This window comes from Carassius gibelio, chromosome A17 (assembly GCF_023724105.1).
Source record: "Carassius gibelio isolate Cgi1373 ecotype wild population from Czech Republic chromosome A17, carGib1.2-hapl.c, whole genome shotgun sequence".
Classification (NCBI taxonomy): domain Eukaryota; kingdom Metazoa; phylum Chordata; class Actinopteri; order Cypriniformes; family Cyprinidae; genus Carassius; species Carassius gibelio.
Window position 1 is genome coordinate 5607576 of NC_068387.1, and position 72089 is coordinate 5679664.

At 40.5% G+C, this 72089-nt stretch overlaps 2 protein-coding genes across 2 annotated transcripts; one reads left to right on the plus strand and one right to left on the minus strand.

Annotated features, from left to right (window-relative positions):
- Positions 1-21523: 21523 nt before the first annotated feature.
- Positions 21524-26028, minus strand: LOC127933236 (uncharacterized). The gene is made up of 11 exons (XM_052530055.1): positions 25959-26028; positions 24879-25307; positions 24646-24781; positions 24124-24431; positions 23774-23975; positions 23556-23672; positions 23317-23453; positions 22971-23168; positions 22635-22873; positions 22316-22528; positions 21524-22139 (listed from the first exon to the last, which is right to left on the minus strand). The coding sequence occupies exons 1-11, from the start codon at positions 25976-25978 to the stop codon at positions 21733-21735; spliced, it is 2406 nt and encodes an 801-aa protein (XP_052386015.1). The 5' UTR covers positions 25979-26028; the 3' UTR covers positions 21524-21732.
- A 10127-nt stretch (positions 26029-36155) lies between these two features.
- On the plus strand, positions 36156-40630 carry LOC127933237 (uncharacterized). Its single transcript, XM_052530057.1, has 11 exons — positions 36156-36225; positions 36877-37305; positions 37403-37538; positions 37753-38060; positions 38209-38410; positions 38512-38628; positions 38731-38867; positions 39016-39213; positions 39311-39549; positions 39656-39868; positions 40045-40630. Exons 1-11 carry the CDS (start codon positions 36206-36208, stop codon positions 40449-40451), a joined length of 2406 nt encoding a protein of 801 aa, XP_052386017.1. The 5' UTR covers positions 36156-36205; the 3' UTR covers positions 40452-40630.
- Positions 40631-72089: the final 31459 nt, after the last annotated feature.

Here is a 72089-nt window from a genome sequence, read left to right on the forward strand (position 1 = left end):
CGGGTTTTCCGCGTCTCTGAGAAAAGCTCCATGACGTCATCAAAGAGGCTGGAGGGAGCAACTGGAGCGTTTAGGAGCGTCCTACAGTCCGCGTCTTCCAGGACAGCTAGGGTAAGCCATAGGTGCCTGTAAGGACAACCAAGAGCCCCATGAAACAGCTGAGCAGAGCGCTAGTAGCCATCAGCGCGAGATTATTTGCCACGCGCAGATCCCTGATGACGTCAGCGCTACTGTGCCGCCGTCTGACTGAAACACTTAGAGTATTGCCCTGAAGAACAGAAGCTGTCTTCCCTCAGAAGTATAGGCTTTGTTCGTCTAGGGGCCGTGAACTGCATGGCTTGGAAGGCAGGCTGTGGTCCGAACCAAATGCAGAGGGAGACGGGCACAGGTGTGCGGTAACGGTCTCCTCGACGGGGGGAGGGTTTCCGCCCCATCCTCGTACGTGAACATGGCCTGCGTAGCAGAGTGGTTGCGCGCCGATCGGGGTGCAGCCCACGACTTCACCACGAGCTCTTGCATTCCTCAATGCCGTCTGGTAGCAGCTCGACTGGAGGATTCACGAGTCCAGTTACCTTCCACAGGCTCATCAGGTGCGTTTTGTAAGTGAGACCCAGCTCTGTGAAGGCCTTTCCGAAGACCCTGATGAGCTCCTCCTGGAGGTCTGCAGGGCCCTCTTGGTCGGGGCTGTCTTTTTTCCAAACCATTTCCGACGTCGAAAGTGACATGGAGTCGTTTTCCTCGCCAGCTCCGAAGAGGACGAAGTTCGCGGGGCGGAAGCTATCGTCCACCACGCCTTCGGGCGGGGGAGGGCCCACCAGCGACTAGCTGGCAGCAGTGGGCCTCATTCCCGCTGTTTTCCGAGCCACTCTGGCTCTGAGGGCGCGCATTGGCAGCTCGGCACAGTGGGTGCACGTGTGGTCCGTCTGAGAAACCCAGGCAGGTCCCACAGAACTGGTGAAGGTCCGAATCTAGCATTAGCAGCCATCGGATGCGGAGAGGAAAACAGGGCGAGTAGTCCTCTATTGCAACTTTCACGATGACTTAGATAAGACTTCTAGCGTGAAGAAAGAGATTCTGATGTAATTTTCGCGCCCATGCATTTTATACTGCCCGCTGACCCGCCAGTATTTACCATTACCTTCTATGTTACATTATGACCCCGTAGAAACAGTGTTTGTAAAAATAGGCTAACGATTGTGTCATAACCACTCGACTCTCTGTCGCACAGTAGAGAAATTACCGTACAGACAGGAGGAAAAGCTCGCAGGCAATTAACTTAATATGACGTACTGCCGTTACATTTTAAAATACTATACAAAATAATTAATCAGAATACTTACTCCCGCTCACTCACGCCAAAGATCTCCCCACTGAAGCTCGCCGTCTCTGCAAGATTAATGATGGCAGTTTGCACACACAACTACTAGAAGATTTAAATCTGTCAGACAGGTTGTTGACGTCAGTTTTTTGACGTAGTTTGAGTCTGCGCGTCAGAAACGGAAGTGCTAAAAAACGCTAAAAATGGGCTTCACTTGTCTCAATTGAGTTCCAATGGAGTCGCTGTGTCCATTTCTTTTACTGTCTATGGGGAAAAAACTGCAAAAATTGTGTGTATTTGAATGACAAAAATATTGAGCGCTCATTCCCAGAGACACGTAGAACAGTTGTAGTATCTTTTAACTTTAATATTCATATACTGTAACCCAGGTTACTAAGAGCCCTGTTAATGTAAAATATTAAAGAAAAAAAAATACCATAACTCTCATAAATATGTAAATCAGCACTTTATTTTCATAACATTTTGAAATAGGAAATGCATAAAAAAAAAAAAAAGAGAAAACCATTTTAGAAACATTTTTTATTATTATTCAAATAAAACGAAGTTAAAATTGGTCCAATGAGGAGAGCGAAGAGTGAGCCCCGCCCTATGATAGGAGCTGTGCGCGGGAGTGCGAGAGAGAACGCGCGATGCGAGAGTGAGAAACAGCAGCTGCGACACGGTCCTGAAAAAAAAAGAAGAAAACAAAAATTAGAATATATAATTGTGCATTCGTGTTAAGAAAAATAACAGATTTTGAGGGAAGAGATGTGAATTGAACACCATCAGCCGTTTATCACTATTGATGCTGGTGCAAACTGTTACCAGGAGAGAGAAACTCGCAGAGGTTGGAGTGTCGCCTATCTGAAACCTTCATATTTAGAAAATAAGATTTCTCTTGCACATTTTCTGGAACCAGACGATCGTTGATGAAGACTTTGAACTTGAACTGTTCCTGCATTGCACTAAAAAGAGCCTGTGAGCAGGAGCTGGCGAGCCATGCCCAAATAAGGATCGAACTACGTGAATTGAGAGATTGGTAGGATTGTGCACACGCTTTCCTTCGTTTTTTTTCTGACTGAACTGTGTTGCTCAGAACTCAATTGCGGAAGACGGATCTCGTGTAAGCAGCACTGAACTAGAGCTAAAGTTTGGTGAAAACCCTAATCCACATTGGGACTGTTATTGTAAGCAAGGTTGATCCATTGTTTTTTTTTCCTTCTCTCTATTTTTACTCATTCCACTGTGAAATGATTTGTTTTTTTTTTTTTTTAATTTTGTTGTTTTGTTTTTCTGAAGAACAAGAGTGAAAAGGGTAATTTGGAAGAATTGTATTTACAGTCAAATTCAAAGTTATTATCTATATTAAATAAGCCAATTAGAACACAAATAAATAGGTGAAATATACATTTTTATACTATTTTATGTATCTATATTCCATATTAGCAAAATAAGGGTCATTTAACTTTATTAGGTTGAGTTTAAATAGTCAAAAAATAAATAGACAAACAATAAAATAGAAGAATAAATAAATAGAAAAATAGACATTTAAATATATAAGGGTTATAAGAAGGATACATTTACTATTTCATTCTTTTAATTTATTTTATTCTCTATTACCCCTTTTTTTGGGTTACTATATTCTGTTATTTTTATTTATTTATTTTGTTTGTTGATTTTGATGATGTATTGAAACTCTGACTTTTATTATTATTATATATATTTTTCCCTTTTATTATTGCATTCCCTTTAATACACTTTACCTGTTTCTAATGCAGCCAGTGTTGTTGTCATTTCCTTCTACCCTTGTTGCTGACACAGTCTCTTGAGCGAATCTGATCTTCTGGTCGCTGGTCCAAATTTAGAAACGGTGTACTCCTTCTCCGCTCATTTCCGTTATTTACTAATTGAGAGGGAGGGTTGCACTTGCGCCGCGGCAGGCGCTACAGGAAGTTGGCGAGCCAGCCAGGAGACTGTTGCTTAGCAACAAGGACAATAGTAGGAAAGGCAGAAAACGAGAACATTTATTACGAAAAAAAGTGCTGACTTTATAATGGAAATCATAGAGAGAGAAAACGTGAACGTGGAAAGTGCAGTCATAGTCAAAGGCCTCACGTTAACTGAGACAGATAGCGAGCTAGAGACGTTCTTGCAAAAGTATGGGTCAATTAGACGTAATTTGATAATCGATGACCAAACTTCTGAGTTCCATCACCATGGTATTGTGGAATATGCTCACAGCACTTCCATGTTGAACTTAACACCATTGTTACCCTTAACCCTGGGAAGTCTCTCAAACCCGAGTGTTACATTCCAAGTACGAGCTCTGGCTAGCGTCTGTAAGCAGGCAGCTAGTGGTACGGTCACTGAAGAGTATCTTGAAACGCTGAAGGCCCTTGCTAGGGGAAGTGGGAAACCTTTCTTAGATGTGCTTCAGGGGGAGTTGGAAAAGCTTCAGGAAGCCCACTCCGCTAACCGTACTCCAGTAAGAGCACAGAATGCAAGCTTTGATTCTCAGAGTGTGGAAGCAATCGTTCCAGAACCTGTGTGTTGTTCTCCGATGCCCTTGTCTACCTCTGCTGAAACATTAGAAATGCGAACCCCAGAATCAAAAGACCCAACCAAGAGACGGGAGGCCCCTATGGCCTTCCCAAATCCAGAAAATGTTGATTGTGTTACCGTGACTACTAACCATACTTTTCCTGCGAGCATTGCTGACCCACCGGCTATTCAAAGAATGGTAGTAGAGCACATAGTGAAGACTGCTGATGCCGCAATGGCACAACAGGCCTCAGTTCGACTTAGGGTTTTCTCAGGGAGGAGCCCGCGCCCTCCGAACGAGCCCGATTTTGATACTTGGCGAGCAAGTGTAGATCTCCTGTTAAGTGACCCGTCGGTTTCAGACTTACATAGAGCGCGGAGGATCTTAGATAGCTTGTTGCCTCCAGCCGCAGACGTGGTGAAGCACGTGCGACCTCCAGCTTTGCCAGCAGTATATCTTGAGCTGCTGGAGTCAGTCTATGGTTCTGTGGAGGATGGTGATGAACTGTTAGCCAAGTTCATGGGCACCTTACAGAATCAGGGAGAAAAGTCATCAGATTTTTTGCATCGGTTACAAGTTATTTTGAGTACAACGATTAGGAGGGGAGGCATTGCGGAGAGAGATCACGATCGTTGCCTCTTGAAACAGTTCATGAGAGGGTGCTGGGACAATGGTCTCATAGCCAGCCTTCAGTTAGGAAGGAGGGAAGTTCACCCACCCACCTTTGCTGAGTTGGTTGTATTAATCCGAACAGAGGAGGGTAAGCATGCCTCCAAAGAAGAGCGGATGAGAAATTATCTTGGGCTGTCAAAAGCTCCTAATACCTACCCGAGACCACGAGCTGCCACTCAGCAAGTATCAGCTTATTCCCATGAAACACCAAATTCTGGTGCTTCTGAAACGGACCTCATAAAGAAACAACTTGCAGAGGTCCAGGCTCAACTTGCTAATTTAGGTCAAACAACCGGCCATAAGCAGCCGAGTGGGTCTTCTGAGAAGATGGAGCTGAGCACTTTGAGGAGGGTAGTGGAAGATTTGCGCACTCAGGTAACCACTCTTAAAGCATCCATGGCCCAAGAAGTAAGGCGCGAAAATTCAGATGACTCTGAAATCGTTAAGCTGCGACAACAAGTTGCTGAACTGCAGGCTCAGAATATTACTCAAAAGAGTTATAGAGACTACTCCCGTGAGAATGCTAGTCCTCGAGCTTTCCCGACTCATAATTCGTTTGAGACAGACATTGGTAGAAGTGCCAGAAGGTTCCAACTAGGGATGTCAACGATTAATCGATGATCGATTAATTGTCGATAAGAGATGCAATCGATTAAGGCTATCGTTGGTCGGTTAACCGATTCAATGTTGGGCTGCGTGCGGCTCATGCGCACTCAACACGTGCGAGCGGCTGTGAGTGACGGTGACGATATATAAAAGCATCATCATTCATTCACAATGTACAAATTAAGCTTTTAATGTGATTTAAACTTTAAAGTACATTAAAATAGAAACAACATAAAAGTTCTTCAACATTAAATGCAATAGAAATGTAGTTACTAATCATTTCATCAGATAACTGTTTTATATCGTGCGCTTTGCAGGGCTGCGGGACACAGTGACAGGACAGGTAGTCTATTCATTCCTACAACTTGTTAATTCATTCCTACGAATTATTAATGTGGCAATTGTCCATGTTTCATTAATTTTGTTCCCTAAATAACCCATGATTTAAGTGAAATAAGGGAACAAATTAATAAATCGAACGAATTCATAATTCATGAAATCTTTAATTTCCCTTCCCATGTTTACCACAGTAAGAGATGCGAAAACAGTTATTAAAAGCGAAAGATAATAAAATAAACCTGTGAAATTAGAGGGTTAGACTATGAAGATTTAGGAAAAGAAACAATGCCTAAATATACTGAATTTGTGGAAATTCGTGACCAACCGGCAAACCAGAACAAAGCCGCGTAAATGAAGACTATGGGGTCCAAAAGCATGGTCGTGATCTAACATTTTCCAGTTAACCTATTATTCCTCTAATAAACAAAGCTTTTATACCACACTTGTCATAATCAGATCTTATCATTTCTAAATAAATAATTGCTGGATTCAAAACAGCGATTAATAGGCGCTGTGACCGACACATTCCTGGAGCATTCAGTTTAAATAGACCGTAGTATACCGGTCCACTCTGCTGTTATGCCAAGGACGTTTTTGCTCATATGAAGAGGATCATCTTTTCCGTCTATATGCGAATGCGTGTTAAGTACAAGCCTAGTTTACATTATAAATAATAGTTTAACATTCAAATACATTGCGAATATGGAAACATTTCGATTTGTGCCGAATGAGACATGAGCAATAACCTCCAAATAAATCTAGACAAAGCCGCGCTCTCTCATCCTCGTGTGCACGCATGCACTGTCACGATCTAATGCGCTGTATGCCGGATTTTAAAAAATCTGACATTTTCTAGGACAGAATCCAGCAGGATCAAATTAATGTGAGCAACTGTGTTTTGGTGCAGCATCGCCGATGTAGTTCACTTAATGTGCAGCGCAGTCACACGCGCTCCACATTTCGGATAATTTTATACAATAATGTCAGTTGAAAACATTGCAATTGTGCTTTAAAATACAACAACGAGCACCACAAAACCATTTAAAGAGGCGCGTTCAGCGTTCTCCTTGCGGGATTGGAAACTGTCAACAAAGTAAAATGACCTCAAAAGTATGGCGCGCTCTCTTCATTTTATCAAATGATCATAATCGCATCTATTCATTTTATAATCCTGCTACTAGCATTTTATTCAGACTAAAACCTCTTTAATTCAAGTGAGAAAGCGTTTTGTGTGTGTGTGTGGCTTTTGCACATCCTGTCATACCGCTGACTGCGTGCCTGCAATAGACGCATTTTGCAGTATTATGGTTAACGATTAATCGATTAATTGATCGTTAATTTAAACGACGATCGATCATGGAAATAATCGAAATTTGACATCCCTAGTTCCAACCAATGACCAATCGGCCTCGCCCTGGATATTGTTTCAGATGCGGCGAAGATGGGCATTTAGCCGTTGCTTGTGATAAAGCTGCGAACCCTGCAAGGGTTGAGGAAAAGAGGCGTAAGTTGAGGGAGCAGCAGGCTCATTGGGACTCGCTGCATGATCATTCCCCTTCGCCTTTAAACTAAGAGAAGTCTCTGTAGCAGGGCATACAGAGGCGAGTTGTAAAAGTATCCGCCCTAAATGTTACAGGCAAGAGCCTGTTATGAACAGTCATCATAAGCCACCGCCAAAAAGCCTGCCGAAGGGGTTAGTAGGGGTTAAGTGCACTGCGCAGATCATTATTGATGGAAAGGAAGTAGATTGTCTCCTAGACACAGGGTCTCAGGTCACTACAGTTCCCCAGTCATTCTATGAGGCACATTTGTCTGATTACCCGCTGAAGTCATTAGAAAATTTGTTGGAAGTGGAGGGAGCCAATGGGCAAGTTGTCCCATACTTGGGGTACACTGAACTGACTTTAAAGTTTCCTAGAGAGTTCATTGGTGTTGAAGTCGAGGTCCCCACGTTAGCTTTAATAGTTCCAGATCTAAAGAGTCTGTCGCAAGTTCTTGTTGGGACCAACTCCCTGGATGTGCTTTACAGCCATTGCATTAAGGAAAGTGAGAGTAACCCTTGTTCGAGTCTCCACGGATATCAGGCCGTGCTTAAAGTCCTTGAGGCAAGGTGGAAGCAAACTAGCAGTGGAGCATTAGGACAAGTGAAGCTGGTAGGCAATCTCCATGAAGTTGTGCCTGCCGGGAGCACAATAGTTCTGAATGGATATGTCCAGCTTCGGGAACCCTGTATGGAGAAGTGGGTAATTCTTGAGCCACCATCAGCTCCATTTCCAAGCGGCCTCATGGTCGCGAGCTGTGTGCACACATTGCCTTCTAAACGCTCCTCTCAGCTGTCAGTTCTGCTTAAGAATAGTACTCAGACAGACTTAACTATCCCCCCTAAAGCCGTCTTGGCTGAGATCCATGCTATACAGAGGGTCGTAGAGAAACCAGCTCAGAATTCAAGCAAGATTGAGTCACCAGCACCTACCCATGCCAATCTTACCTTTGATTTTGGAGACTCTCCCTTGTCTTCAAACTGGAGGGAACGGATAACAAACCTGTTAAATTCCATGCCTGCAGTCTTTTCTTTACATGATCTTGATTATGGCCGTACAAGTCAAGTGAAACATCAAATCAGACTAACTGATGAGACACCCTTCAAGCATAGGGCACGTCCGATTCACCCACAGGACATTGATGCTGTTCGAAAGCATCTTCAGGAACTAATGACTGCTGGAGTTATTCGTGAGTCTGAGTCCCCCTTTTCTTCGCCCATAGTGGTAGTCCGAAAGAAAGATGGCTCGGTACGGCTCTGTATCGACTTTCGGAAGTTGAATTCCCAGACGATCAAAGACGCATACGCTCTGCCCAATCTGGAAGAAGTCTTTTCTGTACTTACAGGCTCAAAGTGGTTCTCTGTGCTTGATTTAAAGTCTGGATTTTACCAGATTGAGATGGATGAGGCTGATAAGTGCAAGACTGCTTTCGTATGCCCTCTTGGATTCTGGGAATTCAATAGAATGCCCCAAGGAATCACGAATGCGCCAAGTACGTTCCAAAGATTAATGGAGCGGTGCATGGGTGATCTTCACCGGAAACAGGTACTGGTCTTTATTGACGACCTGATAGTGTTTTCAGAGACCTTGGAAGAACACGAGTCGCGGTTAGTACAAGTCCTAAATCGGCTTAAAGAATTCGGGTTGAAGTTGTCGCCTGAAAAATGTCGTTTCTTTCAGACATCAGTCAAGTATTTAGGGCATGTTGTCTCGAGAGATGGGGTAAAGACTGACCCGGCTAAGATTGAAGCTCTTAAGACTTGGCCGAGGCCCACAAATTTGAAAGAACTGAGAGCGTTCTTAGGATTTGCAGGGTACTACAGAAGGTTTGTGTGTGACTACTCGAAGATAGTCAAACCTCTCACGGGACTCACTGAGGGGTACCCTCCACTTCGTAGGGGCCGCAGTGGGAAACGAGAAGGGGGTGAGTACTTCAATACCAAAGAGCAGTTCGGTGACAGGTGGACCATTGCATGTCAGAATGCTTTTGATGACATCATTTCTAAGTTGACATCCGCTCCTGTCCTTGGTTTTGCTGACCCCAAGCTTCCGTATATGCTTCACACCGATGCCAGTACTACGGGGCTCGGTGCAGCATTGTACCAGGAGCAGGACGGGCAGATGCGGGTAATAGCATTCGCCAGTAGGGGACTGACAAAGAGTGAAGCGAGATACCCCGCACATAAGCTTGAATTTTTGGCATTAAAGTGGGCAGTCACAGCCAAATTCAGCGACTATTTGTATGGTGTAGATTTCACTGTTGTAACCGACAGTAACCCTCTGACGTATGTTTTGACTTCTGCAAAGCTTGATGCTACCAGTTACCGCTGGTTGTCTAGTTTGTCAACGTACACTTTTAAGCTCCAATACAGGGCAGGGAGTCAAAACCAAGACGCGGACGGGCTTTCCCGGCGTCCGCATGGTGAGCCTTTGGATGATCTCGTCTCTCAGAAGGAAAGAGAGAGGATCAAGCAGTTTACACTCCACCACCTGGCGGAGCCTGAAACTGGGTCTGAGGTTCTCATGGCGGATGTGGTGAATGCCATTTGTGAGAGGCATCAGGTGATTGGTTTGCCCAAAAGCCCTGACTTGGCACACTCTCCAGTTACGTTGGTCGAGTCCCTCACTCATAGCGTTGATGCTTTGCCGAATGAATTTCAACACGAGGTTGAGCATGGTCTTCCTGATCTCTCTAACATCTCAGAGGCCACGTTAGCAGAATGGCAAGGGAAAGATCCAGAGCTTGAGGTTGTAATGGAATGGATGAAGAATGGGTCTAGGCCAGGTACCCTGAGGGATCAACCACCTGATATGGTATTGTGGTTGAGGGAGTGGAGTCGTCTTGAACTTAGGAATGGGGTGCTGTATAGGAGGAAGCAAGAACAAGGGGCTCTTCGTTATCAGTTAGTGCTACCAGCCAGGCTTAGGGAGATAGTGTTGCGCAGCCTCCACGATGACATGGGGCACTTGGGTATTGAGAGGACCCTGGACTTAGTGAGGTCCAGGTTCTTCTGGCCCAAAATGTCCCAAGCGGTTGAAAAAAAGATCAAAACCTGTGAACGCTGCGTGCGCAGAAAAACGCCTCCAGACAGAGCTGCTCCACTGGTCAATATTCAAACCAGTAGGCCTTTGGAGTTGGTCTGTATGGACTTTTTGTCATTAGAGCCAGACCATAGCAATACCAAAAACATATTGGTTATCACTGACCATTTCACGAAGTACGCTGTGGCGATACCGACTCAGAACCAAACAGCTCGCACGGTCGCAAAGTGTCTGTGGGAAAATTTCTTGGTACACTATGGGTTTCCTGAGAAGCTACATAGTGACCAAGGTCCCGATTTCGAATCCCACACAATTAAGGAATTGTGTCATGTTGCGGGTATACATAAGATTCGTACCACGCCCTATCATCCTAGAGGTAACCCGGTAGAACGTTTTAACCGGACGCTTCTCCAAATGCTGGGAACTTTGGAGAACGAGAAAAAGTATAAGTGGAAGGAGTTTGTAAAGCCCTTAGTGCATGCATACAATTGTACACGCAATGATACAACTGGGTATGCTCCTTATGAGCTCATGTTTGGGCGGCTGCCTCGCTTGCCAGTGGATTTGGCTTTCGGCTTGCCAATAGAATCTCCTGCGAAGTCCCACTCTCAGTACGTGAAAGACCTGAAAGACCGGTTACGAGAGAGCTACGAGATAGCTAGAAAAAATGCTGCTAAATTAGCAGAGCGTAACAAAAGAAGGTTTGATGAACGCGTAGTTGCTTCTACTTTAGAGGAGGGTGACAGAGTTCTTGTGCGCAACGTTAGGTTGCGAGGGAAGCATAAGCTCGCTGACAAGTGGGAGCAAGGTGTCCAGGTAGTAGTCAAAAGAGCAGGAGAATTACCGGTGTACACTGTCCGGCCGGTGGGGCAGAGTGGTCCTCTCAGGACGTTACATCGTGATTTGTTATTGCCCTGTGGATTTTTGCAGCCTGATCAACATGAGCGGCAGCCTAAGCAAAGAGTTTGCAGGCCTAGGACTAGAGCTTGTGCAAATAATGAGTTACCAGAGTCAGAGTCTGTGTGTGAGAACTCTGGGTCGGAGGATGATCAGTTTCTTAGTCCTCTGTTTAGTGATAGGCTGAATTTTGAAACTCGAGTTTTAGTGAATCCTGAGTCATTACCTTGCCCAAGACCCCAGAACGTCCAAATTGACTTACCTGTTGGTGAACCTGTTGGAGAGAATGTACCTACCTGTAGGTTATCAAGGGAGATCTTAGAGGAACCTGTAGAGGAAAGTTCACCTGAATCAGGAAAAGTAGGAATGTCTTCTGATGAGCTAGAGTTAGGTCCCATCGATACAGGGTTGGATCTCTGTTCCAAGTCGGTGGATGAGTTGCCTGCCCAGGAGACAGTAATGGAAGCAGATTGTGAAGGTGAGAACAGGAGTAGAGAGAGTCCAGTTCCGAGTGAAATTATGGATGCTGAAGGTGACCAGAGTGAACAAGTGAATGACACTGAGTTTGAGCACGGAGTGATTCCCAGGCGTTCACAAAGAGAAAGACAGCCTGCAAAAAGACTTGAGTATCCCCAATTGGGAAATCCACTTACCGTGGTGATTCAATCTCTGTTGCAAGGTCTAAGTGCCGCATTCAGCACTTCTTTAGAGGCGAATGTGGCTTCTGCTGATACTGCGCCTGTAGTTTTAACTCAACCCCAAAAATTTGCGGATGCAGCGGGACGTGCATGAATTCAGGAGGGGAGGCTGTAACCCAGGTTACTAAGAGCCCTGTTAATGTAAAATATTAAAGAAAAAAAAATACCATAACTCTCATAAATATGTAAATCAGCACTTTATTTTCATAACATTTTGAAATAGGAAATGCATAAAAAAAAAAAAAAAGAGAAAACCATTTTAGAAACATTTTTTATTATTATTCAAATAAAACGAAGTTAAAATTGGTCCAATGAGGAGAGCGAAGAGTGAGCCCCGCCCTATGATAGGAGCTGTGCGCGGGAGTGCGAGAGAGAACGCGCGATGCGAGAGTGAGAAACAGCAGCTGCGACACGGTCCTGAAAAAAAAAGAAGAAAACAAAAATTAGAATATATAATTGTGCATTCGTGTTAAGAAAAATAACAGATTTTGAGGGAAGAGATGTGAATTGAACACCATCAGCCGTTTATCACTATTGATGCTGGTGCAAACTGTTACCAGGAGAGAGAAACTCGCAGAGGTTGGAGTGTCGCCTATCTGAAACCTTCATATTTAGAAAATAAGATTTCTCTTGCACATTTTCTGGAACCAGACGATCGTTGATGAAGACTTTGAACTTGAACTGTTCCTGCATTGCACTAAAAAGAGCCTGTGAGCAGGAGCTGGCGAGCCATGCCCAAATAAGGATCGAACTACGTGAATTGAGAGATTGGTAGGATTGTGCACACGCTTTCCTTCGTTTTTTTTCTGACTGAACTGTGTTGCTCAGAACTCAATTGCGGAAGACGGATCTCGTGTAAGCAGCACTGAACTAGAGCTAAAGTTTGGTGAAAACCCTAATCCACATTGGGACTGTTATTGTAAGCAAGGTTGATCCATTGTTTTTTTTTCCTTCTCTCTATTTTTACTCATTCCACTGTGAAATGATTTGTTTGTTTTTTTTTTAATTTTGTTGTTTTGTTTTTCTGAAGAACAAGAGTGAAAAGGGTAATTTGGAAGAATTGTATTTACAGTCAAATTCAAAGTTATTATCTATATTAAATAAGCCAATTAGAACACAAATAAATAGGTGAAATATACATTTTTATACTATTTTATGTATCTATATTCCATATTAGCAAAATAAGGGTCATTTAACTTTATTAGGTTGAGTTTAAATAGTCAAAAAATAAATAGACAAACAATAAAATAGAAGAATAAATAAATAGAAAAATAGACATTTAAATATATAAGGGTTATAAGAAGGATACATTTACTATTTCATTCTTTTAATTTATTTTATTCTCTATTACCCCTTTTTTTGGGTTACTATATTCTGTTATTTTTATTTATTTATTTTGTTTGTTGATTTTGATGATGTATTGAAACTCTGACTTTTATTATTATTATATATATTTTTCCCTTTTATTATTGCATTCCCTTTAATACACTTTACCTGTTTCTAATGCAGCCAGTGTTGTTGTCATTTCCTTCTACCCTTGTTGCTGACACAGTCTCTTGAGCGAATCTGATCTTCTGGTCGCTGGTCCAAATTTAGAAACGGTGTACTCCTTCTCCGCTCATTTCCGTTATTTACTAATTGAGAGGGAGGGTTGCACTTGCGCCGCGGCAGGCGCTACATATACACTAGTCGATATTTGATTCATTTTACAGCCCTAATGTCGATGTATTCATTCAACAATAGCCATATTCCGTGACGTTCTGCTTTATACAGCAAGTTCTAAGTGTGTGTGTGTGTGTGTGTGTGTGTTTATGTGAGTGCATGTGTGTGACAGAGTATGCATGTGAGAGTGCGTGTATGTGAGCATGCGAGTGTGAGGATGCGTTTGAGAGAGTGTTCTTGTGAGGATGCCTGTCTGAGTGTTTATGAATCTGAGGCAGTGTTGTGCCTGAACGCGTTAATTGAACGATAGTTCATGAACTCGTTCATATTTTGGGCGAACGTGAACTGAACGTGCTGTATTACTGCCTGATGAACGTTACTGTCAACTCGTTCATTCTGGTGTCTGTGAACGGCACGCTCTCTCAGGTAAACTTCGTTCAATAGGGTGCCAGATTTCTATAGAGCCTTCCAGACGAAAACCCGGCTAAAACACACCGTAAACGGGTCTTAATATGTAGCGGAAAAACACCCAATCTGGCAACACCAGCCACCAGTGTCACACCGCCGTCCGCCGCATGCGTGACGCGTCACCAAAAAAAAAAAAAGAAAAAAGCATGGAGGCGACAGCAGCATGTAGCAATAAGGCGTATGATCATTTAAAAGAATTGTATGATGTTTATGACAAGGTCGGTGAGAATGGGAGACAAAGCATTAAAGCAATGGGGAAATGCTGTCCCCTCAATGCTAATGTAAACCCTGGTTGGATAAGGATTCAAAATTGGATATGAAGATGAAATCTGACGCATAGCTTCATTGTTAAAACTGATAAAATAATTGCTGTCTGTGATTCTATATGGGCTGTGGCAATCATTTTGAAAAATAATAGTTTGCAGCAACATATGGAAAAAAAGAACTATGAACTAGTTCATTTTTGGAACTTATTGAACTTAGTTCAAAATTTTGTAGTTTGAATTATGAACTGAACTAGTTCATTTTAAAATTTGTGAATTGAACTTTCAACTAGTTCATGTAGAAAGTGAACTTTCCCAACACTGATCTGAGGATGTGTTAGAGAGAGTTTGTGAGTGTGTAAAGTGAGGGTGTGAGGATGCATGTATGACTGTATGCGAGTGTGTGAGAATGCATGTGAGAGAATGTGTATGTGATAGTGTGTGAGTGTAAGGATGTGTGTGTGTGTGTGTGTGAGAGTGTGAGGATGCATATGTGACTGTGTGTGTGACTGTGTGTGTGTGTATGTAAGAACGTGTGAGTCAGTGCGTGTTGTAAAAAGTGTTTGTGTGAGTGTGTGTGTGTGAGGAAACAAGTGTGAGTGTGAGTGTATGAGTGTGTGTTTTTACCTTTGCACAAACTCTAGCGTTCCTCCTTGGTCTCCTGGGTATGAAATGTTCAAACAGTAATATGAAGCAAACATCAACTTCAGAGCATCACAGAAGATGGTGATGTGGCCATTAACAACGACTTGGTCAACAGAAAACATAAAGTTCTCTGCGGTCAAAGGGGAACTTCCTGTTGTTATGCACAAGAAAAAGAAGAGATCAGTAACTCTGTGATAAACTTACTGCAAATATTAAATAGTTTTCCTTTGAAAATATTCAAACATACCACACACAATTATGCAGGGTGTACTCGGAGGTTTGGCACAGTCTACTTCAGATGGCAAGGTTGTTTGATCCACTTTATGGAACATCTGGTCCTCTCTCTCGCTGAAGTACTTGAGAAGTAGCTGAAGAAATCCAGCAGCGTTGATATCAACGCTTGATTTTTCCATTTCCCTGAAGATGGTCTGCATCTTTGCTGTCTTGTCAGTACATCTGAAGTATGAAACAACTCTAGCACACTTACTTGCTATAGTTTTGTCTTCAAAGTCTATCGCAGTTAGCTCTTTAAAGTGAGTCATCATGCCAGATGTTTCAAACAAATATGGCCATTCGTGCAACAGATCAGAGGTTTCAACCCCATTTATGATGTCTTTTCGCTGAGTAAAGAAGGTGGCCCTCATCATATTCTCAACAATTTTGGCATCATGGAACTGTTCTTTTTTAATTTTCCTCATTTCCTGCTTTACAGATATCTGGGTGTCAGGCGTTTCATTAGCTGGTAGCTGCACTGGTTGTCAGTTTTTACACCTGTAGCTATCTAGTCTCTTCTTTCTACACAAAGTATCTTCATCACTGTTGCAACCTGCTTGTCTCTTTAAAGAAAGTGATGTCTTTCCTCTCCTCACATTGTTCAGTCTGTTAATCAGCTGTTTGATGACTGAATCATACCCACTTCCAACAACTTCCCCTTCAATAACATCTTTGAATGCTTCAGGATAAGCCATGGCCATCTTCCGTGCAATCTCAGTGATGTGTTTTTTAACAGGTGTGGGACATACTGTGAATATTTCACTCACTACCAGTCTTATGATTTCCAGTCTTTCATTTTTTCTTGGCCGCTTCCCTGCTTCCAATTTTCTAAAGATCTCAGATGGGAACTTCTTCCAGGGAATTTGAAAATGATAATGCCAGCTGTCAGGCAGTTGAGGTGTACCACTCACACTTAAACTAGATGTTGACACCGAGCTTGAAGCTGCTGAGCTGTAGGTACCTACAGAGTTTCAGAAGTTCACAAATAACATGGGCTGTTATGAAATGATGCAACATGCACTCTAAAGTTATCGATTTTGTCCAAAATGTATTAATGTTAAAATTACTTACAATACACTTTGAACTGTCTGAGCTGGTAGAACCTCAAATATTTAAATACATTTTTATATTGGTCTACTGCTAAATTATTACTTGAACAACAGTGTGTGAACATTATCTAAGTTTGGGTATATCATTGAAAAACACCCAACAAGTAAACTTGTGTGATGAATGTAATGTTTACCCTACAATTGTTTACATAATTTTTTTTACAGTAAATATGTTCTTAAAAAAAATTATCAAAATTTCTTGAAATACTAGAACTAGGTCTAAAATAGAGCTAAATGTCCATTTAATACATTTAGTGCACAATATACGCACCAGAAAAGGAGGTTTGATCAGGACTTTCATAGGCTTTATTCGAGGACAGTTGGTTGCTTGTAAAGCTACCAGTCACATCACTTTGACCTTAATAAAAAACATAGCATTAGACTTATGGTGTATAGTACATTTTGATAAGAGTAATACAAATCCAGTATAATGATGTACATGTAGAATACTTGTCTTAATATGCTTATTTTCTTAATAGATTGGGTAAAACAAAAAATAAATTCTGTCTTTAAATGCTAACCCATCCACAATGAAAGATCTTTTTAATGAAATACAAGTTTTCTGTTTCTAAATTGACATCACTTTTCAAAGTCTAGAAAGGAAGAACAGACATACCGTAATAAAAATAATTTATGTGACTTAAGTGGATTTGTTAAACCACTGGAACCTAAGGATTATTTTTGAGGGTCAATGGAGGGATAAAATGCACCCAGACTTTTTTAACAATATCTCCATTTGTGTTTTGAAAATAAATGAAAGTCTTAAGGGTTTGAAATTAACAAGGGTAAGTAATAAAAGAAAGAATTTAAAAGGATAGTACCGAAAATGGAAGTTATGGTATCCTTTACTCACCCTAATGTTGTTTCAATATATGTTTGTATAAATTAAGATATTTGGGAAAATATTTATAACCAAAAAACTATTGGCTTCAGTAGTATTTTTTTCAGTTTGATTCTTTCATATATCTTCCTTTATGCTCAGTAGAACACAAAGCTGCCAACTCTCACGCATTCAGCGTGAGACTCACGCAATTGACCCGAATTCTCACGCTCTCACGCCACACCCCCATATTCTCACGCAGACTCTTGCAGCAGTGAGGAACAAAAATTGCGCCGCATGATCTCGCAAAGCACCTCGCAGAGACCAGACAGACAGTTTAGTTAGTTTTTTTTTTTGTGACAATTGTGAGGGAAATACACAATAATAACAAATAAAAATCTCCACATTTTTAGGTGTTCGTTAAGGAGGCTGCTTTAAGGCCCTGCCCGGGTATACTTCACATTCCAAACTTTCCAAAGGCGGATGAGCTCGACACGCAGTACCACTTCTGTCTCATCATTCACCTCGTGCATGCACTGTTGTACGTCTCATAAATTGCCTGCACGCGGGCGGGGTGTGCAGCTGTCCGCGAGCCCTCTTGATGAAGAAAATGACATATTGCAGATGGTACATGAATGCGGACGGCCAAAGTATATTTTGGCCTTTATCAGTGCAGCTCGAGATGCGATGACAATGTAAGTTTCATTGCATCAGAGGTGGGTAGTAACGAGTTACATTTACTTCGTTACATTTACTTGAGTAATTTTTCGGGGTAACGAATACTTTTCGGAGTAATTTTAAAGATGGGTACTTTATACTCTTACTTGAGTACATTTTTTGGGAAAAATCTGTACTTTTACTTCGTTACTGTGGGCGACTCCCCTCTCGTTACTTTATCTTAATGCAATAAATGCTTCAGTTTATTCCAAACGCGCCGTCTACTTTTTTCCGGACAATGAGCGATGCCCATTCGCGAATGATTCATTATTTTGAGTCAACTCTGTTCAAAGGCTTGATCAAACCAGTGGGCAAACGAGTGAATTGGTTCATGAATCAGTTTGATTGAGTCGTTCAGTTCCATGCTGCACGCGCTGAGCTCTGAAGCGGTTCACTCAGAGTTGTAACGTTTAAGATCATCAGCAGCGTTGAAAACGTGGCTATGGAACTGCACTGAATTGAAAGCTAATCTGCAAAGGCTATTATTTGCTTGCGGTGGAGATCCTTATTAGATGAACGCGTGTGCTGTCTACTGTTTAACAGGTAATAACTTGGGCTACATTCGATTACAGTTCACGATACCACTGTGACATTAGTTTGTTGTACGTGTGTGGCTTGTAACAGGTTGAATGCAGCTTCCAAAAGACAAAGAATAGCCGATTAAGATTTTATTAATTTTAATACAATCACACCAGTGCGAGTAGGTTCAGCAAGTCATATCATCAGCTGCTAAATTTAGATCTGTGATCGCTTGCTGGCGCTGAGCCAGAGACAGACGCGTTTTTACAGCGCTGCGCATTAACCAATCACACACGGTTCTGTTGAGCTTTTGAATGCAATGGCCAATCAGAGGCGTTCCGATGAGTCATCGCTGAAATGCCGGTGCTTCCTTCACTCGCTCGCTGACTGAATACCTCTTTCTGCCGAATTCTCTCGTCAGAAACAACAAAGTGCAGATGTGTGTACGAATCTATAATTAAGATATTGATTTCACAGTGTTAACAGTTTCAGTGATTTTAATGGTAGTTTCTGAGAGTGAATGAAATCTAGACTGTCAGTGAAAATTATGTTTAATGTAAATGTTATTTGCTCTCTTTCTGAACAATGAAAGATTAGTAGCAATATTTATATCACATTAACTTTCAATGTTAAATTCACATTTAAAATAAAGTCAGTCGTATTAAAAATATGTTATGGCATGATACCTATATTTGTTACTTAAATAAACAGACAGGGTTTTATAATAAATTACATAAATTGGATTAAAGGCTGATGAAATATATACATTTATACACACACACATACATTACTTACATTTTTTGTCTATATATCTATATAAAAAAGGCTCCGTATATATGACCCAAAGTAACTAGTAACTAACTACTTGAGTAGATTTTTTATCCGATACTCTTTTACTCTTACTCAAGTAACTATTCAAGACTAGTACTTTTACTTTTACTTGAGTAAATATTTCTAGAATTACTTTTACTTTTACTTGAGTAAAGTTTTTGGGTACTCTACCCACCTCTGCATTGCATTATAATTTTCTTGTTAGCCTTTCTAGTTTAAGCCACTAGATGCAATGCTGCAGCAATATTCTTTCAAAATATTGCGGAAAAAAAGAACAAGAATGTGGAGAAGACACAAAACCTAAATCAAGCTGTTCACATAGAATGCATTTCGCACACTCGCGTCTCTCACAAGACAGCCGGAAATAAGTTGTTTAAAAAGCCATGTAAAATTAATATTAACTTTTTAAAAACTTATCTCGAGAATTTTTGGTGGTTTTTTCCCATCCCACTGTGTTTTTAAATGTAAAATGGACTCTGTGATTGGCTTTCCGCGCTCTGTATTAAACTTTGCATGTATACATGATGCTGTTTTGTTTATAGTTGTTTAAGCAACTAAAATATAATTGGTTTATAAATATATATTTTTAAATATTATTCAATTAATAGTCATGTATTCTAATGCATTTATTAAACGTACATTAGTAATATTTTGCTCGATGCGCCCAGTTGTGGCATCAGGATAGAAGCAAAAAGCTTCTCTTCACCCTAACTGAAATTATTCATTTTAAATTCGAATATAATTCGAATTGTAATAATATACAAGTAAAAAATTCGAATTTAGTTTTTCAGCCATTTTGACAGCCCTAATGTAGTAGATAATGCAAGGATTTTGTGTTTGTATTTTTTTCCAGACCAAGCCACGCCCCTCCATAAACCCCTCCCCCATAACAAAGCCACGCCCCCAGAATCTCACTCTAAGCTGAACTCAAAAGTTGACAGCCCTGAGAACAAATAACTTTACACAGGTTTGCAAAAAATTTATGGCAAGTAGATAATGACAATTTTCCCTTTAAATTTTGTGTTGAACAAATTCTTTCATATGATAATTATGTTATATACAACCTCAAACACATACTTGCTGATTTGAAGCATGACAAGAGTTTCCTTGCTTCCACTGGCCTCATGGAGAAGGTCACTCTCCTGGATATAGTTCATGTCCTCACAGTTCTGCACTCCTAATTGGTTCAGTGCTTTCAGTAACGGCTCAAGTTTGCTCATTTTTGGTAGAGCTAATTTAATTAAAGAGGCAAGATGTCACGGTTAGTAAACCGTGATCTCGGGGTGTTTGCACTTTGTGGTGAAGTCTGTGTGTTTCGCATCTGCACTGATTAGTTTGTGGGCGTCTCCGTTAATTGTCATCAGCAACAGCTGTCACTCATTACTCATCCCCTTTATATTGGCTTGTCTCACGTCTTGTGTTTGTGAGATCGTTGTTTCATGTCATTTACCCTGTTTGTCAGCTTCAGTGTTGTCTGCGTTGGATGTTCGTGATATCCCGGAACCTCATCCACTCTACGCACTTCCACTCTACGCACTTCCACTCAGCCACAAATACTTACCTTTGGCTCTATTCCCTGCAGTTCCTGTGCCATCCTCTCCTGCTGCCTTCTCAACGCCATCATCCGGATTCCTCACCTCCTCACCACCATCTTGGATTGTCTTCTTCCCCGCATCATTGTCTCTTCTTGTTTGTGTTTGTTTATTTTCACTAAACCTGTTAACTCTCTATTGTTTCCAGTCCTTCCTTCACCCCACCATCACACAAAAGCACTCTTTTCATCCATGACACTAAGACAAACAACTAGTCAAGTGCAAATAGAAAAAGCTGCTTTAATCTAACCCATATAGTCACATCCAGCTAAAGATAAATTTAGTTTCTTGTCAACTCTTAGGGACTCTTATAACCATTGTTTATATGAAGGTGAGTTCAATGCAGCTTCACATGAAGTATTGTGCTGTGATGGTCAAAACTCTTAAGAAGCTCGATTAATGTAGAAGTATTTATATATTTAAAAAAAAAACACTGTGGATGACGCGTTTAACAAGGATGCCTTGTCCTGTTCCTAGAGATGTACCTATCAATATGTTCAGCTCCAACCCAAACACGAAACTGCTTTAGTTTGCACACTGACATGTCTTCATAAATTTGGCTAAACCGCTGTAGTCTACTCGATTACTTTATTGATGTATTTCTGGAAAATTATAGTCCCATGGATGAATAGAAACCTATCAGTGTTGGATCTGAACCCTGCAGATAGGTAGATCTCCTGGAATAAGACTGGACACTCTTGGTGTATATTCACCTTTACATTATCTTTACTCTGTGTCAGCAATGCTATGTTTCAGTGAAATTACTTTTGACCCCAAAAGCTTATATGCAGGCAATGGATAATAGTCCAATTTGAGCTCTGCTTTCCAGTACTGCATGCTGTGCCTTGCATCCTTCACTTTATATAGTCCAAACTCTGGCAAGTAGGACACATCATGAGGAGTAACAAGAAAATACACATGCTTCTCTTCCTTCACCAACATGAGCTCAATTTGACCGAATTCAAATCTGTATTGTAAAAAGCACAACATAAATAAAGGATATAAAATAAACAAATTATCAAAAAGTCTGGAACTGACCGTAATTGCACTGGCACTGATAAAAGAAAGAATGAGATGAAATAATTGAGGAAAATTTATATTTAGGGAAAACAAACAAAAAAAAACTATATGTACACTATAATACAATAGAATGTAATAGAGTCTGTCTGGGTAGATTATCAGACATCCAGCCACTCCAGCTCCACTTCCTCCCCATGAAAAGACCTCTTTTTTATGCTGTGGTTGAAGCGGATCTTCTCATCTTTGAGAATGTCCTTTGTAGCCTGAAAGAGCAGGACGTGCCTGTCTCCTTCTTGAAGCTTCACTATGCAGTGGCGTGGATGCACATTGACCTTCTTCTTGGAGTGCGTAATCCATCTCCCTGTGGTTTCCAGAGACGGGTGGCACTCACAGGGGAAGGTCTCCGCATCGATGCAGACTTCCTCACTGCCATGTTTAAAGAAAAACCGGTGGCCCAGCTCGCCCTGCCTCTCTGCCATCTCCCTGCCCTCAGCACCTGTGATCACCTTTCCGTGGAAATCACACAGGATGGAGCCCTTCCTGAAGGCCTTGGTTGCAACAGCTCCTGTGGTCAAAAACAACAATATTTTTTTTGTTTTGTTTTTCACTTCAGTAAGTACACATGTGTAACAGGAATTATGTTGCTACATTTGGTCATTAATGTGCTGTTCATGATGTTGTTGTTGTTTTTATATTCATTTTTAAGGGATTTTAATGTGCTCATAAGACATTTGTGCATACCTTTCTGCTCCCCAAAATCCTTCACAGCCAGACCAGTCCATTTCTGACTGGTCACCCCCCTGATGATGGCCGGGTCACTCTGCGCCTGTGCTCTGCTGAGCGGACTCCACTTCGCAATGACGTCCTCTGGGCGGGGATGATTGGCCGTCCACCCCTCTGCCTCTATGACTTTAGCCACCTTCGCTGCAGTTGGGGCATATCTTGAGCATTTTGCTGTCAAAGAGAGAACATTTACATTAAAATTCAGTTTCACACACGAGTTCTAAATGTTTCTGTTGGAGTAGATCTAATCATTGGCCAAGAAAGTATCTACACTTACCCAAAAGATGTTGCTCCCGCTTCCCGTACTGCAGAGCTCTCCACTTGTCATAGAAGACTCTGTCGGCGGGGAACCCAGCTTTTGTTCTCTGGGTTTTGTTGGGTGGGTGGCCAGTGATTCCTACAGGGAAGGCCTGTAGGAAAACATCAAAGTCTGGTGTTGGGTTGGCCGCCTCTTCTTCCACTCGCCTTCTCTTCTTTGCCTGGGCGCCCTCTTCACCAGAGTCATCAGAAGAGGAGCTGCAACATTGAAAAGGTTTCACGGTTACACACTGACAAACTGACGGATGAGCGTTGTGAGACATTATAATTATAACTGTTTCAGATAATTACGTACCGTGTCAGGGAGCTGAGCAGGTTTGCGGTCGCCACCACACTGTCCAGGGTCATCATTCGGTAGTGCTGATTTGCCACTGCCGTCGAATGGGCCATGTAGTGTGCGACAGACGCCTTCTGCTCCCCTGAGAAGTTTGCAGCCGCTTCTGTCTTAACAGTCCTGCATGTCTGCTGGCTTTTGATGTTGGGCAGTTTGTAGCTGCAATGGGGCAGAAATATCAGATGAAACTCCCACACTTGTATAATCTTCTAGAGGCTGATTTGTTTAATAAATGCACAGATCTGTTATGAGGTGAATTGTAATCCAACAGATATTTTTGGACTTAAGGACTGCTGTTAATACTTACTGTGTGTGCAGACGAGAGAGGTCATTGCTTGCACTCCTGATTTTCATGCCCGATGATGAAACAAACAGCCTGTTTCCATGATCTACATCTGGCCGGATGCAGTAAGGGCGGATCCAGGTGTAGTATGCGTTCAGCATCTGCAGAGACAAACAAAAAAAATCTGTTAATATCTGTTGTTTCATTGCTGGTGTTACTGTATTTCATGGAAAGGCAATTTAGCCTGTACAAAGTGTACTTACTGCTGCCTCCTCCATTGTTAGGGTAAACACAGCAATCTGCATTGTCGCAGTCCTGTGTTCGCTGACAGCCACACACACATTTCCCCCAGATTTTTTCCTTTCATTCCACTCTGCTGTCTGAAAAAAGAAAAACACACTGAGTGAATTACTGAGATAAATGTCCTAATATAATCTGTTTAGGCTGATGCCCCCACAAAATCTGAGGTCTTCTCACTTACTGTTATTCCCTCCACCACTCCTGGTCTCTGGAAGTGACCGAGGATCAGGATTGCTTCACAGTAGTAGCGGAACATGGTCTTTTCATCTGAAGCCACGTGGTCACCTTCCAGCAGCCTCCCATAAACGGACAGCATGTCTTTCTTGGCCTTTCGGAGGACTGCCTGGCACTCCTGACTCGCACACTCAAGGAACTGGTCATACCTAGAAAGACATACAAGACAACAATGTTGCGGAGAATTACACCCATGTCTGTAGCACATAACAGCAGATGTACAGCCAGCATATAAGTAGTATCAACATGGAGAAAGTCATGAAAGAAGACAAAATGACAGGCAGATTAGCAACTGACCTGGTTTTACGAATGACCTCGTTGTTCCACTTGGCCACTGGCTTTCTGAGGAAAGTGAGGAGGTCGATGTAGGCTTGGCACTTCCTGTAGAAGTCAGCATCTGTTGCAGCCAAGTTGAGGTGGGTCTTCAGATACTTTACAAACCGGATCATGTTGTCGATGTAATTCAGTATGGTGGCTGGGACCATGTCAGCGTGCCGGAGTTGAGTAAGGTAGTCCTTGGTTTCAGTGGACTTTAGCAGGAAGTCTAAGCGGACTTCATCCCCACTTGGCTGGATGTATCTCAGCATCCTGGAGACGTTGTCTACCTGTGATAAAGAAAAAGAGAAGTGTGAGATGATGCAGTGAGAAGAAAAGCCACACGCAGACACCCCTAATAAAGCTGTGTTTTATCTGAGTTCCCTTTTAAGGAACGCAATAGCTGTTCTACATGTGCTGTGCTACTATATATTAAAACATTTTCCAGTTACAGAGAGCAATACGGAACAGACTAAAAAGAAACCCAAATGGGATGCATCTTACCTCCTGCTGGCAGTTTGGGACCTGCAGGGTGTTGATCAAATAGCCCTTGAAGTCCGTCAACATGGGCTCTTCTGCAGGGAATTTTTCATAGAGCCCCATTTTGACCCGGACACTTGTGCTGGGCTGCGCTTGATCTCTGAAAAAAAAAATACAGACAGATGAAAATGAGCTCAAAGCAACCTTACAGTTTGTTCACAGTTTCTGCACTGATGTGTGTGAGGTTTAGAACATACCTCTGCCATGTTCGCTCACTTGGATCAGTGGTGCTGCCTTCAGAGCTGCTGTCCTTCGCCACCAAGACACCACCTGCCACTTGAGAGCTGACACCGGATGTGGGAACGGCAGCTGTGCTGGTGGACGGCTCTTCGGGTTGCAGGTCTGCCGGGTTAGGAGCATTGGCCACGAAAAACTTTCTTTGGCGCAGCTCTTCCAGAAGAGCCAGCCTAGATGGTCTGTGGGGGTAACGTTTAACCATCTCATTGTAGTCCCAGTTTCTGGCTTCCCGTGTCCACACCTTGGTGGACTCCTTGGCCCTCTTTGCCTCCTCCAGCCGTTCTTCGGGTGTCCTTTTTTTCATGCAGACCCTGCTCAGATGCGTCGTCAGCATTTCCTGTGGTTTTTCACACAGCAGGCAGTGAACAATGCGACGGTCAGATTTCTGGCTGTGAGGGAAAAGCAGACACACCAAAGATTACAAATGTGAAAATGAATCAAGACAGAGCCTTCTTAAGACAGAGGCCTGATGTGACCCTTAACCAGCAAGACTTATCATAGAAAGCTACTGTAATGCTACCAGAACCTGTTTTTCTGCCTTCTTAAGACAGAGGCCTGGTGTGTGCTAAAGTGACTGACCAATTCACACCTGACCCTTGACCTATTTCAATTTTTGGAATGAGAAACAAGTCTTACTTTAAAGAGATAATACACTGTAAAAAAAAAAGTAAAAAAAAAAAGTTGACTTGACTTAAAATTATAAGGCAACTTGATGCACAGCTTTTTTGAGTTTACTCAACTATAGAGTTTAACTATAGAGATGTTATGGTCGAGTAAACAAATAAAATAAAAACTGAGCAGCAAGTTGCATTTTAAATTGTAGGTTAAGTGAACTTTTCTTTTTTTTACGGTGTAGAAAAACAAAGAATAAAACCTATCCTTTAGTTTTTCACAATATGCTCAACATTAGTTTTATCACGTTTTTATCCATACTATGTCAACTGGCATATAACAATAACAGGCAATAACATGGAAAAAAGATTTGATCAGACACAACACAAGTAGGAAAAATCAACTAGAGAAAGGAAATGTAAACTTACTTGTCGGATTGTGATGCCATTTTCCCAAAAAGTTCAAGATGTCCTTGCAAAGTCAAAAGGTGGTATCTGTAATCTGATTTGAAAACACAGTGAATGTGTGATTTACTATCTGCAGTATGTATACAGCACCAGTTGTGTGACGTCATCGTCAAGCAGACCAATCAGGTTGATTGCTATTGTTTATTGGGTGGGAGGAACCAGCATCTGGAAAATGCTCTGGTGAGTTTTATCAAAGATAATGTTTCACATTAATCCATGTGGGTAAAAGTTTATATAGGAGGTAATAGTTTGTAAAACTTGTTCATAACTTTGGACAAGAAAATGTGCATCGTCCCTTTTAAATTAAAATAAAATAAAGAATAAAAAGAATGGAAAACAAAGGTAACATTACAAGTATAAAACATTTACTTATATTCAGGTTAATAAAGTTGTATTGATATGTCAACCTCATCGCTTTACTTTGCTTAGAGAAACAAGTTAAATGAATAAACATGTTTGAATGTAGTCTTTTTCTTAACATGTTTTTCAAATGTAATTTATTCAGAGCGTACAAAAAATAAAGGTTTCTGCGCAGAAGTAATTCAGAATAGACACATAACCAACATATATTTAGAAAGCCATCCTTGAGAGTTTATAGTTCAAGACTCCAAATTAATCAGACGGTTATAAATATTGAGAGATATAAGGTCAAACATAAAACAAATAAGAACATATTTATTAAATGTATAAAATATTTTTTGAATGTAGGATATCAACTTATAACCACAACTAAAGAGTAGCTACAAGTCCTTCCTTCCCTGACATGGTCTTACAATAGGCCACAATAATTTTTTGTAAATGCATAATTTTCATCCTCAGGTTTGAAATTATTTGGAGAAGTTTTAGAAATGGGCTGATAAGATATTTTATTGCCCTGTAAACAACCATTGATGGCCCAATCATCACAACCATGATGGCCCGATTTTGATTTAAAAATGGCCCATAATTTGTGCAGATGGCCTGTTAAAGGGTTTAAAATTGGCTTTAAAGCATAAATTACAGAGTAGAATTTCCTCTGCCCCACCAAATATATGTAAATAAGTTATCCTTATAAATTATACTGACTTATTATTTTGAAGACTAATAAACAAAATGTGCATTGTCCCTTTTAAAAATAAAATAAAGAATACAAAGAATGACCAGTTTGAAAATAAAATGGTTTAAAAAAAGTAATCCCCCTTTGTCTGAACACAAAAATGAACTTTATACTATTTTATTATCAACATTAATCAAAAGGTTACCTCAAGTGTACATTCAAATTATTAACACTTTCCCCACCAGCAGTTTATACACGATACCTTACAACTTTATTAAATTGAATATATAATTAACATTTTTATACTTGTATTTATTTTCATTTCACCCCCTGTACGTCCTAATAAAATAAAAAAAAATTACCCATAAATAAAATAAAACCTTTAGGACATCTCATTTTGTATATTGACACATGCTGTCCTAAAGACCTGCAGTTACTGCCCTGCAATGACCCTTGAGTTGGTATTTAAACTAGCCAGTCAGAACTCACATTACACCTTGCCCCCTCCAGACTGGAAAGGTGTGAAAGTCAGCCTGTAATCAGCACTTTCATTCAGAAGTGTCATTGTGTTTCAAATTGGCTCATTTTCATCCTATAATTGGCCCATTCAGGTCAAGGTTTAAAATGATGTATCAGCTGTTGCAGAAAAACCGGGTGGGACTACAAAGTGGTCAATAAAGGTGATTTGTCCCTTTTTAAATGAAGAATAAAAAGAATGTGCAGTTAAGTGGTATGCAATTTATACTTTAAACTAAACTAGGTCAGATTTGGTGAGAGCAGGATAAGGATGCCTGCTCTGGGGATACCTGGGGATAATCTTATCAGGGTCAGATCTCTTAAAGTTTTCGGTATGCATTAACTTCATATCTGATCTCCACAGATGCTGGACCCATACTTCCAGAAGATTCGTCCAGGATATCTGCAGGACAGTGAGGACGATCAGGGCAGATTTTTCCTGTCCAAACAAGGGCTGCCAGTTGGCAAAGTCACAAGTGATCTCAGGCGTCTACATGAACAGTAAGTTTTAGCCAACCTGGTCTCACAGAATTACGTGAAATGTCCACGGGTCCTTAACTCAAAATCCGTGAAGCCAATGACGGAGTACAGAACTCGCTCAACGGACGTGCTTTCTCATTTGGAAACGCAACATTTGAAGTATTTGTTTCTTTTCCCACATCAAATGCCATAATGACATTAACCAGACAGTTATTGTAGTTATTGCATTGTCCTGTCATCATAAAAGTTCAGTTTGTTTCAGTTAGATAACCAAAGTCCCGTGATGGCACCATGGACCTCAACAACCTGGCCTCACTCACTGGATGTTGTTATGTTGCTGGCTTGATTAGAAACTTAAAAGCTTTATGTCGACTGTGTTGCCATGGCATGTAATTAACTTTTTCTTGTCCTGTCATCATAAAATCCAGTTTGATGGCGTTTTACACACATTTTGGCTGTAGTCAGACTCAGAACTAAAATCTGTGATAGGAGCACGGAGTGAGTCTGTGCTGAGATCACGGATAACTCTAACGCAAGTCAATGACACTCATCTTCCGTGGTCCACACACGGATACCCGTTTCAATGACAGAGAACAGATCTCACTCAATGAAGGTGCTATCTCATCTGGAAACACAGCATTTGAAGTATTTATTTTCCAACACCAAATACCATGACCAACCTGACTGTTATTGTAACTATTGCATTGTCCTGCCATCATACAAATTCACTTTGATTCTGTTAGCCTAACTAAAATCTGTTTTACGAGCAGGGAGTGAGTCTGTGCTGTGCATCAGCACGATACTTTCTGATTAATTAATTGTTTTTTTTTTCCACAGGACAACAGAAGAAACTCACTGAAACTTAAAAAACAATCGGAGCTTAACTTACTGTAACAAAACTGAGCAACATACTGTATTGCTGGTGACAAAAACACATATTAAAACTTTTTTTTTTTTTTTGCTGTAAAATGCGCAATTTTACAGCAAAAAAAAAAAAATTTTTTTTTTACTTTTTTTATTGCTTTTTTTTATAGGCCTAGATTTTTTTTTTCCAATTACACAATTCAATATCAAGTCCTTGACACATAACTGAACACATTTTCACATTTAGAAACAATATATTTTAAATAAAAAGAACCAAAAATAAAAAAAAATAAAAAAAAAATAAACTAGCAGAGATAGGTCTACAGATCTTTTTATTTTTACTTTAGACTCTAAAGTTAAAAGTTTTTATTAAGGTTATTGTAAAGGCTGCTTAAAAATGCTGACGCTGATGAGCCGCTGATCGCTGTCAGATTCTGTGATATGAATGTCCGCTAATGGGTTTAGAATGAGCCCCGCTCGGCCCGTGTTCTGGCTTACTGTAATATTTCACCGGTAATAAGACCAAAATAATATAATATAAATAAAGAAATGAATGAATACAATGAGAACATCTGAGTAAATGTTGAGAGATGTAGCGTTATAGTTTTAAAAATATAAATAAACAGCAAATCAACACAGCTTCGAAATAATTACCGAAAAAGACCTAGATAATAATAATACATAATTAATACACAGCGCCGCCACTCCCACCACGTGCATCACGCGCTGTGCGTCAACCCATTCTCACTCCCAAAGCGTCAAAAACTGAAGCATGGTCTGCGTCCGAAATCGCATACTTAACGAGTAGGTACTAAATTTCAATAAGTACTTACTTAAACTGCGCTAAAAGAGTACACACTCTACAGCCAAATCTCGTTGAGTATGAATGAATTCCGCCATGTTTACGTTATCATGTGGCCTATGACGTTATAACAAGCGCAACAACCTCAAATATATGACTGACTGCTACAGGTTTAATAGGCCTATTTACTACCTAAATATTTTGATGTTGATGCAATTTGCTCCTTTTTGTGGTCTTGTTGAATACACAAATGCCCTTTTTATTGTAATTGTAGTTTAACCAATATATTTGTGTTGTTTTTATGTTTTATTGAAATTACCCACAGTCTAAATTAAACCCTTCATATCATCAGTAACTCCACAACCCTACCTCGTACGGTTTTCCTCAGCTTTTGCAGTATTTGTAATATCTGCACAAAGGAGACGTTGATCAGGTGCTTGAAGATCTGGTCTTTGGAGAAGAATGTTGATTTTACACTTGAAAAATGTAAGTATTACTACTTAAAAATTAAGATTACCTCAGAAAGCATTTCTAGCCCACCCCAACACTTATCAACAATAATAATGATAAATGGTGACTTATAATTATATATATTTTTTGTAAAACAAATTGTATTTTTTTTTTTCATATCTATGCATAACTTCACATTAGACAAATGCAGCCAAGATGAATACTTCTAAATATTCAGTCAAGTAATGAATTAATGTATGTGTTAATGAAACAGTTAGGCTATATTTAATTTACTGACAACAACAGGAGACATGAATAAACAAGTAAAATAATAAAAGTAACCATCACAATAAATATAAGTCAACAACAGATGAAACAAAGCTTTATTCAAACATTGTTCTGTTTTTGAATGTTTAAAGACGGTGAATCCATATCCGTCCATCAGGTCTGCTGCAGTCAGACTGAATCTGATCATGATGAGAGGGACATCGAGTCCTTGTCTGAGTGCACAGAGAGGATGAGGAACACCATGATGAAGACCCTGAACAAGAACAGGAGAACATGGGCGGGACGATCTGACTGCTGCTGTGAGCACCTGCTCTCCATGAACACCACGACCTGGAAAACACTTACACAGAGTAAAACACTTTATATCATGTTGTCAGCATTCTATTTATTGCTGAATTTAATTTCAGATTTTTAAATTCATGTTAATTTGCTGTAGCTTCATTATTTCTGTGGTGTAGTGAACTGGACTGGTGAGCAGAAGGTTTCTGGATCAATTTCCACCAGTGTGTCTTTACTCCAGGTGACTCCAGAGGGATTGAGATCCTGTAATAGAAGCACTGTAAGTCACTTCATATAAAAGTGTCTGACCAATTAATACATGTGAATGTGAATTTTGTGAATGCTTTTTTTTTTTTGTGTCTTGGGCAGAAAAATGCTTAATAAAGCTGCTTATTTCTTAAAGCGCTTTTTCTTCAATGTTCTACTATAATATTAATGCATGCATACATTTAATACAGTTTCTATTTGGGGTTTTAAAGGGTCAGGTCATCTAAACGTATAAATTCAGTCATTAATGACTTGCTTCCATTCTGTTCAATCCTTTGTCCAAACACAAAAGGTGATTTTTGTCAAGTTTCTCCTGCTGGTTTGTGTCCATACAGTATCAGTCAATGGAGCATGACTTTCAGATTCTTTGTGACATTATTTGATGATACTTTAGAAACTTCTGAAACTCAGGTTTTATTGACTGATGCTGTAGGAACAGTAATCAGCAGGACAAACTTGACCAAAATCACATCCTCAGTGTCTTTAGGTCTTTCTCTAGATGCTCTCGCTGGCTCTGGGGTCACTGAAGATGAAGAGACCACAGCAGCATCTGGTCCTGATGAGAAAACAAGGGGAGATGCAGTGATGGAGCATTTCACCCATGGCACTCCATCTTCTTCATCCTCAGTGCACACAGCTGTCTGCAGACATTTCAGATCCTGCAAAGATGCACAAACACAAAACAAAAGCAGTCATTTTAACAGCACAGTGTCACTTCATTTCTGTATTAGAAGTAACAGAATGATCTTACTTTAGATTTTTCTTTCAGGTTTTTTCCACAGATGCTGCTGTCACCTGCTCCACCACAAAAGATCTGCATCAAATGTACAGCAAACAAGAATCAGAAAAGTGCTGTAATAACTGTTTATTAATAAACTACAACTTAAGATTTAAAAGATGTTTTGATGACTGTAGTGTACTCACTGAGAATCTTTGATGGCAGCATTTCTTCATCAGTCTCTCTTCAGCAGATAAACACACGTGTGTCTCATCTGTCCCTGTAACATTCAGACAAGAGTCCGTCTCCTCTGTCATTTATCTGTGATATACTGCATTTACATGTTGTTCACTCACTTGATCCAACACAAGAACTCCACAATTTATCAACAACACTAATGGTCAAATTAATTAGATAACTTATGTGTACTTAATGTAGATTTATTTATTTACATTACTTAGTCATCTAAAGCAATGTTGATGTTCATATTAAACAGACAATTAATCGTCTTTAATCCACTTTGGAGACGTACATATGCTTACTGGAGATCCGCTGTTCGCTTTACATAATAAAACATGTTTTGATGTTGTTTTTCATCACAAATATACTATGATGTTACTGGCTAACGTCTTTACACCTTAACAAATCAACAGTTTACCCTATAGTAGCTCAGCAAAAACGATTTTATCACATGGGAACCGTGTTTTGTTTTATAATACTCACCTTTGTAAACACCACTGATCTATATATATAACTGGATCGCTCATCGCGTTCTAAACTGCCAACAGGCAGTGAAGCCACCGGAAGTGTTCGATCCGCCATCTTACTAATCCCTACCAGCAGAAAGCACCATTGAGTTACATTCAAACCGCTGTCCTAAAATAACTCGAGTAGAAGCTGATCAGTCAAACGGGACTCGTTTTTATGTTATGTGTAATAAAGTAATGTTTACAGACAAAGTGCGCATATTACTGTGCTGTCACCAAGCTCGTTTTTGAAGAATAAAACTATGAAGAATTAAAAGGCAGTTATGTTGTAAACGTTAACAATTTTCAGTATGCAAATACTTTTATAAAAAAACAAAACAGTATAAATACGGTATATGTCTTTCAGAGAACACCGGAAAAAGATACATTTTCTTTAAAAATTCTATTGACCAAAAAGTGATACACACAATGTAAATGTTTCAAACTCACAAAATAACATCATGAAGACATGCATGTCAAGTGTGCAATATCATCTATAAAACTCAATCAGCACAGCATCAAATAAACACTGATTGTCCGAACAATGGAAGAAAGATGAAGTGTTCAGGAAAACAAACACATTACATAAAATGTTACATAAAAATGCAGAAATATACAATAACATCTTTCACTTTCTAACTGGAACTAGGGGATGGCTGTGCATGAATATGTCCTTTACTAAAACTCCTGATGAGGCCTATAAAAAAAATAAAAAGCAATAAAAAAAAGTAAAAAAAGAACCATTGCGCATTTTACAGCAAAAAAAGTTTTAATATGTGTTTTTGTCACCAGCAATACAGTATGTTGCTCAGTTTTGTTACAGTAAGTTAAGCTCCGATTGTTTTTTAAGTTTCAGTGAGTTTCTTCTGTTGTCCTGTGGAAAAAAAAAACAATTAATTAATCAGAAAGTATCGTGCTGATGCACAGCACAGACTCACTCCCTGCTCGTAAAACAGATTTTAGTTAGGCTAACAGAATCAAAGTGAATTTGTATGATGGCAGGACAATGCAATAGTTACAATAACAGTCAGGTTGGTCATGGTATTTGGTGTTGGAAAATAAATACTTCAAATGCTGTGTTTCCAGATGAGATAGCACCTTCATTGAGTGAGATCTGTTCTCTGTCATTGAAACGGGTATCCGTGTGTGGACCACGGAAGATGAGTGTCATTGACTTGCGTTAGAGTTATCCGTGATCTCAGCACAGACTCACTCCGTGCTCCTATCACAGATTTTAGTTCTGAGTCTGACTACAGCCAAAATGTGTGTAAAACGCCATCAAACTGGATTTTATGATGACAGGACAAGAAAAAGTTAATTACATGCCATGGCAACACAGTCGACATAAAGCTTTTAAGTTTCTAATCAAGCCAGCAACATAACAACATCCAGTGAGTGAGGCCAGGTTGTTGAGGTCCATGGTGCCATCACGGGACTTTGGTTATCTAACTGAAACAAACTGAACTTTTATGATGACAGGACAATGCAATAACTACAATAACTGTCTGGTTAATGTCATTATGGCATTTGATGTGGGAAAAGAAACAAATACTTCAAATGTTGCGTTTCCAAATGAGAAAGCACGTCCGTTGAGCGAGTTCTGTACTCCGTCATTGGCTTCACGGATTTTGAGTTAAGGACCCGTGGACATTTCACGTAATTCTGTGAGACCAGGTTGGCTAAAACTTACTGTTCATGTAGACGCCTGAGATCACTTGTGACTTTGCCAACTGGCAGCCCTTGTTTGGACAGGAAAAATCTGCCCTGATCGTCCTCACTGTCCTGCAGATATCCTGGACGAATCTTCTGGAAGTATGGGTCCAGCATCTGTGGAGATCAGATATGAAGTTAATGCATACCGAAAACTTTAAGAGATCTGACCCTGATAAGATTATCCCCAGGTATCCCCAGAGCAGGCATCCTTATCCTGCTCTCACCAAATCTGACCTAGTTTAGTTTAAAGTATAAATTGCATACCACTTAACTGCACATTCTTTTTATTCTTCATTTAAAAAGGGACAAATCACCTTTATTGACCACTTTGTAGTCCCACCCGGTTTTTCTGCAACAGCTGATACATCATTTTAAACCTTGACCTGAATGGGCCAATTATAGGATGAAAATGAGCCAATTTGAAACACAATGACACTTCTGAATGAAAGTGCTGATTACAGGCTGACTTTCACACCTTTCCAGTCTGGAGGGGGCAAGGTGTAATGTGAGTTCTGACTGGCTAGTTTAAATACCAACTCAAGGGTCATTGCAGGGCAGTAACTGCAGGTCTTTAGGACAGCATGTGTCAATATACAAAATGAGATGTCCTAAAGGTTTTATTTTATTTATGGGTAATTTTTTTTTATTTTATTAGGACGTACAGGGGGTGAAATGAAAATAAATACAAGTATAAAAATGTTAATTATATATTCAATTTAATAAAGTTGTAAGGTATCGTGTATAAACTGCTGGTGGGGAAAGTGTTAATAATTTGAATGTACACTTGAGGTAACCTTTTGATTAATGTTGATAATAAAATAGTATAAAGTTCATTTTTGTGTTCAGACAAAGGGGGATTACTTTTTTTAAACCATTTTATTTTCAAACTGGTCATTCTTTGTATTCTTTATTTTATTTTTAAAAGGGACAATGCACATTTTGTTTATTAGTCTTCAAAATAATAAGTCAGTATAATTTATAAGGATAACTTATTTACATATATTTGGTGGGGCAGAGGAAATTCTACTCTGTAATTTATGCTTTAAAGCCAATTTTAAACCCTTTAACAGGCCATCTGCACAAATTATGGGCCATTTTTAAATCAAAATCGGGCCATCATGGTTGTGATGATTGGGCCATCAATGGTTGTTTACAGGGCAATAAAATATCTTATCAGCCCATTTCTAAAACTTCTCCAAATAATTTCAAACCTGAGGATGAAAATTATGCATTTACAAAAAATTATTGTGGCCTATTGTAAGACCATGTCAGGGAAGGAAGGACTTGTAGCTACTCTTTAGTTGTGGTTATAAGTTGATATCCTACATTCAAAAAATATTTTATACATTTAATAAATATGTTCTTATTTGTTTTATGTTTGACCTTATATCTCTCAATATTTATAACCGTCTGATTAATTTGGAGTCTTGAACTATAAACTCTCAAGGATGGCTTTCTAAATATATGTTGGTTATGTGTCTATTCTGAATTACTTCTGCGCAGAAACCTTTATTTTTTGTACGCTCTGAATAAATTACATTTGAAAAACATGTTAAGAAAAAGACTACATTCAAACATGTTTATTCATTTAACTTGTTTCTCTAAGCAAAGTAAAGCGATGAGGTTGACATATCAATACAACTTTATTAACCTGAATATAAGTAAATGTTTTATACTTGTAATGTTACCTTTGTTTTCCATTCTTTTTATTCTTTATTTTATTTTAATTTAAAAGGGACGATGCACATTTTCTTGTCCAAAGTTATGAACAAGTTTTACAAACTATTACCTCCTATATAAACTTTTACCCACATGGATTAATGTGAAACATTATCTTTGATAAAACTCACCAGAGCATTTTCCAGATGCTGGTTCCTCCCACCCAATAAACAATAGCAATCAACCTGATTGGTCTGCTTGACGATGACGTCACACAACTGGTGCTGTATACATACTGCAGATAGTAAATCACACATTCACTGTGTTTTCAAATCAGATTACAGATACCACCTTTTGACTTTGCAAGGACATCTTGAACTTTTTGGGAAAATGGCATCACAATCCGACAAGTAAGTTTACATTTCCTTTCTCTAGTTGATTTTTCCTACTTGTGTTGTGTCTGATCAAATCTTTTTTCCATGTTATTGCCTGTTATTGTTATATGCCAGTTGACATAGTATGGATAAAAACGTGATAAAACTAATGTTGAGCATATTGTGAAAAACTAAAGGATAGGTTTTATTCTTTGTTTTTCTACACCGTAAAAAAAAGAAAAGTTCACTTAACCTACAATTTAAAATGCAACTTGCTGCTCAGTTTTTATTTTATTTGTTTACTCGACCATAACATCTCTATAGTTAAACTCTATAGTTGAGTAAACTCAAAAAAGCTGTGCATCAAGTTGCCTTATAATTTTAAGTCAAGTCAACTTTTTTTTTTTACTTTTTTTTTTACAGTGTATTATCTCTTTAAAGTAAGACTTGTTTCTCATTCCAAAAATTGAAATAGGTCAAGGGTCAGGTGTGAATTGGTCAGTCACTTTAGCACACACCAGGCCTCTGTCTTAAGAAGGCAGAAAAACAGGTTCTGGTAGCATTACAGTAGCTTTCTATGATAAGTCTTGCTGGTTAAGGGTCACATCAGGCCTCTGTCTTAAGAAGGCTCTGTCTTGATTCATTTTCACATTTGTAATCTTTGGTGTGTCTGCTTTTCCCTCACAGCCAGAAATCTGACCGTCGCATTGTTCACTGCCTGCTGTGTGAAAAACCACAGGAAATGCTGACGACGCATCTGAGCAGGGTCTGCATGAAAAAAAGGACACCCGAAGAACGGCTGGAGGAGGCAAAGAGGGCCAAGGAGTCCACCAAGGTGTGGACACGGGAAGCCAGAAACTGGGACTACAATGAGATGGTTAAACGTTACCCCCACAGACCATCTAGGCTGGCTCTTCTGGAAGAGCTGCGCCAAAGAAAGTTTTTCGTGGCCAATGCTCCTAACCCGGCAGACCTGCAACCCGAAGAGCCGTCCACCAGCACAGCTGCCGTTCCCACATCCGGTGTCAGCTCTCAAGTGGCAGGTGGTGTCTTGGTGGCGAAGGACAGCAGCTCTGAAGGCAGCACCACTGATCCAAGTGAGCGAACATGGCAGAGGTATGTTCTAAACCTCACACACATCAGTGCAGAAACTGTGAACAAACTGTAAGGTTGCTTTGAGCTCATTTTCATCTGTCTGTATTTTTTTTTTCAGAGATCAAGCGCAGCCCAGCACAAGTGTCCGGGTCAAAATGGGGCTCTATGAAAAATTCCCTGCAGAAGAGCCCATGTTGACGGACTTCAAGGGCTATTTGATCAACACCCTGCAGGTCCCAAACTGCCAGCAGGAGGTAAGATGCATCCCATTTGGGTTTCTTTTTAGTCTGTTCCGTATTGCTCTCTGTAACTGGAAAATGTTTTAATATATAGTAGCACAGCACATGTAGAACAGCTATTGCGTTCCTTAAAAGGGAACTCAGATAAAACACAGCTTTATTAGGGGTGTCTGCGTGTGGCTTTTCTTCTCACTGCATCATCTCACACTTCTCTTTTTCTTTATCACAGGTAGACAACGTCTCCAGGATGCTGAGATACATCCAGCCAAGTGGGGATGAAGTCCGCTTAGACTTCCTGCTAAAGTCCACTGAAACCAAGGACTACCTTACTCAACTCCGGCACGCTGACATGGTCCCAGCCACCATACTGAATTACATCGACAACATGATCCGGTTTGTAAAGTATCTGAAGACCCACCTCAACTTGGCTGCAACAGATGCTGACTTCTACAGGAAGTGCCAAGCCTACATCGACCTCCTCACTTTCCTCAGAAAGCCAGTGGCCAAGTGGAACAACGAGGTCATTCGTAAAACCAGGTCAGTTGCTAATCTGCCTGTCATTTTGTCTTCTTTCATGACTTTCTCCATGTTGATACTACTTATATGCTGGCTGTACATCTGCTGTTATGTGCTACAGACATGGGTGTAATTCTCCGCAACATTGTTGTCTTGTATGTCTTTCTAGGTATGACCAGTTCCTTGAGTGTGCGAGTCAGGAGTGCCAGGCAGTCCTCCGAAAGGCCAAGAAAGACATGCTGTCCGTTTATGGGAGGCTGCTGGAAGGTGACCACGTGGCTTCAGATGAAAAGACCATGTTCCGCTACTACTGTGAAGCAATCCTGATCCTCGGTCACTTCCAGAGACCAGGAGTGGTGGAGGGAATAACAGTAAGTGAGAAGACCTCAGATTTTGTGGGGGCATCAGCCTAAACAGATTATATTAGGACATTTATCTCAGTAATTCACTCAGTGTGTTTTTCTTTTTTCAGACAGCAGAGTGGAATGAAAGGAAAAAATCTGGGGGAAATGTGTGTGTGGCTGTCAGCGAACACAGGACTGCGACAATGCAGATTGCTGTGTTTACCCTAACAATGGAGGAGGCAGCAGTAAGTACACTTTGTACAGGCTAAATTGCCTTTCCATGAAATACAGTAACACCAGCAATGAAACAACAGATATTAACAGATTTTTTTTGTTTGTCTCTGCAGATGCTGAACGCATACTACACCTGGATCCGCCCTTACTGCATCCGGCCAGATGTAGATCATGGAAACAGGCTGTTTGTTTCATCATCGGGCATGAAAATCAGGAGTGCAAGCAATGACCTCTCTCGTCTGCACACACAGTAAGTATTAACAGCAGTCCTTAAGTCCAAAAATATCTGTTGGATTACAATTCACCTCATAACAGATCTGTGCATTTATTAAACAAATCAGCCTCTAGAAGATTATACAAGTGTGGGAGTTTCATCTGATATTTCTGCCCCATTGCAGCTACAAACTGCCCAACATCAAAAGCCAGCAGACATGCAGGACTGTTAAGACAGAAGCGGCTGCAAACTTCTCAGGGGAGCAGAAGGCGTCTGTCGCACACTACATGGCCCATTCGACGGCAGTGGCAAATCAGCACTACCGAATGATGACCCTGGACAGTGTGGTGGCGACCGCAAACCTGCTCAGCTCCCTGACACGGTACGTAATTATCTGAAACAGTTATAATTATAATGTCTCACAACGCTCATCCGTCAGTTTGTCAGTGTGTAACCGTGAAACCTTTTCAATGTTGCAGCTCCTCTTCTGATGACTCTGGTGAAGAGGGCGCCCAGGCAAAGAAGAGAAGGCGAGTGGAAGAAGAGGCGGCCAACCCAACACCAGACTTTGATGTTTTCCTACAGGCCTTCCCTGTAGGAATCACTGGCCACCCACCCAACAAAACCCAGAGAACAAAAGCTGGGTTCCCCGCCGACAGAGTCTTCTATGACAAGTGGAGAGCTCTGCAGTACGGGAAGCGGGAGCAACATCTTTTGGGTAAGTGTAGATACTTTCTTGGCCAATGATTAGATCTACTCCAACAGAAACATTTAGAACTCGTGTGTGAAACTGAATTTTAATGTAAATGTTCTCTCTTTGACAGCAAAATGCTCAAGATATGCCCCAACTGCAGCGAAGGTGGCTAAAGTCATAGAGGCAGAGGGGTGGACGGCCAATCATCCCCGCCCAGAGGACGTCATTGCGAAGTGGAGTCCGCTCAGCAGAGCACAGGCGCAGAGTGACCCGGCCATCATCAGGGGGGTGACCAGTCAGAAATGGACTGGTCTGGCTGTGAAGGATTTTGGGGAGCAGAAAGGTATGCACAAATGTCTTATGAGCACATTAAAATCCCTTAAAAATGAATATAAAAACAACAACAACATCATGAACAGCACATTAATGACCAAATGTAGCAACATAATTCCTGTTACACATGTGTACTTACTGAAGTGAAAAACAAAACAAAAAAAATATTGTTGTTTTTGACCACAGGAGCTGTTGCAACCAAGGCCTTCAGGAAGGGCTCCATCCTGTGTGATTTCCACGGAAAGGTGATCACAGGTGCTGAGGGCAGGGAGATGGCAGAGAGGCAGGGCGAGCTGGGCCACCGGTTTTTCTTTAAACATGGCAGTGAGGAAGTCTGCATCGATGCAGAGACCTTCCCCTGTGAGTGCCACCCGTCTCTGGAAACCACAGGGAGATGGATTACGCACTCCAAGAAGAAGGTCAATGTGCATCCACGCCACTGCATAGTGAAGCTTCAAGAAGGAGACAGGCACGTCCTGCTCTTTCAGGCTACAAAGGACATTCTCAAAGATGAGAAGATCCGCTTCAACCACAGCATAAAAAAGAGGTCTTTTCATGGGGAGGAAGTGGAGCTGGAGTGGCTGGATGTCTGATAATCTACCCAGACAGACTCTATTACATTCTATTGTATTATAGTGTACATATAGTTTTTTTTTTGTTTGTTTTCCCTAAATATAAATTTTCCTCAATTATTTCATCTCATTCTTTCTTTTATCAGTGCCAGTGCAATTACGGTCAGTTCCAGACTTTTTGATAATTTGTTTATTTTATATCCTTTATTTATGTTGTGCTTTTTACAATACAGATTTTTTTCAAAACAGCCTTTGTTTCAAATAATTTTCACACAACTTTCATGGGCCCATAATAATTTGTTGTGTGACCAAAAAAAAAAAAAAAAAATTGCATAAATGGCAAAGTCACTTCCACAATACACCATAAATGTGCTAATTTATCCTGCTGTTAAGCACATTTAACACAAGCTGCCAGGTTGTCTTAGAATTGTGGGCCTGGGCTTGCAGTATAGATGAAGAGCTAAGCTTAAAATGTGTGTATCATTAACCATATATTTGAAAATGCTGGGCAGAAATACATACCGGAAACTTTAAGAGGTCTGACCTCTGACCCCAGGCAGACAGAGTGAGAGAGAGTCGTAACCGAACGTGACATGCAGTTTGAATGCTGAATGATGGATGACAGACAGCTGCAACGCAGAGAAGAGTTTGTGAACTCAACCATAAGGATTAAAAATAAAAATAAACTGACATTTTAAAAAGTAACAGTTTGTTACACGAACAGAACTGATCAGCATTTCCACTAATATCCAAAAGAAAAAAAAAAACATCTGAAACTCGTTCTAAATGCACTTCGGTAGTCGATGCCTGAAATTTGTTTAGTTTTAACACATTTTATGTTTTTCAAAAATGTTGATGCATAATCAAATCTGAAATATTTGAGACCATTTCAATACTCATTTTTCCACAGTACAGAGGAACAGACACCATCAGCACTTTCTCTCTCACACCACACTGTGTGTATTGTCAGTATATCCTCTATTGTTCTGCATGATTTACACTGAAGTGCATCGCTGTGTTCACATGTGCAGCTCATGATCCAGCATCTCAGATCTCTGCATGTGCTGCCAGTTTAACATGCTTTTGGGGAAGCAATGTGTGCCAGTTAAGGTGCTGAATCATTTTCATATTTCCATAACTTTTTGATTAAATGATCATTTTAATAACTCATTAACTCATTTTAAATGAGTTAATGAGTTTAAATAACTTATAACTCATTTTAAATGAGTTATTTAAAATGATTAAATAACTTTTAACATTTCAACAGTTTCCAGAGATGTCTGTAAATGTTGAACCATTCTGCAGTTTTCTACCCTAAACAAAATCTTAAATGGTTTAACTATCAGGAGTTTCAGCTGATAGGACAATGCTTTGACTATGGTCAAAAGAAAATTCTAAACTCCCCTTAGTGTTGTGCCAATTTTTCCTATTGGTTTTGATAATGAATATTTTTTTAAAGTATTGTTTTGAAGTTACACTGCAAAAACGCCCCCCTTGAAACAAGCAAGATGTGCTTAAATCCAGTTAAAGTGTACTAAAATTAAGCAAAAAAATGCCAATGCCAATGGGGTAAGCAAAATTGACTTGATAAGAATTCTTGAAAATAGCATAAATTTCTAGTCACTAATAAATGCAAATGGATCTTAAAACTAGACAAAAATGCTTAAAGCTATGCAGTATTTTCTTTTTATAAGAATCTAATAATGAATACATTTAGTGAAAATTGCATTAAAACTAGAATATTGTACTTAAATCTAGTCACTAAAAATACTATTAGGTCTTATAACTAGACAAACATGCTTATAATTATGCAGCTTTCGCTTTTTATAAAAACTGAATAAGTAATATGAATGCAGATTGCATTAAAACTAGAATATTTACCCTTAAATTTATCTTATTTTGATTTTTTAAAGATGCTCAATAACCTGAAAATAGATAAAAAATTCTTGAAACACCCCAATAAAGAAACATAAAATGTACTAAATGAATAAACAAACTTACTTTTTGCTGAACATTTATTAAATAATCTCCTCTTAAACAAATGGAGCATATAAGCAGGATGAACTGATTCTAAGGCTATTCAACTGACACACACACACACACACACACAAAATAACAAGCATATCAACAGCAAATGTTCTGCACAAAGAGATATGCATCAGTCTATAAGCTGCATTCACTATAATCTCAAACAGCAATTACTCAATGAATGTATTGCATTTATGGCAAATTCAATGTACTGAAAAGTGGGAGAAACTAAAAAATAGCACAATTCAAGTGCAAAAGAAATAGGGAAAAAACAACAACAAACCAAAAAAAAAAAAAACCTGCAGCCCTCACTGACTTAGCCATACAACATCTTAAGGAATTACTCAACAAACATTTTCCATTCATGAATGGCCTTCTTGTACGAGGAGGTTGCATCCTGCTCGTGGATGACATCTCCAAGTACTTGTGTTTGTAACACAGACAAGAGTGTGGCAATACACTTGGGATATGTCAGGTGAAATGCATAGTAATAGGCCAGGAGGTAGAGAGGTCCCTCGTAGAGCAAATCTTTCTCAAAAGTTACAACTGGAGTTGTACCTACAACCACAATGCAGTTCTGCTCACCAATCAGCAAGACAGGACTAGAAAGCACACGCCGGTGGATGTAGGTATCAGGATCCTCAGAGGGCTAGAAAACCAAATAAATAAATACAGAATTTAGACTACAAACACAGCAAAAAAGCAAAGTAAGTAATGTTTGTGTTTCATATGTTGTTGGGTGGACATGGTTAATGAGGAAAAGGAAACATCTGTTTCAAGTTTGAGGCTCTTCCTGGGTAAAAATGCATCCAATATAAAACATATAAATAAAGCTCAATTACACGTAACATAATTTACACCCTTCTAAATGATAATTATTATGGGTATTTTTCTACCAAAGGTGGGGTAGAGGTTATTTTTTTATTTATTTTTTCTTGTTTCATGGCCAATTTTTGAGTAGCCCAATTAGGACGTTTTTTATTGACAGTGTAGGCATCTTAGGCACCTGCTAAGTTATCACTACTGAAGTTAAACTTACCGTGAGGACGTGGAAAAGACACTGATTGGGACAGTTTCTTGGGTTCTGCAGAGCCAGATGGGAAGAGCAGTGGCAGGGCAGTAAAAACTGCGATGGCATGTTCAACTAAAAAAACAAGAGGAAATTGATATTGATATGCACTTAGGAATTAGGTTAACACTTTATTATAAAGTATACAGGAATAAAGTACATCAAAATCATTAACAAACTATTAGTTTATAGTTAATTCGTAGTTAATATACATATATTAATATACAAATAGTGAGTACACTGTCACAGAAATTAGTTATTATTGTTTAATTAGCTCATAGTATAGGAATTGTTAATTAACTAGGAATAAATAGATTAATTCAGTTCAACTCACATTTATTTGTATAGTGCTTTTCACAATACAGTTTTAAAGCAGATTTACAGAGAATGCATGTCAATTCTGTACAATTTAGAGTGACCTGTTATCAAATGGCTGTCCAATTTTAGTAATTTCAGAAATGTACATATACAAATCATAGTTAGCTAATAATGTATTAATTTAAGCAATGTATTAATTTAAGGTAGAAACAATGAGCTCATGGAAGTAAAGAACACATGTTAACTACGATTAGGATATATAGCAAAATTCATGGAAAGGTCGTGGAAAATGGAAAAATGTCATTAAGTGCTTTAAACCAACCTTTATTAGATATTAACTGCATTCATATTAAGTGTTCCTTAAAATGGATTATGTTGTTTACAAGGACAAAGGCGTAATGTTGTTTATACTGTACAAACTGTATATTCTCTCCCCCTACACTAACTTTACCCGGTTTCTCAAAATTTGCGGTGATATTTTCGGCATTTCTTACTGTTTTGCAGTTAAAATATACCACAGAAAACATTCTTCTAACACTGTTATGACTTTTCTGACTTCGAGAAACATTGTAGGTCTCTAGATTTACATTTGAGGACACCAGCACCAGTGCCATTAAGTTGTTTTCTTTAAATGTGGTCTCCACATCAGTGGCACTTGTTCTGATATCTGTTGCTTTAACACTGCACTGAATTTGAGATTTCACAGAGATGTTATTGATTCTGTGGCGAATTTGACTGCATTCTTCACTGCGTTCTCCCAGTGCTGTGTACATCAGTGTCGCGTGATCAAGATCAGCCTGTGGCTCGGGCCACAATTTAAGCAAATATTATTTATTATCTTAATGAGTGCTGTCTCTGTGCTGTGATGCGGTCGGAAACCAGATTGAAAATTGTCCAGGTATCCATTTGAGTTTAAGTATTTGTTCAGCTGATTAAAAACTACCTTTTCTATAATTTTGCCTATAAAAGGAAGATTAGATATTGGTCTAAAATTGCTCAAAATTGTGTTATCAAGATTGGTCTTTTTCAGAAGGGCTTAACAACTGCAGTTTTTAGGGAGTTTGGAAATGTCCCAGAAAGAAGTGAGGCGTTCACCACTTCTAAGAGATCTGCTTTTAAGCATTAAGCACACTTTTGAAAAAAGATGTGGGAAGTGTGTCAAGACAACAGGTTGATGATTTTAGTTGCTGCACTATGTCTTCCAGAATTTTGCTATCAATTTTTTCAAAAATAGACATAGTATCTTTTTGATATTGTGGCCTATTCTGTCTGACCTCTGCATTACTTGAGGATGTGCTAATCGCCTTCCTGATATTGATGATCTCAGAAAAGAAAGAAGAAAACTCATTGCATTTGCTGTCTGAGAGCATTTCACTGGGAATCTGACTTGGGGGGTTTGTCAGTCTCTCAACAGTGGCAAAAAGAGTACGAGTGTTATTTAAGTTACTGTTTATAAAGGTTTGAGAAGAAGTTCTGTCTAGCTGTGGCTAGTTTCACATTAAAAGCATGAAGGATGTCTTCATAGATGCTATAGTGAATTTCAAGTTTCGTCTTCCTCCACATCCACTCGCTTTTCTGCATTGTCTTTTCATAGTCTGAACTGCTGTTGATCTTCTCCAAACTGATTTCTGTCTGTTTTCTTACTGACTATTATTGGAGCAATATCATCAATAACATTCTTAACTTTTGAGTTGAAGGAATCAAGGAGAATATCAACAGAGTCTGCAGAAATGCTTGGTGTTAAAGATATAGCCTCCATAAATAGTACACTTGTGTTCTCGTTTATGCATCTCCTTCTGACAGAGACAGATCTAGATTCAGTGGTAGCAGAGATAAAAAAATCAAAGAAAATACAGAAGTGATCATACAGTGCTACGTCCTTAATAACAGTGGATAAAATGTTTAGACCCCTACTGATGATTAGATCCAGAGTGTGTCCACCTTTGTGTGTGAGTCCATGCACATGCTGAATCAGGTCAAAAGTGTTTAGAACCGTTATCATTTCTTTTGTAGTTTTGTTTTCTGCATTATCTGTGTGAATATTAAAATCCCCTGCCATTGCAAAACAGTCAAACTCTGAGGAAATTATTGATAACATTTCTGTGACCTCTTCAACAAAGGCTGGAGAGTATTTTGAAGGCCTGTAAATAATAATAAACAGAATGCGTGGAGCACCTTTCAGCACAATCCCTAAATATTCAAAAGACAAGTACTGACCAAATGACACTTGCTTGCATTGATAGACATCTTTAAATAGAGCAGCTACACCCCCACCTCTCCTAACAGTCCTTCAGACACTCATGTTGTAATGGTGCCCATTAGCTGAGTCTGTTTCATGCATGTTATTGTATACATGAACGATTTTTGTTTTGTTTTTTGATTATTATTGTTTTTATCGTCATGTATTTTGTATGCATATTGTGTCTCATTTACTCTGTGTATATCTGATCTGGGAATGAAGATCGATAACGTGATGCGGAGGAGAAAGTATGAGGTGGAACATGTTAATGATGGGTGGACTCGGATGTATATAAGGGGAACGCAAACGGAGGGAAGAAAAAAAAAAAAAAACAGTTCCGCTTATGCCCGGCGAAGCAAGACCTGCGTTCACTTAATCGGAAGTCGGAACGATGGGCCCGGTGGTGGACTTTTGGTCCGAGCACGATATTTTCCACGAGTGATTTGCGCGGTCGCAAAATGCCTGTGTGGTAAGCAGCGGGGGTTTAAATGTGTGAACCGCTGTGTTCTGCTTCTAATCGCTGTGGAGTCAAACGGCCGCAAAATGAACGTGTTTTAAAGTGGTCTGAATTGGAAGAGACTGGGAAAAACGGATTTGGTGAATTGTTCTAATGGACTCTGAAGGCTATTATGGTGTTGAATTTCCTTGTCGATTATGCAATGTAATTTGTAATTGTTTTAAAGGTACGGGGTTATGTGCAATGTAAGTTAGGTGGGGGTACAATGAAAAAGGGTGTTTAGAAGATGAGAAATGAGGTCAATACACGCACTTTAAGCAATTTATGAAGTATGATGTGTTTTTTTTTTGGTTGTTTTTCTTTTTGATTTGATCAAAATGATATCTGCAGTCACAAATGGATCCAACTTATGCCCTTGAAGCGTACTGTAAAATCCCTTATTGTAATTGTTGATGAAGAGTAAGTGGATTGTTACAGAGTGGTGGCCAGTACGGGGAAACTTTGGATGTATTTAGTGATGGTGATCTGCATGTATGAATTGGTTTTTGTTTGTTTTTTTTGTTTTTTTCCTGATGTGCTGTAAGCAAATTTAATTTTGTTGTTATTTGCATATAGGATTTATTTATTGTATCACTATACAAATCAGTGATAAATGTAACATAGGGGGGAAAATGGAGAGTGTATCGTTGGAGGAAAGTATAGATCAAGGTGATCAACATGTTGACCAGTTGAGCCATGATAAAACGTCACGAAATGAGGTTAGTGAGCTGGCTAGTCTTTTGGATGAGATGTATATAGATCAGAGGGAGGAAGAGGAGGTTGTTGTAGGAAAGAAAGAAAATTCAGTAGACGAGCAGTTAGAACTTCTCAGAGAACGTTTGGATATTTTGGAAGAACATCATAAGCAGTCGGTAGATAGTATCTTGAATAGAGAAGATGCAGTTCGAGCTTCAATTGACAGAGTGGCTGAGAATTTGAAACAGTATATTGATGATAAATTGAAATATTTAGATGAGACTTTAGTAGCATGTCTTCAGCGTAGAGATAAGAAATGGGAAGAAGAGCTAAAGAGGAATTTTCAGAAGAGTCGTTTGTCCTGGACACCTGCAGATAGTTCCACGCCAACTGTAGTTAGTGGGCGAGCAGGGAGTTCCGGAACTATGTCTCAAGCTACGCCCGTGAAGCCTCCCATTCGGATGGATTTTCCACAGTTTGGTGATTTTCGAGAGTCTGTTGATGTTACGGATTTTATTGAACAGTGTGAAAGTTTTTTATCTCTAAGACCAATGAGTGACCAAGAGTTATTAGGCGTGTTAAATACTGTTTTGAAAGGACCAGCCCGAAGTTGGTGGCTGGCAACTTGTGCTAAGGTAAATACATGGGAAGATTTTAAGAAAAGTTTTTTAGAAGCATTTCTTCCTATGGACTATGAAGCTGAGATTGAGGAACAGTTGCGAACAACAGTACAGGCTCCAACACAGTGTTTGAGAGATTTTGCATATGATTACCGAGCATTGTGTTTAAAGTGGCGACCAAATATGACAGAAGAGGAAAAAGTTAAGCCTATCCTTAATTCTTGCAACCCCAGATTGGCCAGTGGATTGAGAGGTTTGGTACCTACGGTTGAACAGCTGGTAAAGATAGGTTCCTTGATTGAAAAAGATTGGAGCAATACCAAAGAGTACTGGTCCAGAGTGCAGTCGACTGGTGTGGATCGCTCTTTGAGAAAGACAGGGAAAAAGGGACACAATAGGGGAAGGGACGCTGACGTGGCCATTGTTTCAGCAATTCCTGACCTTTTGGTTGCACCCATTGGAATTCGGGGTTGCGAAGGAGATGCGGTGTTCGATACAGGATGTACATATTCATTGATGCGTAAAAGTTTGTGGGAAAGAATTAAGAAGGAGAATGAGGTTTTGGATCCTTGTATCGGTCAAAAGTTTATGATGGCTAATGGGCAAGAAAGCCGAGCCATAGGGAAGATTAATTTACTCGTTCACCTACATGATACCCATTTAGTTGTTAATATCTACATATTGGATGACACTCAGTTGTATATGCCGTTGTTGCTGGGGTTGGATTTTCTTTGTGCAGGTCAGGTTACGTTAAAGCCTTACCTTGGGAAGTACATCTTACAAGGGGGTAAAGAATATAAGTTTATTCAGAAGGCTGGTAACTCACTGCAATGGGGAGAGCAAGCGTCTCAAGTGAATTTTTACTATGCTGTCCAGGAGTCGACGTCTCAGCCAGTTTTATGCCCACTGTTAAATTTACAACCTGAAATTGTGAGACCAATGCTGGAAAAGTGGTCGTCGGTGTGGATTGAGCATAGGGGGAAAACTGATATTGCATTGCATGAGATTCTAACCACTGATGAGGTACCGGTGCGACAGAGAGCTTATAGGGTATCATCTCAGAAACAAGCAATTGTTATGGAGCATGTTAAAAAGATGCTGGAAGAGGGTGTTATTGAGCCATCGTCATCAGCATGGGCTTCCCCTGCTGTTTTGGTACCAAAGAAGGATGGGACTTTTCGTTTTTGCGTTGATTACCGTAAGGTAAATGCGAAAACCCATCATGATGCATATCCCATGCCTTTGGTGCACGAAATTTTAGAGTCGTTGCAGGGTGCACAGGTTTTTAGTTCATTGGATTTACAGAGCGGGTATTGGCAGGTGGCCATGGATGAGGGTAGTAAGAAAAAGACAGCTGTGATAACGCCTCAAGGGTTATTTCAATTTAAGGTTATGCCGTTTGGACTACGGAACGCTGGGGCCACTTTTCAACGGCTCATGGAAAATATCCTTGGAGAGTTGAAGGGGACAATATGCTTTGTATATATAGATGACGTGATTGTTTTTTCACAGACATCAGAGCAGCACTTGCGAGATTTAGAGGCTGTTTTCCAAAAGCTTCATGTAGCTAACCTTACCTTGAATGTAAAAAAGTGCCATTTTTTCATGTCCGAAATAGTATTTTTGGGACATGTGGTATCAGGTAATGGTGTGGAGGTTGATCCAGAGAAGGTGAAGGCAATTTCTAATTACCCTCGGCCCATGGATTTGAAAAGTTTACAGCGCTTTATTGGCATGGTGGGTTGGTATCATAAGTTTATTCCCCACCTGGCAGATATCATTGCTCCCTTGAATAATTTGAAGAAGAAGGGGCAACGTTGGGATTGGACACCAGTATGTCAGGTAGCTTTTGAGAAGTTAAAGCAGGTATTGTTGCAATCACCAGTATTAGCTTTTCCAAGTTCGGCCCATTCATTTCAAGTGTATACTGATGCCAGCAATGTTGGGTTGGGGGCTGTCCTGATGCAAAAATTGGACGGTGAGGAAAAAGTTATTGCTTTCGCCTCTAGGGCATTGACAGGAGCAGAGACCAATTATTCAACGGCAGAAAAAGAATGCTTGGCAGTGGTCTGGGCAGTAGAGAAATGGCGTTATTACTTGGAGGGCAATACCTTTGATGTATTTACAGACCATAGTGCTTTATCTTGGGCTTTTAATTGTCCAAAAGCTACTTCACGACTGACAAGATGGATCTTGAGGTTGCAAGCATTCACATTTCGGGTACATTATCGAAAAGGGTGCTGTAATATAGTGCCCGATGCGTTGTCCAGGGCACCAGAGTTGCCAGATGGTGACGTGTGTGTTGCTGTGGCAAAAACGTTGTGGGCAGAGCTACCTGTAACCATGCATGACATTGAGAAGGCTCAAAGAGCGGATACTATGTGTGAAGATTTAAGGCAGCCTGATGTAGATTTTACGTCAGGACGCATTGGTTATAAAGAACAACAAGGAGTGTTGTATCGGGTTGTGCCATCTAAACATGGTGGGTCTAATTATCAATTGGTTGTTCCCATAGAGTTGAAATCACAGTTTCTTTCCTATTTTCATGATAGTCCATTTGGTGGCCACCTAGGTAGAATGAAAACCCTTTTGAAGATTTTAGAAGTGGCATGGTGGCCATCAGTTAGGAAAGACGTATGGGATCATGTTCGTACGTGCATTACCTGTCAGAGGTATAAAGGTGATAACAAAAAACCAGTAGGGAAGATGCAAACAGTAGAGGTTTTGACCCCTGGGGAAATGCTTGGTGTCGATTTTATGGGACCGCTCCCTGTGAGTAAGGCCCGTAATACGATGTTGATGGTGGTTGTAGATTACTATTCGAAGTGGGTTGAACTTTTCCCTTTGAGGGATGCTAAGACACCAAAAGTTTGTCAGATTTTGAAAAATGAAATTTTTAACCGTTGGGGTGTTCCAGCCTTTCTGGTTTCAGATCGTGGACCCCAGTTTACTGGCCAAGTTATGAATAAGTTGTGTGAATCCTGGGGAGTGGTACAGAAATTAGCCACAGCTTACCACCCTCAAACTAATTTAACTGAAAGGGTAAACAAAGTTTTGAAAACAATGATAGCTTCATATGTTGGTCAGCATCATCAGGATTGGGATAAATGGTTACCGGAATTCCGTTTAGCTATAAACACAGCTGTTCATGAAACCACTGGGGTGGCCCCTGCGTTGCTAGCTTTAGGACGGAATATAAAAGGCCCACTTGAGCGGTTGATTAAACCCATGCCGGATACGTCAGCATATAACACTCTGCAGAAGCAACAGGAAATACAGGAAGAGGTGCATAGACATATTGGTGTAGCCAAATCTAGACAAGCTAGATATTACAATGCACGACACAGAGATGCACACTTTGAAGTCGGGGATCTAGTCTGGGTAAGGGCTCATCCTTTGTCTAAAGCTGAAAGTAAATTCTCTGCTAAACTTGCACCACGATGGTTAGGGCCAGCTAAAGTAGAGAAAAGACTAGGTCCCATAACGTATAGAATTAGCGGGGTGTTGAATGATGGGAAATCAGATACAGTTAATGTAGTTAATTTGAAACCTTTTTTTTTTAGCCCCAAGCCGTAGGTTGGGGGGGGGGGGAGAATGTAATGGTGCCCATTAGCTGAGTCTGTTTCATGCATGTTATTGTATACATGAACGATTTTTGTTTTGTTTTTTGATTATTATTGTTTTTATCGTCATGTATTTTGTATGCATATTGTGTCTCATTTACTCTGTGTATATCTGATCTGGGAATGAAGATCGATAACGTGATGCGGAGGAGAAAGTATGAGGTGGAACATGTTAATGATGGGTGGACTCGGATGTATATAAGGGGAACGCAAACGGAGGGAAGAAAAAAAAAAAAAAACAGTTCCGCTTATGCCCGGCGAAGCAAGACCTGCGTTCACTTAATCGGAAGTCGGAACGATGGGCCCGGTGGTGGACTTTTGGTCCGAGCACGATATTTTCCACGAGTGATTTGCGCGGTCGCAAAATGCCTGTGTGGTAAGCAGCGGGGGTTTAAATGTGTGAACCGCTGTGTTCTGCTTCTAATCGCTGTGGAGTCAAACGGCCGCAAAATGAACGTGGTTTAAAGTGGTCTGAATTTGAAGAGACTGGGAAAAACGGACTTGGTTCTGCTTCTAATCGCTGTGGAGTCAAACGGCCGCAAAATGAACGTGTTTTAAAGTGGTCTGAATTGGAAGAGACTGGGAAAAACGGATTTGGTGAATTGTTCTAATGGACTCTGAAGGCTATTATGGTGTTGAATTTCCTTGTCGATTATGCAATGTAATTTGTAATTGTTTTAAAGGTACGGGGTTATGTGCAATGTAAGTTAGGTGGGGGTACAATGAAAAAGGGTGTTTAGAAGATGAGAAATGAGGTCAATACACGCACTTTAAGCAATTTATGAAGTATGATGTGTTTTTTTTTTGGTTGTTTTTCTTTTTGATTTGATCAAAATTATATCTGCAGTCACAAATGGATCCAACTTATGCCCTTGAAGCGTACTGTAAAATCCCTTATTGTAATTGTTGATGAAGAGTAAGTGGATTGTTACAATGTAAGTGAAGTTAGGAGGGGTTGCTTCATTTAGGATTGTTGCACTCCAGCTGTCTTCTAGCCATGTTTCATTTAGAAACATAAAATCCAGATTGTTTGTGGTTATAAAGTCATTGATTAGAAATGATTTGTTTTTTAGTGAGCAAATGTTTAAAAGTGCTAGCTTGATGGCAGCTGCTTGGTGTCTTTACATCAATCTTAGTTTGATGCATAATAGGCTGCAGATTAGATGAGTTTGCCCTTCGGCTTGAGAAGGCCTTAGACTTTCTATCACGTGATAAAACTGAAATAGAGAAAGCTTCAGGCACACTGGGTTCCCGCTTGTTCAGTAGGCATTTGTCAATGTTGCTGCTATTATAGCTGGGACCCGACACATATCACTGAGTGCTGCTATCAGTTGTTTTTGGTTCACCTTCAGCAGATAGAGGGTTTGGGCCCTGGCGTTGTGGCAGCGGTCGGAGAGCTCTCATAGGAACAGGGCCCACAGGCTTTGGTGGTTGGGGGACCCGCCGTTTTTTAGTTGATATCTGCGGGCTAGCAGCGAATGAGTGGGAGAGTTTAGTCCCAGCATACACCAATTCCTCCATTTTCTGTGAGAAGCACAGAAGTGGAGATGCTGGAGAGAGGGATAATGTGTCTGGTGAGATGGGCTGTGTCTCTGGTGTTTCCGGTGGCTGTGATGTGTTGTCCTGGCTTCCCTGGCTGTTTTCCAGAAAGTCATCCCTGGGTGGTGAATCTTGTAGCTGTTTTGATACATCACAGTCAGTCTGTGAGGAGCTCTGTGGGCAGGGCTCAGCAGGGATAGTGTCTATCAGCAGTGCTTGTTTTGGCTGCGTGGTGTTATCAGTGTCCTTGTGGGATATGTCAACCACATGATGACTCGGACCCGGTGTGTGTGTGCTGAATGGATTGACACACTCTGCTGAAGGATGACGAAGGGAGAAGAAGATATTGTCCTTAAACACTCTTGCACCAAGTTTGTTTGGGTGGAGGCCATCCGGTTTAAACAATTGTCTATGGCCCCAGAAAAGATTGAAGTTGTCGATGAAATTTACTCCTTTTATATTACAAGATCTTTGTAGCCATGTGTTCAGCCCAAGCAACCGTGAAAACATATTATAAAAACTGTAGAGTCCTGTAATGTCGTGCCTGTGTTTTCTGGCTGTCAAGGCTGTTGTCTGGACCGTCGGCTATAATTCAGGCATTCAATATAATTAGAATGTATGCCATGCCACATAAAAATTAATAAAGCAGAATTAGGATTACATATATTACCAAATATTATGTTATTACTTACTGCAAATACTATACTTGTGAATTTTCTTGTAAATGGTAATGTACATACATGCTTCATCAATGCTGTCATTTTCTTGCTGTGGGGTGCTTGATCTTGAAGGTGGTGATAGATTAACTGTTGATGCACTTGAATCAGCATCATAGTCACTTGCCACTGCAGCAGATGGTACTTCATTCAGACGTGCTCTCTTGGAGGGAGGGTGTTTGGCCGTCACAGGACTTTGGATATTTGAAAGTCGGTTCAAGAGCTTTTTGGCAACAGTGTCCTGTAAAAAAAGAAAAAAGCATCAATGAATAGTTTTGAAACATAATGTTAGCAGGAAAACATGTTTTGACTATAAATATTCAAGCAAATGAAGTCTCTCACCCACTCATGACTCGATCCAGTTGACTTATCGGTAACACTTTAAAATAATGGTCCGTTGTTAATAAGTAACTACGCAGGAAGTAATGGGTAGTACTACATTAACACTTAACTTAATACTATTGACTAATATAGAAGCAAGATTAACTAAGCAGTAAGTAATAGCTCATTTAGGACATAGGTAGTTCCTTATTAGGTTTTTGATAATTACTAAAGAAAAATATCGTCATTGAGAACTACTTTGGAACTATGGCCAACTAATGAAGAATAACCAATTAATTACTAATCACAACAGCTACGTGTCACGCTCTCAGTCTCTGTTTTCCTGGGTGTTCCCTAGTGAGCTCACTTCTCCTTAGGCACTTCACCATAGGCACTTTAATTCCTCTAGTCTGGTTGTGTCTTCACAGTAATTGCACTCCAATTAGAATCGCACAGGTGCTGACAATCCTCTGTCATTAGTCTCCCTATGTATAGCTGTCTTTCTCTGTCATCTGTATGGAGTCCTTACCCTATGTGTGAGTTGTGCTCGTCTCCCAAGTTTTCCCTTACCTTCTTGTTCCTCCGAGTTTCCTATCCGTTTGATCCGGTTCCCTCTTTTGTTTGGTTTTGTCTCTCATGACTGTTTATTTTGTATTTTTTCCCTTCTGTAAATAAACCCGTACTTGCAATTGGATCCTGCCCTCACTTTGTGTTTTTCCCAAAACCCAACCGTCACAGAAGGACTCCATCAAACAAGGATCCAGCGGTATGTCTGCTGCCATGTTCTCCCCAGCCAGCAACGGGAGAAAGGTGGCTTCGAGGGCTCTCGCCTAGTGGTGTTCCGGGGAACCAGGGGAGGTCGCTCCGGAACAAACAGCCGGGAGGAGGTCCGGCAGCGATCTCCACTGTGGGCAACCGTCGACCCGGGATTTGGTTGGGGGCTGCCAGTTCCCCAGTTTGTCCCGAGAGGAGAGGAGAGACGCAGGTCGGCCGAGCCAGCACCGTGGAACCAGATGGCCGCCAGTCCTGTGCATCGGCACAAAATGGCCGCCAACCCAGCACCACAGCACAAGATGGCCGCCAGTCCTGCGCCACAGTACAAGATGGCCGCCAGTCCTGCGCCACAGTACAAGATGGCCGCCAGTCCAGCGCCACAGTACAAGATAGTCGCCAGTCCAGCGCCACAGTACAAGATGGCCGCCAGTCCAGCGCCACAGTACAAGATGGCCGCCAGTCCAGCGCCACAGTACAAGATGGCCGCCAGTCCAGCGCCACAGTACAAGATGGCCGCCAGTCCAGCGCCACAGTACAAGGTGGCCGCCAGTCCAGCGCTGCTGCACAAAATGGCCGCCAACCCAGCGCCACAGCACAAGATGGCCGCCAACCCAGCGCCACAGCACAAGATGGCCGCCAGTCCAGCGCCACAACCCATGAGGGCCGCCAGCCTAGCACCACAGCACAAGATGGCCGATTCAACGGCTGAGTCTCCTGATAAGGTGCCACCGACTCGCCATCATAAAGGACGGAGGAGGAGACGGGCGTCTGCCGTTCCTCAAGGTCCAGAGGACGTTCCCGAGCGGGCCGCTGCCGTCCAGGAGGACGTTCCCGAATGGGGCGCTGCCGTCCAGGTGGACATTCCCGAGCGGGCCGCTGTCGTCCAGGAGGACGTTCCCGAGGCGGTGCCCGATGCTGTTCCCGAGGCCGAGGCGGTGCCCGATGCTGTTCCCGAGGCGGTGCCCGATGCAGTTCCCGAGGCGGTGCCCGATGCTGTTCCCGAGGCGGTGCCCGATGCAGTTCCCGAGGCGGTGCCCGATGCTGTTCCCGAGGCGGTGCCCGATGCAGTTCCCGAGGCGGTTCCCGAGGCTGTTCCCGAGGCGGTGCCCGAGGCTGTTCCCGAGGCGGTGCCCGAGGCTGTTCCCGAGGCGGTGCCCGATGCAGTTGCCGAGGCGGTGCCCGATGCAGTTCCCGAGGCGGTGCCCGATGCTGTTCCCGAGGCCGATGCAGTTCCCGAGGCGGTGCCCGATGCTGTTCCCGAGGCCGAGGCGGTGCCCGATGCAGTTCCCGAGGCCGATGCAGTTCCCGAGGCGGTGCCCGATGCTGTTCCAGAGGCGGTGCCCGATGCTGTTCCCGAGGCGGTGCCCGATGCAGTTCCCGAGGCCGATGCAGTTCCCGAGGCGGTGCCCGATGCTGTTCCCGAGGCCGAGGCGGTGCCCGATGCAGTTCCCGAGGCGGTGCCCGATGCGGTGCCCGAGGCTGTTCCCGAGGCCGATGCAGTTCCTGAGGTGGTGCCCGATGCTGTGCCCGAGGCGGTGCCCGATGCTGTGCCCGAGGCGGTGCCTGATGCTGTGCCTGAGGCGGTGCCCGATGCTGTGCCTGAGGCGGTGCCCGCTGCTGTTCGGGAGGCCGAGGCGGTGCTCGAGGCCGTTCCAGAGGCAGTGCCCGAAGTAGAGGTGTCTCACGTCTCCACAGGCAGTCTTGAGTCGAGTCAGGTTCCCATGAACTCTCCAGAGACAAGGCTAGTCACCGTTGATCTTCGAGGACTGAGTCAAGTCACCGGTGATCTTCGTCCTCCCATGGGGTCGGCCACAAGAATGTGGTGGTCTTCCGCTCCACCCTGGGGGACTCCGGCCTCGACCGCGAGGATGTGGTGGTCTTCCGCTCCGCCCTGGGGGGGCTTCTGCCTTAACCACATGGGTGTGATGGCCCTCTGTTCCGCCCGGGTGGTAATCACCTAATGTCCTCCTTTTACCCATGTTTTTGTTTGCATTTGTTTGTCTATTTTCCTCCTTTGGACCTGGCCCTCCGTCCCTCCCCTTTTTCCCTCCGCCGGTCCACCACCCTCCTGGACTCCTTGTTTTGTGTTACACCTTCCTGTCTCTGCCTTTCCATCCCATCTGGTTGTTCAGTCTCTGTTTTTTCCATTTTTACCTGGTTGTCCTGTCTTTTGTCTCTCCATTCCACCTGGTTGTTTGTCTCTGTCCATTCTATCTGGTTCTCCTGTCCCTGTTTTCTGACCCTCCGTCCCTCCCCCTAGTCCGCCGCCGCTTCACCTCCCTCCTACCTCTTTCTGTTGGGTTTTCCGGGGTTTCAGGTGGAGCATCTGGGAGCTGCTCCGTAGGGGAGGGGGTAATGTCACGCTCTCAGTCTCTGTTTTCCTGGATGTTCCCTAGTGAGCTCACTTCTCCTTAGGCACTTCACCATAGGCACTTTAATTCCTCTAGTCTGGTTGTGTCTTCACAGTAATTGCACTCCAATTAGAATCGCACAGGTGCTGACAATCCTCTGTCATTAGTCTCCCTATGTATAGCTGTCTTTCTCTGTCATCTGTATGGAGTCCTTACCCTATGTGTGAGTTGTGCTCGTCTCCCGAGTTTTCCCTTACCTTCTTGTTCCTCCGAGTTTCCTATCCCTTTCATCCGGTTCCCTCTTTTGTTTGGTTTTGTCTCTCACGACTGTTTATTTTGTATTTTTTCCCTTCTGTAAATAAACCCGTACTTGCAATTGGATCCTGCCCTCACTTTGTGTTTTTCCCAAAACCCAACCGTCACACTACGTCTATAAAGTGAACAATTAGCTTCTTTATGGAAACGTGTATATATATATATATATATATATATATATATATATATATATATAGCCTATCCATATGATATATTTTATGAGTCTCCATTAAGTTCAATGTCTCCAACTCTAATAAATTTAACGTTGGTGATATTATGCTGGGGAGGGCTTCTCTTTAGGAAGTGACAATAAATAATGATGTTCTCTTGTCAAAACATATTTGCATCCTTCATGAAAACATTGACTGCATTTATAGTGTTAAGCACAAAACAACATCTTCCAGATTACAATGTGTCTGGTAGAATATCACTAGTTCCTCACAGAAATATATGGCTGTACAGTATGTGTCAGATAATTTTATTGTAAATTACTTGTGAAATCCATGACTCATTACTCGAGTGTTACCTTGTCAGTCTGCAGGAACTACTAGTGATCTGGCCCATTATTTTAAAGTGAAAAACATGTTAACACCTGACTAATTACTCAAGCGTTACTTTGTAAGTCCACAAGGAACTACTAATGATCTGGACCATTATTTTAAAGTGAAAGATTTCACTTTAAAGTGAAAGATTTTTTATTTTAAAGACAAAATTTCTTAAAACTACATAACGTTACTGTTATAAATAAACAAATAACAAACAAACAAACGTAACGTTAATCATTTATTTTTTGCGAAAATATCAAAAGTGGTACCAAAAGTAATTCAAATGATAATGAGTTCCAGTCGCAGTCCTCTATATGGAGGTCATAGTTTTTATAGGGTACAGAGCAGAATTTAATTTATTAATCCATGAAATTATGTATGTCTTCTCTCCTTGAAGGCGCATTGGCGCAGTACTCAAATGTCATAAACTGAAACACGACATGTCGCAATCTGTGATGAATTGGATGAGGACCAATGAGCGTTCGATATCAGTGCCGTAAACCATGTCGTAACGTGGTGCATTGGCGCTATTTTCAAATTCGAATCATAACGAGCGCAAGCTTTGACTGTGACGGACGCTGTTGCTGAGAATGAATATGAAGATCCATTGATAAAGGGCTGAATTCGGATATGTTCCTTGCAAACATCTGGATTCTAAAGATATGCAGTACAGCAAACAAATAAAATGAATGTGATTTGTAATTGTATGCTGTGCTTTTGTGTGTATCTATGGTATGCAGCATGCACAGAAATGTTATTTCCTATTAAATAGACGAGTAAACTGCTTTCAATAAATTGAATAAAAACATGTATTGATATGACAATTAAATACAACAGATTTAAATCATTAAAGCCACGATTTTAATATTAATACATGGGAATTCATATACATTCACACTTTACGTTAGAATATTTGCGTTTTTTTAGCTGCTAACACGTAAGTATTTGTACGTTTTACTGCTATAAATACGTCTAAATTGTACGTTTCTATGTGCATGAAAACGTAAGTAAATATACGTGTGATAGAACCACATTTAACGTAAAAATACACACGTATTCTCATGAGATCACGTTGAACACTCGAGTAATGAGTCATGGATTTCACAAGTAATTTACAATAAAATTATCTGACACATACTGTACAGCCATATATTTCTGTGAGGAACTAGTGATATTCTACCAGACACATTGTAATCTGGAAGATGTTGTTTTGTGCTTAACACTATAAATGCAGTCAATGTTTTCATGAAGGATGCAAATATGTTTTGACAAGAGAACATCATTATTTATTGTAAATTCCTAAAGAGAAGCCCTCCCCAGCATAATATCACCAACGTTAAAGTTGGAGACATTGAACTTAATGGAGGCTCATAAAATATATCATATGGATAGGCTCTCTCTCTCTCTCTCTCTATATATATATATATATATATATATATATATATATATATATATATATATATACACGTTTCCATAAAGAAGCTAATTGTTCTCCATAAAGAAGCTAATTGTTCACTTTATAGACGTAGCTGTTGTGATTAGTAATTGATTGGTTATTCTTCATTAGTTGGCCATAGTTCTAAAGTAGTTCTCAATGACGATATTTTTCTTTAGTAATTATCAAATACCTAATAAGGAACTACCTATGTCCTAAATGAGCTATTACTTACTGCTTAGTTAATCTTGCTTCTATATTAGTTAATAGTATTAAGTTAAGTGTTAATGTAGTACTACCCATTACTTCCTGCGTAGTTACTTATTAACAACGGACCATTATTTTAAAGTGTTACCGACTTATCTTTTATCATAGGGTAGTATTGTACTAACCGCTTTGCCATGGCAATAACTTCATGTTTAGTGGGATATCTGTAGTCATCTGAAGAGGCTCTTGCAATAGATATCATATTTGTCATGTTATTTCGGGTGAGCTGGCAGAAGAGCTCCTTTGATAAGGTGACTTCACACTCTTTTCCAAGATGTTTTTTTTTGACATCAACTTGAAAACGCAACTTGGATAGACATATTGCTTTAATTTGATAGCAATTTTAGTGTAAAATATATTTGATAATATATACATTTTATATAAAATAAATGCTTAGAACAGTACACTTGATTTACAGTAAATTTAAACTTTCATAAGTTTTTCATACTTTTCATCAGCAATATTAATCAGACCAAATTTAGGTCTGTATTTCAAAGCATTTTTGTATTATAAACATTTAAGTTTGGATTGGAATCAAAAATGGATGGGGTGACAGTTAAGGGTTTAAGTAAAACCTGTTCTTCCTTATGAACAATAAGCCAAATGGCTTTGCGTCGCAGGAAGTGCTCAGGACCAGGAAAGAGATCTCGGATATCATCCCGTGAGAGAGTTGGTAAAATTTATAACAAGACCAGTTTCGATCACACGATTAACAGGGCTATGTCGATCACTACAGCCTTGTTCATACGAGAAGCGGACACAATGTTTTCATGTCCGACTTCTTCCCCAGTGGAAATGAGAACGTCTCCTACTGAGACGCTGTCCTCCGGTACGCACCTGAAACCATTTCGCAGAGACAACGACGGCATCTCCTTGTGAGACGCCATATCACTGCGCAGTTTCTACAAGGTGCTCAAAGTAGCAAACTCCAGTCCATGCAGGAAAAATAGAAAAGAAAAAAAAAACACAAGTTTTAGAAAATAAGTGTTATTCACACAGCTCAGGTCTCACCCACCACCACTCTCAAACTTCTCCCATCATGCACTCTGAGAGAAAGAGAGAGAGAGAGAGGTTATTACACCTATTAAATTATGGGTGACAGCATCATCAAACCCATCCTTCTATACGGTTGTGAGATCTGGGGCACCAAATTTAAATTTAACTACACATCTTGGGATAAAAGACCCACTGAAATGTTCCACCTGGAGTTCTGCAAGAACATCCTGGGACTCCAGAGGAACATCCCTAGTCTCGGCTGCATCTTCTAGCAGAAATCCAGAAGAGAACAGCCAAGTTCTGGTTCCATCTATCAGACACACGGACAGATGATTACCATTACTGCACTCTTACTTACAGGATAGGACACCCAGAGACTGACCCCATGCACTATAATAATAATAATAATAATAATAATAATAATAATAATGCATTTTATTTCATGGCGCCTTTCAGAACACCCAAGGTCACCTTACAAGCAATATACAGGTCACTGTATAAGACAAAACAAACAACAAACAAACAGCATATACATATAAAGTGGATTTAAGTCTCAATAAATTTTTTTATAAAAAAGCCTGTATAAAAAGATATGTCTTAAGATGCTTTGTAAAAGTCAACAAGGAATCGCTATTGCGAACATCAAGGGGAAGGGAGTTCCATAGGCGGGGGGCAACATAACTAAAAGATCTGGCACCCATAGTAGTAAGTCGAATCCGAGGTACAACAAGAGAAATTTAAGATGAAGATCTAAGTGCACGTGAAGGAGTATAAACCTGGAGAAGTTGAGTAAGGTATTGTGGTGCAAGATTATGAAGTGCCTTATAAGTGAGTAGCAAGATTTTGAATTCAACTCTATATTTTACTGGAAGCCAGTATAAGGTGTTCTAGAGAGAACACGAGCTGCAGAATTCTGAACCAATTGAAGTTTATGTAGCAATTTGGAGGGAATACCTGTGAGAAGAGCATTGCAGTAGTCTATACGTGAGGGGACTAGTGCGTGAATGAGAACTGCAGTATTATTATTTGAAAGAAATGGACGTAGACGATTAATATTGCGCAAATGGAAGTATGCAATCCGTTATTAATCTGTGCTTTAAAAGATAGTGTGCTATCCATGATGACACCCAAACTTTTAACCTGAGAGGAAGGACAGATTGCAGTATTATCAATGTGTAAAGAGAAACAATTAAATTTAGACACAACAGATCTAGTGCCAACAAGCAGAGACTCAGTTTTATTGCCATTTAATTTCAAGAAGTTCGCTGAAAGCCAGTCTTTAATTTCAGCTAAACAGCTTGACAAAGATGGCGGAGGAAAAGAACCGGTAGGTTTGGCAGACAGGTAAAGTTGGGTGTCATCCGCATAACAGTGAAAATTAATACCATATTTCCTTAAAATATTACCAAGAGGGAGCATATATATAATGAAGAGAAGCGGGCCCAAAACAGAACCTTGGGGAACACCAGTGGTGACTGTAGATATTCTTGAACTAAAACCTTTTAGTTGAATACGCTGATTGCGTCCAGATAGATATGAACTAAACCAAGACAGAGCAGTGCCAGTAATACCAATGGAGACTAATCTGTCAAGAAGTACATTATGTGAGACAGTATCAAAGGCAGCGCTCAAGTCAAGGAGGACAAGTATAGTTAAAAGCCCAGAGTCAGCTGCCAACAGTAGATCATTGGTTATTCTGACAAGAGCAGTCTCCGTGCTGTGGTGGGGACGAAAACCAGATTGGAATTGTTCATACAAGTTATTATTGGACAGATGTTCATGAATTTGAATTGCAATACACTTTTCAACTACCTTAGAGATGAATGGTAAATTTGAAATTGGACGAAAATTTTCAAAATCAAATGGATCACCCCCTGGTTTCTTAAGTATGGGTGTAATAATAGCAGATTTAAGAGATGGAGATACAAAACCAGAACCAAGTGAAGCATGAACGATTTTAGTTATCAACGGCAAAAGGGCTGGTAAACAAGCTTTAACTAAAGGAGTTGGTAGAGGGTCTAATTGACAAGTCGAAGATTTAGATTTACCTATCAGACCCACTATCTCTGAAGTAGTTGGTAGTGTAAAGTTAGAGAAGACAGAGTGGGGAGGTGTGTGAGTGATAGACTGACAGGAGTCATTGTGAAGAGTACCAGTAAGTAATTGCCGATGTACATTTTCAACCTTAGATGTAAAAAAAAGTCAAAAAGCGATCACATAAGTCAGTGGAATACATATCAGATGGCAAAGAATCAGGTGGTTTCAGAATATTGTTTACCACCGAGAAAAGTGACCTAGAGTTCCCATTGCTAACTCCAATTACATTGGAGTAGTAATCGGATTTAGCTGTAGTCAGTGCATTTTTATAATTATGAATATGTTCAGCATACATGTTTTTATAAACGGTAAGGCCAGACCTGACGTACAGCCGCTCTAACCTACGGCATTTAGTTTTAAGTCCACGCAGTTCAGGTGTAAACCAAGGAGCTGAATGCACAAATGAAACCCTTCGCGTTTTCACGGGTGCGAATTCATCTAAAAGCATGTTCAGTCCATCATTGTAATATTTTACCAGTTCATCAACAGTAGTGAAATCAGATTTACTGGAAAAGATGGCAAGTTCATCAGCAAGAGTAGGCAAATCAATGTTCTTAATATTCCGAAATGTAATCGGGCGACACAGGTTTACCTTAAAAATGGCCAGTTTGGCACAGAATGAGACCAGAAAGTGATCTGACATGGATAGATCAGAAACAGTACAATTAAAAGGTGTTATACCAGAACAGCAAACAAGATCAAGAGTATGCCCCTTAGTATGAGTGGCCAGTGTGTTAAATTGTTGTATACCAAAGCAATCCAAACATGATAAAAATTAGCTTGTAAATGCATTACTGACATTATCTGTATGAATGTTAAAATCACCCAGAAGGATAACATTTGAAGATATGGAACATAGATAAGTCAAGAGTTCAGATAATTCAGTTAAAAAGGCATTATTGCTCTTGGGGGGGGGGCGGTAGATAGTTATGAGAATGGTTGGAATCGCACCATTGATTTTTATGGCAATTGACTCAAAAGAAGAATATGTAGATAGAGTTAACTGAGATACTTTCAATTTCTCTTTATAAAGTATTGCTAGCCCCCCTCCCCTTCCCGTATCACGAGATTTACAAACATAACTATATCCTGGGGGAACACACTCGTTTAGATGGAAAAAGTCGTCTGGTTTCTGCCATGTCTCAGTTAGACAGAGAAAGTCAAACTCACGGTCAGACAGTAGATCGTACACCAGGGGTCCTTTAGTGGAAAGCGATCGTATGTTAAGTAATCCAAAGAAAAAATTGTTTTTACCAGAATCGTTGCCAACCGATCTGGCCGGGTTGATTAATACACTGCGATTGACAGTCCGTGTAAGCCTCCTAGGCGGGCGTGGTTTAGATGACCAAAAGGACCGTATTTGACATGAGCCATCGGTGTTATAACTCCGCCGAGACCCGCGATGTATATATTTCCGATGTGAAATGTACACAATATCCAAGGGAAGATGTGGAGCTGACAGAAGATTAAAAGGACGCAAACGGAGCTGAGTAAGTTCCGCCGCCGAAAACTGGAGCATCGCCCATGCTACCGAGTGGTATATTGCAGAAAGAACGACCCAGATGTAGTTCATCCGCACCAGTAGCTCAGTGATCATCATAGTGGAACCGCGTGCCGGCGAAAGAACACTTAGTAACCGGCAGTCAATCGGCTGGAGATGTGACCGTCAGTCGATCGGCAACCGCATAAAGCATCAACAGTCATAGGTACGCGGGTAGATCAACCAGCGTACAAACCCGCCGAATCGGCGTGGAAACAGTTCAGTTCAGACTCCTTAAAATGATTTAATAACAGTTCATAGATGCATCCATGCATTCATAAGTGCAGGAAGATTTTGAAGCGCTAAAAGGTTTAAAATTCCCTCCCTGAGCAGCGGCAGCTAACAGCGCCAGCGCCCCACCTATTTAGTGGAAAACACCAAATCCGCTCTTGTTTTTGTGACATATCAGGACACAACTCTGTATAATGACATGGGTATGACACAGGTATTACAGGGAGAGGGTGACTTATGAGGACATAACTCATGTCCCCATTTTTCAAAATGCTTATAAATCATACAGAATAAGTTTTTTTTTAGAAAAATAACTTTTACTTTTTGAGAAAGTAAAAATGCACAAAGTTTCCTGTGAGGTGTAGGGTTGGTGTAGGGACATAGAAAATACAGTTTGTACAGTATAAAAACCATAACACCTATGGGATGAACCCCAGGGACACCACTTCACCTCTGACCGGAGGAAGCCCGCGACAGGTTCTGTGTTCCCCCCTGGACAACAGCGCATGAACAGGCCTGAAGCCCCCTCACCTTCTCATCAGCAGGAGCCGGAGCCGGAGCTACACTGAAGCAGCCAGCAGATCACTGACCCCCTGCAGCCCCAGCACAGCCCCCAGCCAGCCGACCTCATCGCCCTGCAGAGACCTCAACAACATCCAGCACATGCTGACCCTGCTGTGCTCACACCTCATGGGTTAGTGACTCACAACCAATGTTCCCTCTAAGCTGCGCGCGTGCGTGGCCGCGCAGGCCAGTCGAAGTAGTCGCGCAATAGATTTTTCAGACCGCGCACATTTTTAGACTGCACAAACAATTTTTTTTTTTCAGGGGTTAAACATCTGAGCATCAAGGCGATGTAATAAACATTTAAAATACTGAGATGTGACAACCAAGCCGGATGTACGTTAGAATGTTTACATACAAGTATCCTAGGTTACTCTTGGCGTGCCCCAGCAGTCATACAGTAGGCTAACATGGCGAAGAGAAAGGCAGAGCAGGTGCCCCAAAAAAAGGCCTGCCTAACGTTTAAACGTGAGTGGCTAGATGAAATAGTCCAAACTGACACAAAAGATGGTCCAGGTAGGATAAAACTGTCAGACATATTTACATATGAAGAAAGGAGTGGCGTGATCTGCAAATTCTGCTCGGAGGCCAAAGTGAAAGGAGAGTTCGCTCGGGGGAAACATTGGTCCGAGTGGAAGCTTGATTACCTTAAGCGTCATCTGACACAGAAAGTCCATGTAGACGCATTGAAAACATTAAGACTTAGACATGGGAACTCTATTGATAAAATTCTCACCGAAACTAATGAATCCCGAGAGAGACGAATTCAGAGAGCACGATCCGACCCTGAACAAATAAAAATATTGATCGACAATGTGATGCTAGCAATTAACACCAACATGTCCATGTTATCAGTTCAGGATATACACGATCACATGGCAAAATACGTCGACCTACCTCAGAGTTGGAGAAGCAAAAATTATGCTTTTGAATTTGTGGAATGCATCAACTCAGTTGTGCAGACTGAGATGATAAGCAGCATAAGAAATGCTCGTGTCCACACACTAATTGTGGATGAAAGTACCGATATCTCAGTGCATAAGATGCTTGTGCTTTACATTAAGTTTCGGGAGCAAACTGATTTCAGTTACAAGACAGTTTTTGCTGGAATCATTCAGCTTTCAGGATGCACTGCAGAAAACATCCTTGATGCCATTACCAAGTTCTACGCAGACCATGCGCTAGACATGAACAAAATGGTCATGTTTACTTCAGATGGTGCTTCTGTCATGTTAGGCAGACATAAAGGAGTAGCTGCTTTACTGAAGCGTCAGGTACCCCACCTGACTGAGCAACACTGCGTGGCCCATAGGGAGGACTTAGGAATCGATGACGCATGGAAAGATGTCCCTATAATGAAAGAGGTAGAAACGCTACTCCGGACAGTATACTCCATGTTTTGTAGATCATCTGTGAAGAAAGCCAAATTCACAGAGATGGCAGAGGTTTTAGAAGTGGATTCGCTGTCTTTTAGACCTTTGAATGAAGTGCGTTGGCTGTCACGCTACCAAGCTGTGCACGCTTTTTTGCGAAATTTCAGCGCGTTGACCGAATACTGTGCAAAAGATGCCGACTCTGACCCCATTGCGAAATACTGTCATAGAAAACTAACCGACACCAAGTACAAATTTGCAATCACTGTGCTAGCAGAAGTGCTTGAGGAACTCGCTCAGCTGTGCACCTGCTTACAGCGCAGTAATCTTACGGTCATGGATGGGCACTGCATTGCAAGAGCGAAAATACAGAAACTAAGAGCGCAATATTTAGGAGAGCGAGTTCACTGGGGAAAACGAGCGCTCACAGTTTTGGAAAGTGAGAGTGCAGTGAACACACGGGACATTCTTCTGTTTGTCCATAAAGTTTGTGAGCACTTGGATGCCCGCTTCCCTGAAAATGAGCTCAAAGAGTGGGCTGCGTTTGAGCCGGACACGTTGGATCATGCAGTTGGTGAATTTGATCATGGGCTGAATGACGTGACCAGTCTGGCGAAGAAGTTTGAAGCGCTTATGGATGAAGCAGACGATTCGGTCCCGGGGCGCATTTGTCAACAATACAACGAATTCAAGTTCATGGTTAATGAAAAAAGGAAAATCGGACTGCTCAGATCTTTTTCTGAGATTGTAACCTGGTCGCTGAAAAGTGAGCATTTTCCAGATCTGGCAAAACTTCTTGACATTTGTGGCACATTCCAAGCATCCAGCGCCGACTGTGAACGCGGTTTCAGTCTAATGAATGCCATTAAGACAAAATCGCGCAACCGCCTTGAAGTTTTCCATTTGGATCAACTGATGAGAATTAAATCAAGGCAAAAAGAGGGTCCTATAGACCTTGACAAGGTCTACAACCACTGGAAAGGGGACAAAGACAGACGAGAGAAGATTTGAGGTAGAAATTTATTTCCAATATTTTCAATTAGACCTATTAGGCCTAATATAGATCAAAGTGATCTTGATTACTGCAACAACATTTTGACATAATTATGTTTAGTCATTGAATCATGTAGGTTAATTCTGTTTTAGTATATTTGCAGTTGTTTAATGTAAAAATGATTTTGTGTTTTGAAGAGAAATGATGTTTCTCTTTTGGTTAACCTGTTGTCAGATGCTGTTCTTTGGAGAGATGTGTCTTCTATAGGCCTGCAGACAAGATGAGCCACATAGCCAGATAGGCCTATCGTCCTCAATGACATTCAAATAACATGTTTTGTTACCTAGTGTGTTGCACTAGTTTGTTGCAGTTTTTAAATTGTTTATATAGGCTACCTTTAGGAAAATTTACACCATGTCAATTTAATAGGCCTATTATTGTCAAGCACTGCATTCGCATTTTTCTTTCATTGAAGTTCCACTTAAATGTTTTACCTGCTGAGAAATGACTAAATATCTTGGATTCTTTTATTTTTTTTATATATCATTATCAGTCATAATAACCAGTGAACCAGTCATAATAACCTCTCTAAACCTTATTGAAACCTAATCAACCAAAGATCCTTTAAGTTCAACTAAACTGACTGGTAAAACACCATCATTAAAATCTTCCCAAAGTCCTACCATTATAAAGGATATTGAATAAATATCAACCTTGTAAATATATTGATGCATTTGCTGTCATCTCTTTGGCTAACACAGGCTTGTAGTCATTTTCGGCAGGTCGTGCGATAGCGAATTGCTCACAGTACTGAAATGTGCGCTCAGAAAAAAAAATAATTTGCTCAGTGCTGAAAAAAATTAGAGGGAACATTGCTCACAACACCAAAAAAAAAAAAAAAAAAAAAAAAAAAAAATTGAGAATGAAAAATAAAAGAAAAGAATGAAAAGAAAAGAAATTAAAATGTATGTGTGTGTGTTTGTGTGTGTAAATGTGTTTTATTTCTACTTATTTCAAATGAGACTCTTAGAAACCTATTTATTATTCTTGAAAAAAAAAAAAAGATATATATAATATTTATATGATATCTTTGTACATTTTTCTTTACCTAATTTATACATTTAACTTATTTTCTTGGATCATAATATTAAATATATTCTTCTTGGTATAGAGCACACCTCATAGACTCAATCACAGCTATACAAATCGGAAAATTTTACATTTGGTTAAAAATCCAAAACAGACATGGTCTGCACAGACCGTCCCATATTCTTGTGTGCTTTATACCTTACCCCAGCCAAGTCCCCCATAACAGTGAAGAAACCTTCTCCATCCTGCAGGATGAGATTAGCCATTTCCAGACTAAAGGAAATGTGTTAATGTGTGGCGATCTAAATGCCAGAACTGGAAATGAACCAGACTTTGTCAACACACAGGGAGACAAATATATCACAAACACCAGCCCCTCTCTGCCCTCATACCAGCTAAGAAACAATTATGATAAAATTAACCGGTTAACCGGCCATAAATCGGAACCGGACGGTTTTTGCTGAAAATACGCGATCGGCAATCGGCCGGTTTTGGGTTTTTCCTCGGCCGATTTTTCCGGAAGTGCTCTCGCGTAATCGTTCACTATGTCATTTGTGTGAAAGAGTATTTCGAAATCTGTGCGGAGGACACGGGCAGCCGATCAGTACTGGAAATGCAGAGTTTCATGTCTGAGGCACAGATAGCAGTTGGTGTACTGACGCACAAATAAGAGCCTTTCCTGCGCACTGAAGCTGCGCGAGCGTATCTGTACCGGTCCGTGCCCTGAACAGTAGACCGTGAAGAGATGTACAGCTCAACTTCTCACGTGTTGGATGAGAAACAAAACGGACTGAGCTGTGACTAAACTGAAATGTTATTTTTTTATTTCTTTTATTAGAACTTAGAAATAAATGTCAATTCTGCATTAGGATGATTATTTTTAGTTTACCTTAAAATTACATAGACTTAATTTGATTTAAAAATCACCTGCTTTAGCACACTGAAATTCATCCAATTAAAACATTTTAGGGTAATGATTCACATCTCTATATTTTTTTACTTGAGACAATAAGTAATTTATTTTTCATTGGCTCAAGTAAAAAAAATATAGATGTGAATCATTACCCTATATATATATATATATATATATATATATATATATATATATATATATATATATATATTTATTTATTTTTTTTAATTTTTTTTTTTTAATTGGATGAATGAAACACTTTGCATCTTTGATTTATTTGCACCAATATTATTTGATTTTAAAATTTTGGAAAATGTATTTATATAGCATACTTTTATATAGTCTCGCTGGCAAAGACCTTTTTTTATTTAAAACCAAATTTAACCCTCGCACCCGGGCTCACCACCAGCGAGTTGCTTTATTAAAAAGGTGGACAGTGAGAAATATGCATTTAAAGTCATAAATACAAGTTGAATATATCAAAGTATATTCCATATATGTGCCAATCTTCCTGTTGTCAGCAGGTGGCGCTATCATTATAATGGATTATTGGCCTTCAGATGTGTTCGGGCCAGGACTCTTATCAAACATCAAGTTTGGGGAAGATTGAACATTTTAAACTCAAGATCTTCACAACTGAACTTCACACAGGCCTTTAGATTTGACTGACCACAAAAAAGACATTGATGTCATAACATTTCTAGGAGTAGTTTGTCACAGTGTAAAATATCAAATCAAATCAAAACACTGCTGACTCCTTGCAGTATGCAATTTCGGATACAGCACTTTTCTCCTTCCGCTTTCTGGGTGACGTAAACGCGTTGTGTCACATTAAAAAATCATTGCGAAAGAACCTGACGTGAGTTTAATATTAAAAGAGGCTTCGAGGCAGAGGAATTTGCCTCGATCATTCTTTGTGATCGAGTTACTCGAGGAATCGTTTCAGCCCTACACTTTATGGTAATTGCATTTGGGAACAGGAGTAATAATAGACTTTTTTCCACAGGCTAGGTACCTTCTGTTCCCATAGTGACCAATTTAAAATATCAGAAAATATTGAAGTTAATTGCTTTGCACTGTGCCTTAATATTCTCCCACATATATAGTCTGGACCAGGACTCTTATTCAACTTAGTGGAGAGAAAAATTTCATCCACTGCTGCCTGTTCTAAGACTATGTGGGAATCATCCTTACACAGGCATCGCAATTCTTCTACTTCATCTTTAAAATCAAAACTTTCAAATCTTGAATAAAACCTATTAAGAGCATTTGAAAGGTCATCATCTGATCTAAAACCATAAATACACAAAGTGCTCTTTTTCACATTATGCTGTAATCCCACAATTTTCTTCATACCAGAAAAAGCTGAGCCTTAATAATTGTCTGCCAAATTAATTTCTAGCTTAACTTTGCATGCTTGCTTAGATTTAAGGATCTCCATTCTAACCTCCTTCCTCACTATTAGCCTCTGTAAACCTTTCCCCCTGCTTGTAGGCTAGCTTTTTGTTCTGCAAACATATTTTGACTGATTTTGACATCCATGGTTTACTATTTGGGAAAACCTTAAAATTACGTGTAGGCACAATCATATCCTTACAAAAGGTTGTAACAGAAATTAGTCGAACCAGACAAATTAAAGAGTCTATCAAAGCGGTGTTTGTAACACCAGCCGAACTCCTCAGGAAGTCATAAAACATTCTGTGCCACAAGTCCCAAGCAAGATAACCAACCAACTTGTTAACACAACAGCTTTCAACATTAACACCACTAGAACAATTATTGACAATTTTAATTCGCAGAAGAGATTGTCAAATTTGTTGTTCGTAATTGAAATGCAACGCTGGGCATCACATGGAAACCCATGAGTTAAACACTTCCATTGACTTCCACCCACCCAGCAGAACCAAACTGAAATTCCTAAGGGGGGAAGGGCTTTAAACCTCTGTCTTCACAGAACATCCCTATGTCAGAGAATGACAAAGAAACTGCTTTTCGTACATATATATGGACCAGAATGAACTCCAGAATGACTTCTAAATGAATATCATTCCATTGCTTAACTCCATATTCATTTATATGTAACCAACACATTTGACTATCATGTATAATCACTTATTGTGTATGTCTTTTGATAACTATAGGATACATAGTCATGTCTAGTATTGATATAATCGAATCTGCTTGCTTGATATTGTCCTGACAATATCATTAGTCTCTAGCTGTGCTTCTGCCATCAGCCATGTCTGCTTGTAGTTTGCTTTTAGCTTTTAGCTTGTAGCTTTGCTACATGCTTTAGCTTCTAGCCATGCTGTTTAATCATCACTGTTCTTTGAGCGCGGTTCCAGCGTGCTTCGGCCTGCTGCTACTTAGCCACGATGAGAAGGAACACAACCTAGTCTCGTCAAACTTTATTTATTTTCTTTTCCGTTTGACAGTTTTGTGTTCTGAGTTAAGTTTTGTAACGTCGAGTCTCCGACGCATGACCTCGGATGCCCGTTCAACTTCAACCA

Bases quoted from the DNA above. Each gene is read 5' to 3' on its own strand.
- LOC127933237 (XM_052530057.1), top strand. From the start codon at position 36,206: ATGGCATCACAATCCGACAA. The intron at 36,226-36,876 runs GTAAGTTTACAT...TTTCCCTCACAG, and splicing joins ATGGCATCACAATCCGACAA to CCAGAAATCTGACCGTCGCA. The intron at 38,868-39,015 runs GTAAGTATTAAC...GCCCCATTGCAG, and splicing joins CTCTCTCGTCTGCACACACA to CTACAAACTGCCCAACATCA.
- LOC127933236 (XM_052530055.1), bottom strand. From the start codon at position 25,978: ATGGCATCACAATCCGACAA. The intron at 23,976-24,123 runs GTCAGTTGCTAA...ATGTCTTTCTAG, and splicing joins GAGGTCATTCGTAAAACCAG to GTATGACCAGTTCCTTGAGT. The intron at 23,169-23,316 runs GTAAGTATTAAC...GCCCCATTGCAG, and splicing joins CTCTCTCGTCTGCACACACA to CTACAAACTGCCCAACATCA.